Source organism: Neoarius graeffei, chromosome 18, assembly GCF_027579695.1.
Source record: "Neoarius graeffei isolate fNeoGra1 chromosome 18, fNeoGra1.pri, whole genome shotgun sequence".
Classification (NCBI taxonomy): Eukaryota; Metazoa; Chordata; class Actinopteri; order Siluriformes; family Ariidae; genus Neoarius; species Neoarius graeffei.
The window spans coordinates 6,217,566-6,289,654 of NC_083586.1; the positions used below are offsets into that span (position 1 = coordinate 6,217,566).

Sequence of the window (72,089 nt, forward strand, 5' to 3'; positions counted from 1 at the left end):
GGGTTGGGTTGACTGCTAAAGTTATCAATTGGTTAAAATCATACTTAAAAGATAGAAGCTTCTTTGTTACCATGGGAAATTGTACCTCAACATCAATGTCCTTGACCTGTGGTGTCCCCCAGGGGTCGATCCTTGGACCATTACTATTCAACCTTTATATGCTCCCACTTGGACAAATTATCAAGAACAACTTAATTTTGTATCACTGCTATGCAGATGACACCCAAATTTATTTTGCTCTATCACTTAATGATTATGCCCCCCTTGAATGTCTCTACCAGTGTATCGACCAAATCAACAACTGGATGTCACAACATTTTCTCCAGCTGAACACAGATAAAACAGAAATAATTCTATTTGGGAAAAAAGATGAAAGACTCAGGATTATCACTGTTCTTGACACAAAGGGGATTAAAATAAAAGATATGGTTAAAAATCTTGGTGTTTTCATTGACAGCGAGCTAAACTTTGACAGTCACATGAAAGCAATCACTAAATCGTCATTTTATCACCTAAAAAACATTTCCAAACTAAGAGGACTTATGTCAAAAAATGGTCTGGAAAAAACTTATACATGCCTTCATCTCTAGTAGGGTTGATTACTGTAATGGCCTTTTCACAGGCCTGCCAAAAAAGACGATCAAACGACTTCAGCTGGTTCAAAATGCAGCGGCTAGGGTTCTCACACGAACAAAAAGAGCAGAGCACTTTACTCCAATTCTAAGGTCCCTTCACTGGCTTCCAGTAAGCTACAGAATTGACTTTAAAGCATTGCTGCTGGTGTACAAATCTCTAAATGGTACAGGGCCCAATTCTCTCTCTGATATGTTGCAGCGGCCTAACCCAATCAGATCTACCAGATCGCAGCAGCAAAAATTACTGGTAAAACCTGTTGTTAAAACAAAGTGTGGTGAAGCAGCTTTTAGCTACTATGCAGTACAGCTATGGAACCAACTCCCAGAGGACATTAAAAATGCTCCTGCTGTTGGCAGCTTCAAATCTAGATTAAAGACCAAGCTGTTTTCAGATGCTTTCTGCTAATTGATAAATATCATCATCTTTACATGTTTTAAACTTTACTTAACTTTCACAGTCTTTGCATGTCTTAAACTTTACTTAACTTTTATTCCATTTTATTCTGCTGTTTTTACTGAACTTTCTCTCTTCTTCCCCCTTTATTTTATGCAATTTTATTTTCTATTGTTTACTGTTTTGCTTTTATGCTGCCTATAAGAGCGTTTATGGACGACCTCACCATCACAGCAAGATCAGTGCCAGAAGGAAGATGGATTTTGGAGGACTTGATTGAGCTCATAAATTGGGCAAGAATGGAGTTCAAACCGGCAAAATCCAGAAGCCTTGTTCTGAAAAAGGGGCGTGTCCAGGAACGATTTCGCTTCAAGATTGGAGAGGACATTATTCCATCTGTCCAAGAAAAACCTGTGAAGTGCTTGGGGAAGTGGTTAAGTCAGACCTAAATGACAGACAGAGCGTGAAAGAGATGCTTAACCAAGCAGAAACCTGGATGACATCTCTGGAGAAGAGTGGTCTGCCGGGTAATTATAAGGCCTGGGGCTACCAACATGGGGTTCTCCCCAGACTGCTCTGGCCACTCCTGGTTTATGAGGTACCTGTTTCCACAGTGGAGAGGCTGGAGAGGAAGCTGAACACTTACTTGAGGAGATGGTTGGGTGTCCCAAGAAGCTTCTGCTCCATTGGCCTGTACAGCTCAGGCAGCAAGCTACAGCTGCCAATAACATCGGTGGTGGAGGAGTATAAGGTCGCAAAGATACGGCAGGCCATGATGCTACGAGATAGTAGAGATGAGAGAGTGCGGCAGGCGGGCATTGTTGTCAGAACAGGCCGGAAATGGTCAGCCAGTACAGCACTGAAGGAGGTGGAAGATCGACTGCATCATGCTGACATCATTGGGTCAGTAGCCCAGGGAAAGCTTGGGCTGGGTTGCTTCACCAGAACAAGCTGGAACAAAGCCGATCCAAAGGAGCGTCGAGGCTTGGTGCAAAGGGAGCTGCGGAAGGCAGAGGAAGAAAGCCGGCATGTCAAGGCCGTGGCCATGAGCAAACAAGGCAGCTGGACTAAATGGGAGGGAGCGAGGGAGAGAGCTTTATCTTGGCGGGACATCTGGAGCATGGAAGGCCACCGGATTAAGTTCCTGTTGCGTTCCACATATGATGTCCTGCCGACTCCATCGAACCTCTACACCTGGGGAATGGTAGAGAGCCCGAGCTGCAGGCTCTGCGGAAGGACAGCTAACCTAGAGCATGTCCTCTCCTCGTGTCACTCAAGCCTTGCAGACGGGAAGTTCCGATGGCAACATGACCAGATCCTCGCACAGTTGGTCGATGGTGTTGAGCAGGCGAGGAAAAAGGCAAGACAGCTTTCCAGGGGGCCTCGCTTCATCCATTTTGTCAGAGCGGGAGAAAGCTCTGTAGCAGGAGGGAGGAGCAAAGGGGTCCTTGCCACAGCAAGCGACTGGGAGATGCGGGCTGACCTGAAAAAGCAGCTCAAATTCCCAGAGGAGATAGCCCACACTAGCCTGAGACCAGACATTGTACTGTGGTCTAAAGGTACCAAACAGGTGGTGCTCATAGAACTGACGGTTCCCTGGGAAGAGAGGATAGAGGAGGCATATGAGCGTAAGCTTAAAAAATATCAAGCCCTCATCCTCGAGATCCAGCATAATGGATGGAAGGCCTGGAACTTGCCGGTGGAGGTGGGCTGCAGGGGTTTTGCTGGGCGGTCGCTCTGGAGAGCCCTTGGACTGTTGGGAATTGAAGGGTCAGCTAGGAAGCAGCTGGTGGCCAACACCACCAAGCGGGCAGAAGAAGCGTCACGCTGGATTTGGATCCAAAGGGAGGTGCGGTGGTAGAGCCGGCCTACTGAAGAACTGAAGGCATAGAGTTGGGTGGCGTTCAAGCGGGGGTAGAGCCAGGATGCTGGTTCTGCCGTCGAGCCCCTCCGAGGTGTCATGGGCTTAAATCGATGAAACACCAGTGAAGGGGGGTGCCCATTTGACAACCTGCTGAAGCCAGCCAACTCTTGTCTAGTTGTGGCATGCAGTCAAGCTTCGTCTTGGCTTAGGGAGGAGGGCGCCCTGCCACGCAGAGCCCCGCTGGTGCCTTGAGGGAAGGAGAAAGAGAGAGAGCGATGCCACTGGCTCACAGATGGTGCAGGGCCGAGTACCTGTAGAGGTGAGCCAGGTGCGATACCCCTATCGTATTTTGCATATTTACCTCTGTAAAGCACATTGAACTGCCACTGTGTATGAAATGCGCTATATAAATAAACTTGCCTTGCCATGCCTAAATCCTTTCAAGATCTTGCAACCTGACTTGATTTTGGTTGCTGGTCACAGTCCATGGTCAAACTGTGAGCAGAAGCTTTTTTTGAAGAAGCTCATTTGGGTGATAACAGATAGTGTGATTATAATTTTTTTTTTTTACATCGAGTCTGTTTTGTTGATGTAAAAACTGTTCATTGATGGAAACTTGAGTGCAAAACTGTTCATGACAACTGTAGTCCTCAGCCATAAAGCATCCCTGTACCAGCCATTTCCATCCTTTATTGGATGTGTTGTTTTCAGGACAGGAAGAAGCCTTTCCCTCGGTGATCTTCAAGGCTCCAGTCTTTTAAAACTACCTAATTTCCTGACATGGGATCCTTGGCCTGCTTCTCCTTCTTTTGACGCATGTTTCAGGAAGCAGATGTTGCTTTATTGTTCAGTGTGAGCAATTGGGTTGAGGTTGGTGAGAAGTGGTTCTTCAGAGCACATGGTGGCTTTTGGACCACCATGTTGAAGAAGGGAAGTAGGTGTGCATCCTTCTTTCACATTGTTAAAGCTATCCATGCTGACTTTGCTCAGTAGATAGAATACATTTTTCAGACTGGATGTTGGGATTTTCATCCCCCTGTGTAAATACTGTATGTGAGTGGGTCGAACTGAGGGCTTCAAAACAATAATCAAGAGAAAAGACATCTGTTCAAGGCAAAGTCACTGCCTCGTCACTATTTAGTGAAGCACCTCAGCAGCCATGACATTTTTTTTTCTTTGGCCAGTTAGCTCAGTTGGTTAGAGTGTGGTGCTAATAACACCAAGGTCACAGGTTCAAGCCCTGTACTGGCCAGTTCTCTCCTTTACAGGTCCTGTTGTTGTCAGGACAGGGGAAGCCTTTTTCTGTTGAGGGAAATGTTCTGCAAAACAAGAGCTTCTCTGGTTGTTTTGCAAAATGTCAATCGATTCCTTGTATCTGGATGTGCCATTGAAATACAGTAACTCAACTGATTGCAGGACGCAGGAAATTCAAATACACGCATGAGATTGCCTCAAAGAGAAGCACTAATGAATCTTGTAAAAATCAGTGCTCCTTTTTCAGTTCATCTAATTGTGCTTCATTTTGAAAGTAACTTCAATTTCATAAACTCTAAAAGGTATCTTTAGTTGCTTGAATCACTCAAAACCACTCCAAAACATAGCAATTACTGAAGGATCCAGGAAGGTAGTAGCCATTGTTAGGGTATGATAGACAGATAGATGGTCTTTTTCTTTGTATTTTCTCTTCTCTTATTCACCACTAAATAATACAGTCATTAGCTAACTGCTTTTCCAGAAAGTCCATAGTGAGAATTCACCAGTTGACCACTGTTTCATTCTGAGGGGACTGACTCAGGTGTTTTTGATTTAAAGTGCACAGGATCTGATCAGAACTTGAGCTTGTTCACAGCCCAACCCACACAATCCAATGTGGCAACAGAGGGTACGATGGATGGTCCATCACGCCATGTGAGTAGACCAAGTGAGTGTGAGGGAAATTTAATGGACGAACATTATTATTCTCTGTGTTCCTGTATGTTGAGCTCAAGTGACTTAATGGATGTACATTATTATTCTATGTGTTTCTGTATGTTACTGAGTTACTGAGAAGAGATGTTTTTCCACATGCTGTAATCCCTTTTCTGTGGCCTTGGTGGTAATGAGCAGGGTGCTTGAGTTCGTCCTAACTACGCATCTTCTCATGATGTAACCACCTTTCCTGACCTCAGTGGTCATGAGCAGGGAGCTTCAGCTCTCCTTAACTCGCATCCGCCTGCACATACCAGAGCACGCCAGGTGCACACGTTAACAAAGCTTCATAGAAAATCTTGAGCCAATCACGTGAAGACACAAGAAGTGAGCGAATGCTTTCAGAGTATAATAGATAACATTCCTAAAACACAACTCAGAGAGCGCGTACTCTCAGCATCATCAGAAGTGATTTCTTCTCTTTCCTTTCCTATTTTATATATCTTTATGTGATCTACTATAATAAATGACTGAAAAGACAATGGTTAAGCGTTTATTAGAAATTTCCATTGCATGAGTTAAACATTGTTGGTCAGTTATCACTCTGATTTGGTTCTAGGGGCACAGCCAATTATGGTTTCCATCCATCCATCCATTATCTGTAACCACTTATCTTGTACAGGGTCGCAAGCAAGGTGGGGCCTATCCCAGCTGACTATGGGCAAGAGGCAGGGCACACCCTGGACAAGTCACCAGATCATCACAGGGCTAACACATAAAGACAAACAACCATTCACACCTACAGTCAATTTAGACCCACCAATTAACCTAACCTGCATGTCTTCAGGGGAAAACAGAGCACCCAGAGGAAACCCACACAGGCACAGGAAGAACATGCATACTCCACACAGAAAGGCCCCCATCAGCCACTGGGCTCAAACCCAGAACATGCTGGCTGTGAGGCGACAGCGTTAACCACTACATGACTGTGCCACCGCCAACTGTTCTAATGCTCCCCGAGCCACCATGTTGCACCCAAATCCAGACCTATAGTGCCCAATATCATTGAAGCTGTGATGGTACTGGAATAAACCTCAGATCCAAAATTGCAGAAGTGGACCATACCTATCTTGAAGAGAACTTGTTCCATGTTGATGGAAACAAAGGGTTTGGGATATGTAAGCTTGCTCAAAAGCAGCCTTCAGGTGAAATATAATATTTAAAGAGGTACAAAGAGCAGCTTCAGAGGTTCCACTGAGAGTTGAACTCAGACCACTGGATTCAGAGTCCGGAGTGCTAACCATTACACCATGGAACCAAGACACAGCTGCAAGATTGTTTTTATCATCAAATTACTGCCATATAACTGACCTCGCTCTGGCAAAAAATTTAGCACCCACTTGGTCAAAGGTGTACACAAACCACCAATCCCCATACCCAGGAATGAATCAGGGACTTTCAGTCTTACGCGCTCCCTACTGAGCTATTTCAGCACACCCTACAGGGTTTAACTCATGGCTTCTTCCATGCAGTCGGATACAGTCTTTGGCCCTTGTGAAATGTATGCAGCAAGCAGAAATTTGTTTTTGAGATCACATTCCATTATATTACATTATAGGCATTAAGCAGATGCACAACATCAACTCATCAGACTTGGAGGTAGACCGCCAGATTCAAGCTGCCACCAAAGCCTTCGGTGCTTTACAAAAGCAACTATGGTCTCGCCATGACATCAAGAGAACCAGCAAGTTGAAAGTATACAACGCCACAGTCTTATCACCTCTGCTTTATGCCAACGAATGTATGAGGCTCTACGGTAAACACTTCAAGTATCTGACCAGGCTACAACTGTGACCCCTGCATCAAATCCTCAAAATAAGATGGCAGGACAAGGTCCCCGATGTAGAAGTCCTCAGGCGAGCCAAAACAGTAAGCGTGGAAACCCTTATCACAGCCTCCCAACTTCGTTGGGCTGGGCACGTCTGGCGCACGCTTGACACGCGACTACCCGAAGCCGTTTTCTATGGAGAACTGAGCCTAGGAAAGAGGCTGACAGAAACAAGGAGGACAGAAACTGAGGTACAAAGACGTTTGGAAGAGGAACATGAAGAATGCCGTCATTATCGATCAGACGTAAGAAAGGAATGCCTCGGTTAGAGCAACATAGCGAAGCAAAGTTAAAAGCTCAGTGTTTGAAATTGAAGACAAGCATCAAAGGGAGTATAGGAGAGCTCACAAAACTAGACATTCCATAGCACCTCAACCGGGACATTCATGCCACCACTGCGGACGACTTTGTCGCTCTGGTGCGGGTCTCGCGGCTCATCTGTGTTTCTGTGCATCCTACTGAAGCAGGCATCATCGCTAGCAATGGACAGCCAACAAAGGGTTGCAGACAACTGACACCATTGGTGGGGCCCCTTTGGCTATTCTGTTATAAGAGCAGGGCTGCCTGAGACTGATGACCCAGGACTAAGCGTGCAATGGTTGACAGAAATGATTTCGAGTAATCCTGACAAGTCCATTGTGCACTTGTGCAATGAGCTAAGACTGTTGCATGATGCAAACACTGGTGAGGCATTCCCAAACCCAGTTGTACGGGTGAATAGTTTCAAACGGGACATGGATCATCGCCGATGAGGCATTCGTGAAACTTATGTTGAAAAGTCCAACATGAGAAGACTGATGGCAAACGACAGGGGGGGATGAAGTGCTAGGAACCTGTCTCTATCGCTGTAACGGTCCCTATACATGGTGCAAATTGACATGGGACAGAATAAGAAAAGAAACTGGAAACACCTGGATTTGTCTGGACTGAAATGGGTGACACATTTTTACTACTGATGTGCTTCCTCTTGTTTAGCAAGCCAGCCATGCTTCTGCTGCATCCTTGTGTGTACTCTCAATTAATGGGATCTTGGAAATTTTGGTGTTAGAAGAAATCTGCTTTCCCCTCTCTGCTAAACACATGCAATCGCAAATTTCAAAAGCCCCTGGACAAAGCCTTTCTCTCATCAAATTTGACACACAAACACTTGCTTAAGAGTCCAGTGCCTCATCGATGAGGCCAGTGTGGCATAGGTCTTAACCTCAAATGACCAGCATCAATAGCACTAACACTCATGTGAAGGGGAAACAAAAGCCATCTTGGCCATCTTTCTATTTGGGGCATGAAGCCCCTATTAGCCCCCGTTCTATTAGATATCTGCGTGAACGCAGGTTCATGTCACCTTTGCATTCTTCACAAAATCTGTATGGCTTTACTGATTTTACTGCTTTCAACAAGGGCTGTAACTTCATTGTCTTTGTATGTGATTCAAGTTAGGGAGTAGGACCTGTGATTCCCAGGAGAGATGCTACACTGTGTCCACTATCATAACTAGCAAGAAAATCTTGTGTTTATTTCTCCATGATTTATGACTATTACAATGATTCCATTCACTATATTCTACTGGAAAGAAGGCATCCAAAAACAAAACAAAACAAAAACAGGTTCATGGGTGACTTATTATTTACAGGCCCCCGGGGCCATATTCTGAGTTTCTTTCTGAATTTGCAGATTTTATCTCAGATCTGGTTATTTACTTAGACAAAACTTTAGTTGTCGGAGAGTTTAATATTCACTTCGATAACCCAGAAGACCCTTTGAAAACAGCGTTTGTGTCCATTTTAGATTCAGTAGGGATTAATCAGAATGTCATAGGACCGACCCATAATGGTCGTCACACCCTCGATCTAATACTAACATTCGGGTTAAATGTAGAAAATATAGTCATACTTCCACAGTCTGAAGTTATCTCAGATCATTATCTCATCTCATTCAAAATATGTCTGAGTAATACTAATGCACCTCACCACGCTACTGTATTAAATGTACATTCACGTCAACTACTGCACAGAGCTTTATAAATTATCTCCCAGAGTTATCAACTTTGATTGGGTCACTGTTGGCCCCTGCAGAACTTGATCAGGGAACTGAATGCTTAGCGTCAACGTTTTGCCATACTTGACCTCATTATCCGCCATAAGCTAATGTAGCTCCTCTTAAAAGTAAAATGTTCAGAGACAAAAAAATTGCACCCTGGTATAATGAAGACACTCACACTTTAAAACAGACCACTTGAAAATTGGAATGTAAATGGCGTCAAACAAAATTGGTAGCTTTCAAATTAGCATGGAAGGAGAGCTTCCTGAAGTATAGAAAAGCTCTTAGTGCTGCTAGATCAACTTATCTCTCCTCCCTAATAGAAGATAACAAAAATAATCCTAGATTCCTGTTTAATACTGTAGCAATATTAACCAGGAAAAAGTCCACTATAGACATGTGCATACCTGTAGTATGTAGTAGCAACGACTTCATGAATTTCTTTCATGACAAAATTGAGAATATCCGACAAAAAACTCAAATTACTAATTTAAGGTCAGACAATGTAAGAGACCCTGCAGTTAACTGATAGAACTGTATCAGATCAGCAATTAGAATGTTTTACTCCCCTTAGAGAAATTGAATTACTTCCATTAATCTCCACATCAAAAGCCTCAACTTGTGTACCCAGGGGCGCCGCTAGAAATCTTGGGCCCTATGAAAGATTACAATTTAGGCACCCCCCGGTAAAATTTTCAAGCTCAAGCAACTGAATTTGAAGTCTGTTTTTGGCTGGCACTTCTACTTTACTACGCGTGTGATCAGCTACCTAGAAATCCACTAAGTGTTTTTGGTTTCTTTTAGGCATCACACATTTATTAGAAAACACAGCAAATGTTCAAATATTCAAGTTAAATACCTAGCAACAGTATCAATAAATCCACACTTGAACAATAGCAATGATATCTATGACCACAGCTAATGTGCAAAATATTAAAGTTAAATACTTAATATCAACAAATCCACACATGAACAATGGCAAAACACCTAGACTTAATTATACAATAAAGATACCTATGAAAAAAGGTGATTTTTTTTTCATGCACAGTGTGATATCCAGACTTCATAATTTATCACACCTGCTCCTGCTTAGCAACTTCTAGAATGTTCACCTCTGTTGCACACATAGAGAAACTGACAGCTGCTCTAAACTGCGCTAATCCCGCTCCCAGAATCAGACTGTACCATTAGTAAAAAGGGTGGAGGGGTGAAATGACAATATCATAAATAATTCAAGAAAAATGTTATAGCAAATCATAACCATGTATAATTTGCATATTTTAACAGATGAAATGAAATATTTTATTTCAAAAACTTACACAAGGCAATACTATTAAAATAATATTAATATCCCTCACAGTGCCCCCCTGTCAGTGCCAGGCCCTTACAATCGTCCTAACTTCCCCCCCCCCCAGCATTGCCACTGTGTGTACCAGATCCCTTGCCTACATGTGTATTCAAAAAGATAATACCCAAAGTAATTGCACCACTTCTAAAAATAATAAATTCTTCTCTTAGGATTGGCTATGTACCCAAATCCTTTAAACTAGCAGTTATTGATTAAAAAACCTGACCTTGATCCCTGTCAGCTGTCTAATATCAAAACTCCCCTTTATCTCCAAGATCCTTGAAAAAGCTGTGGCACAGCAGTTTGCTCATATTTACATAGGAATAACATCCATGAAATGTATCAGTTAGGATTTAGACCTCATCATAGCACAGAGACAGCACTGGTTAAAGTAGTAAATGACCTACTGTTGGTGTCTGATCAGGGCTGTCTCGCTGCTTGTGTTGCTTGACCTTCATGCAGCATTTGATACCGCTGATCATTCCATTCTTCTGGATAGACTAGAAAATGTTGTGGGAGTTAAGGGAACGGCCCTCTCCTGGCTCAGCTCTAATTTAACTGATCGCTATTAGTATGTTGATGTAAATGGTGCTTTTTCTAGACATACTGAGGTAAAGTTACAAGGTTCTGTCTTGGGTCCACTGCTTTTTTCTTTATATATGTTACCTCTGGGTGATATTATTCATAAACACTGTATTATTTTCCACTGTTGTGCTGATGACACACAGTTGTGTGGTTCTGCAAAACCTGATGAGAGACACCAGCTTAATAGAACTGAGTAATGTATGAAGGACAGACACTGGATGCTTATTAACTTCCTTCTGCTTAACTCTGACAAGACTGAAGCACTTGTACTCGGACCACATGCAGCTAGAAGTAAGCTTTCTGATTACACAGTAACTCTGGATGGCCTTTCTGTTTCTTCACGTGCAGCAGTAAAAGACCTCGGAGTGATTATTGACCCCAGTCTTTCATTTGAAAATCACATTGATAACATTACCTGGATAGCTTTCTTTCATCTCAGAAATATTGCTAAGATAAGAAATTTAATGTCACTCCATGATGCGGAAAAAAACTAGTTCATGCTTTTGTTACCTCCAGGTTTTATTATTGTAATGCCTTACTGTCTGGATGTTCCTATAAGTGCATGAACAAGCTCCAGTTAGTTCAAAATGCAGCAGCAAGAGTCCTTACTAGAACTAGAAAATATGACCACATCACACCTGTCTTATCCACACTGCATTGGCTCCCAATCAAATTTCGTATCGATTATAAAATACTACTATTGACCTTTAAAGCACTGAATAGTCTCGCGCCACAGTACCTGAGTGAACTTTTGCTCCTCTATGACCCACCATGCCTACTTAGATCAAAGGGTGCAGGCTATCTGCTGGTTTCTCGTATAGTGAAGGTTGCATCAAGGGGCAGAGCCTTTTCTTACAAAGCCCTACAGTTATGGAACAGCCTTCCAAGTAGTGTTCGGGAATCAGACACAGTCTCAGCATTTAAGTCTCGGCTGAAAACATATCTGTTTAGTCAAGCCTTTTGTTAATTGTGTTTATGAGGTAAAGGTGTAGATCTGGAGGGTCCTCAGACATAGAGTCTTTGGTAAACTGGGATGTATGGATGCTGTCAGTCCCCCACTCGCTTGCTCACTCGAGTCTGTTGACGATGTAGTGGCTGGCTGTTTTATGTCCCGGGGCTCCCTCATGCCTACAGTAGAAGCCATTCATTTGTTTGCCTATTTCCATGCCCTCACCATGCTTGGTCCGTGCGGGGTCCGTGCGAGGGCCGTGCCCGTATCGTAATCCCCCACACATGACGTGTTTATGAAGCCTGGACTGGCAACGCCCCTTAAAAAACACAGCTGCAATACCATTTTTTTCCACGAGGAGGAGCAGTGATTTGTGAAGTTGCATTGACAAGCCAGATCAACATTTCTGAAGAGGATGGCAATAAACCAGAGTTTAAGTCCCATTGAAGGAAGTGCAGTTTTCTCGCTTACCATGTCCAAAACCTGACTTGAGCTGAGGCGATATTACGCCAATACGGTGCATTGCTCTAAACGTTGGTGGTATGTCTGGGTTGTTATTCATTTGTTCAATAATGCTGATTTGTTTACAGTGAGTCACGATGATTAACTATGCAATATTAGTTAGCTGTACGGCCTTGTAATGTCTGTCATTCATTTGTTATAACAGACAGACAGTTGACGTGGATTATTCAGGCATCGCATGGGGAAAACAATACGAACATAAACACTTCTCAAAACATCCACTTCAACATGTTCCAGGTTTCCTACAAAACTGGCATGACTTTCCCTTTGTGTTGGGCAATGTATCAACATCAGGTTATTTGAGCTGTTGCTCATTTTATTGGCGACTGTTTGCCTACATCTGGCGCTGCGCATATGTGGAGTACAATGGTAAAATAATGTGTTCTTACTTCCCTTTTCTGTTTGCGCATTCCCATTATATTCACCAGTTATTTAATTTTATTAAACGCGGATTGATTTTGTCATTATGTCACACGAAGTTTGCTCCGAGCTAAGCTGGCAATTTAGAAGCACTTCTCCATAAGCAAACAGAGAGAGGGGAGGGGCGCTGCACAGATGCAGCTCTGCGTATTCTGATTAATGCAAGAACAAGATAAGTAATAGTAAATAGCTGCAGCTGGCTCCTGCTGGGGCTCAGCGCTTGCACTGGCTATGTTTCTGTTTTCATCTTTAAAAAATCTTTATCTCAAACAATCTCAACAATCATAGCTTGCTACTGGTAACCTCATAATAATCTACAGCACAATTGGTCTGTTTCTTAGCACAGGGTGCAGCAGGGTGTCCTGGGAAAGTGAAGTGTGTATTGTAGCTGGCTGACGAGACAGCAGCAAGACCACTAAAGTCCGCAACGCGACTGCTTTTCACTAACCTGGAATGAGTGAAACATTACGCGCTCATATCAAAGACGTGTACTTCTGGACAGGGCCGGCTCTAGGTCTTTGGCTGCCCTAGGCGAGATTGAGTTTTAGCGCCCCCCCCCCCCCCCCCCCCCCAGAAAAAAACCCTCTAATAACATCTAAATAACACTTTAATCTAATCACTCTATTCTATTACTTTTAAACAATGTACAGTGCATGGACAATAAACAAGAAGTCATTTTTATCTTTTTCATTATTGTTATTATTGTTAATCATTATTCACATAAAGTGTCACAAAGTAAAATGACCACACAAATTCAATACATATCTCCATATAATGGGCAAAAACTCTTCTGCACCCTGTTCAAAGTGTAGTGCATGGACAATAAACAAGAAATTATTTTTAGTTTCTTTTTTGCTATTAAAAGTTAAGTCATCTCTGAAGAATTAACAAATTAAATGAATAAAAAATTCTACAATTCTAAATTGTGCAAACTTAAGCACCCTGTTAGGACATCAATGGGCTGTATTTTCAAACAAAAATGCTATTATGGGTACTTTGTTATTGAAGTAACATTACAATGGGACTCGTCTGGTCTTCCTAATGGCAAATTCCTTGATAATATCTCATCTCATCTCATTATCTCTAGCCGCTTTATCCTTCTACAGGGTCGCAGGCAAGCTGGAGCCTATCCCAGCTGACTACAGGCGAAAGGCGGGGTACACCCTGGACAAGTCGCCAGGTCATCACAGGGCTGACACATAGACACAGACAACCATCCACACTCACATTCACACCTACGGTCAATTTAGAGTCACCAGTTAACCTAACTTGCATGTCTTTGGACTGTGGGGGAAACCGGAGCACCCGGAGGAAACCCACGCGGACACGGGGAGAACATGCAAACTCCACACAGAAAGGCCCTCGCCGGCCCCGGGGCTCGAACCCAGGACCTTCTTGCTGTGAGGCGACAGCGCTAACCACTACACCACCGTGCCGCCCCCTTGATAATATCATCAAATGATATTTCTCTTGAGATCTCTCGGTTGATGCTCATCAGAGCAAGCCCATTCAGACGTTCTTGACTCATTGTTGACCTTAAGTATGTCTTCAGCAGTTTTAATTTTGAAAAGATTCTTTCAGCAGAAGCTACTGTCACAGGTAGTGTAACAGCAGAGGTAAGGAGCACGTATTTCTACATCCCCAGCCGCATCAGAGGTGTTGCAAAAAAGGTTTTCAACCTTTCATGCACCAGGGTGCACTTTTTTCAATGAAAAAATCTCAAGGCACATCACCAATAGAAAATGTTGACTGAAACTAAAATGCTGTTGCCAATATTTACAATATACAGTCATTTTATAATTTTCCACGGTACACTTGGTGATCTCTCACGGCACACTAGTGTTCCGCGGTACTAGAGTTCGGCAGCACAGTGGTTGAAAACACTGTACACCACTGATGCACTTGGTAACGTCTCCATTCAATAACTCCATCCCTCCTTTTTGGTGGGGTTTTGGTCACCCTTGGCGCCCCTGGGCACACTGCACTCTAGGCAGTTGCCAGCGCTGGTAAAGAGAACACATCTGAGTGCTTGTTTCGTTTCCCTGCAGTCTTGACGCACTGAGATTGTTTCTTGTTTTCAACGCATTTATTATATTTTCCTCCAGGAAGCTCTTCACAACATGGTTGCTTGAATGAGCTGCTAAACTGTCATTTTAATGAGAACACAGATCAACAAAGCAACTTTGTTTTATTAAAAAAAAAACGTACCAGGCACCATTGGAATATCTTGCTGCGAAACGTGTTCGGTGCATAAAAGACCTTACTTCAGCCCAGACTGCTCAACGACACCGACAGACTGCTCTAAGTGCAGCCATATTCAAAACAAGCAACAGATCTATGTCAGTTATCTACGTTATGCAAAAACACTCTTTAGCCAACAACACTTAGGCTATTACATGGCCAAAACAGAGAATAGCCGCAGATGCACACTTGAGCGCTTATTGTTTCATGATTAACAACCACCACCCCACCCCACCCCACCCTGCTTTTTTTGACAAATCGCACCCTGACAACATGCTTTGCTGTACAATTAAATTAGGCTAAGACATTATAATGCTGACTCGTTTTCAGAATAGTGGAAGTCATAATTTTTCTCCCCCCGTTTCTGCGCCCCTGGATGGATGCAGCGCCCTTAGCATTTGCCTATATTGCCTATGCCAGGGGCCGGCTCTGAACACAACACAACTGTTGAACGCAACACATTTCTAAAAGACTAGTAAAACTGTTCCCCAGATTTGCGTTTGTTTAGCTCAGAGCACTGACATTTACATCTGAAAGCCGCTCCTAATTGGGGGGGGGGGACATGGGGGGGGACATGGGGGGCCAGTTGCCACGTCACTTTGTGTCAGTTTGGAGTCAGATTTATGTAATTATGTAATTGATTAAGTAAGAGACTCAATAACTCTAAAACTAATTAAAGTGAGCCGTCTGGAATACCAATTCACAGCGGCTCTTTGGAATTAAAAGTTGCGTGACTCGCTCTTTAGTTTGAGTGTCCTGCGTCACTCGGTATAACCTATCCTTCATAATCGTGAAGTAGGGGAAGGACGGGGTGGCGTTCGGCTGGAGCGTTTGACCATCGATTACTCTCACTTGGTCAAACACATGTCGCAGAGTCTCGTCTCGCGACTGATCTAATGAGAAATCCGCGAGGGATTCCCCAATAGAAAGAGGAGGAGCCGGCAGCTCCTCACTCTGACGTGGAGATGACATGGACGGCTCTGTGACAGCTGCTCCCACCAGAGCGACACCGGGACCTCCCCCTGTCAAATGGCAGGACCCACTCTCTACTAAGCATCTCATTAAATCCCGAAATCCCGGCCAATCCGTCCCCAAAATTACAGAGTGGGTAAGGTGAGGATTAACCGCCGCCTTCACTATAAATTTTTCCCCTCGGAAAAAAATGTGGACCGACACCAAAGGGTAGCTGTGAACATCCCTGTGCACACACAACACCTTCACCCCCTGTGCTCCCCCCAATGCCTCGTTTTGAACCAGGCTTTGGTGAATTGAGGTCTGGTTACAACCAGAATCCACCAACGCCTGATATGTATCCCCTTGGATACTCACCGGTATGCGATACGCTCCGGCCCGATCGAGGGCGGCCTCTGGCGCGTCGGGGATCCGAACCACCGCACCCACTTCCATCGCTGTGCACTGCTGTTGAAGGTGGCCCGGCTCCCCGCAGCGCCAGCAGACCGGCCCGGGCTTTCCCTCTGCACCGGTGTTCTGGGGCTCACTCACCTGAGGTGGGGGAGAGACAGACACAGAAGGGAGAAACGGGAGGGCACCGCAGGTGCGGCGGGCCGGCTGGGGAGGCGCCAGCCCCCGCCTTTGTGGTTGGGGAATGGGGCGAGGACGGGACACAGGAGGAGGGGGAGAGAGAGAGAAGAGGAGAGAAGAGAAGATGCCGTCTGCTGTCCTGCCACCAGGACAGCCGCTAAATGGTCCTCCGCCAGCTCGACTGCCCGATCCAGCGACGCCAGGCGGTGGCACTGGACCCACTCAGTGGTTCCTGCTGGCAAGCGAGCGATGAACTGTTCCAGCACCACCTGGTCGATGATTCCCTCGGCGTCGCGGTTGTCGGCCATCAACCACCACCAGCAGGCGTCCCGGAGCTGCTGGCCAAACGCGAACGGCCAGCCAACTTCCTCCAAGCGCAACGCGCGGAAGCGCTGGCGCTGCCGTTCTGGGGTGTGCCCCACGCGCTGGAGGATGGCCCGGCGGAGGGCCGCGTAGGCCAGCCAGCGGTCGGCGGGGAGCTGTAGCGTGGCCAGCTGTGCCTCTCCCATTAGCAGGGGGAGGAGGCGCGCTGCGCGCTGCTCCATTGGCCACCCCGAGGCTTCGGCGACTTCCTCAAAGAGTGTGATGAACGCCTCGGGGTCGTCCTGCGGGCACACCTTCGTGACGGTGAGGGGAGACGGACCCGCGGTAGGAGCGCTGGTGGACCCCGCCGACACGAGGAGGTGCCGGAACGCCTCTCGATCTTCTTGTTGGGCCAGCACCAGGGCCTCAAAGCGTCGCTCTTGCTCCTTCCAGGGGGTGACGAGCGCCTGGTGCTGGCTTTGCTGGGCCGTGGCGAGGGCGTGGACCAGGTCGGTGAACGGGGAGGACTCCATGGGGCTGCTCAGCTGGTGCTCCACTTTCCCGGGTTTCGGCACCACTATAACAGTTCTAACGTAGGGTGGAGCACAGAGGACGGCAGGACAGAGAACAGGTTCGTACACAGGGGCTTTTATTGCCATGCTTTTCAGCAAACAATAGCTTAATCAAACAGACACAAGCAACCAGGGTCTGGTTCGGGGATGAGATCCTCTGCTCTCGCTCTCCCTCCTTAAATAGGGCGCGGTCACTGGGAAGACACAGACAAACACAGGTTAATTGCCGTCAGGTGTAGTGATTCTGCCACTTACCTTCCCTGACTCCGCCCTCCTGTCACAGACCGGCTCTTGACCACGCCCCCACTGCCACACATATCAAATGTTGAAACTGAGAAATTTTATTGTTGTTTGAAAAAGATATGCTAATTTTGAATTTGATGACAGGAACACATTTCAAAAAGTTGGAACAGGGGCATGTTTACCACTGTGCTGCATCACTTCTTGTTTTAACAAAACTCTGTAAATGTTTGGGAAGTGAGGAGAACAAATGCTGTAGTTTTGAAAGAGAAATGTTGTCCCATTCTTGCCTGATTATAGGATTTCAGTTGCTCAAGCGGGGCGGCACGGTGGTGTAGTGGTTAGTGCTGTCGCCTCACAGCAAGAAGGTCTGGGTTTGGGCCCCATGGCCGGCGAGGGCCTTTCTGTGTGGAGTTTGCATGTTCTCACCGTGTCTGCGTGGGTTTCCTCCGGGTGCTCTGGTTTCCCCCACAGTCCGAAGACATGTAGGTTAGGTTAACTGGTGACTCTAAATTGACTGTAGGTGTGAGTGTGAATGGTTGTCTGTGTCTATGTGTCAGCCCTGTGATGACCTGGCGACTTGTCCAGGGTGTACCCTGCCTTTCGCCTGTAGTCAGCTGGGATAGGCTCCAGCTTGCCTGCGACCCTGTAGAACAGGATAAAGTGGCTAGAGATATAATGAGATGAGTTGCTCAAGCATTTGGAGTCTCATTTATCGTATTTTGCATTTCATAATGCACCAACTGTTTCCAATGGTAACATTTTCCAAGTGACCTGATGGACAAAATTCTGGTAACATTTTCAAAGTGAGCTGATGGACAAAATTCTTCACGTTCTAAGAGAAAATACATATGATATGGATCAATATAGCTCATCTTAGAGCCTGCACAGCTCAGTAGATAGGACCAGGGTTCAACATTCTTTGAGTTACATTTAGCATTTTCTGAACCTAAAGCGTCCTTCAAAAAGGCCACCGAAACCTGTTTTCTGAAAGCTATCTCTGACAAAGCTCAGCTCACAGTCTGACCATGGGCTGTGACCAGCAACCAAAATCAAATCAGGTTGCAAGATCTTGAAAGCATTTAGCTGCAAATTTGCGCTTAATAAGTAAAACTGCCTTGGGATGAGCAGAGAAAATGCAATCATGACAAAATATTTAACGATTTCATGAGCAGATGACCATTTGCAGATGGATCTTTGACTTTCTGACAGGCAGACCCCAGGTGGTGATAATCGGTAGCCACACGTCCTCCTCGCTTATCCTGAACACAGGTGCGCCACTGGGCTGTGTGCTCAGTCCCCTCATGTACTCCTTGTTCGCCCATGACTGCACTGCTAAATACAGCGCCAACATTGTCATCAAGATTGCTGACGACACAACCATCTTGGGCCTCCTTACGGACAACGATGAGACGACATGCAGAGAGGAAGTGAAGGCGTTAGCCAGCTGGTGCCAGAACAACAACCTCTCTCTCAACCTCAGGAAAACTAAGGAGCTGATAGTGGACTACAGGAGACAGCAAGGGAGGACACACTAGGCCATCTACATCAACGAGGATGAGGTCGAACGGGTCAGCAGCTTCAAGTTCCACACTGTGGTCAGGAATGCTCGCCAGCGGCTGTGCTTCCTGAGGAGGCTGAAGAAGTTTGGCATGAAGGCAAACATCATTTCAAACTACTACAGGTCCACAATCTACATATCACAAGACTCTGTTTATATCACAAGACTCCGTTTACATATCACCAACATATCTCAAGACTCTGTTTACATATCACCAAAGCATTTATATATTTAATGTTTCCACATTTACCCACAAATATCAAAACTCTATTTACATGGTCAGTACTTCATTGGTCTTCAAAAAAGTGCAATTACTGGTAGCCACACGTGTCAATTTTTCTGATGTGCAATACAGGTGCTTATGCTACACCCCCTCCCCACACTACCACCCTGAGACAATGCATGCATACATCTCAGTTATTTCTATTTTCACTTGAATTTAACTTCCGTTGTTTTTTTTTATCTTTAGGACTTTGAATCTTTTTTTAACTGATATTCTGTTAAACTCCTGTTGGGCCCCAGTGCTGAGAGACTTGTTTCTGGTTCTTATCTGGTCCACTGCATTTCATTGCAAGTTGGCCATGTGTTAACATAAAATGAGCAATGAAAATGAACTGAACTGAACTAAAAAGCTGACTGTTCTCACAACACCAGGCCAAAAGTGGGCCAGGATGGCCCAATCCATGTCTAGCCACTTAGTTTGTGGCAACGCGATCAGGCACTCTGCCCTTGGGTGGTGGAGTGCTGTGATAGTATAGTGGTTAGTACTCTGCGTTATGACTTCAGCAACCCTGGTTTGAAGCTGGGTCATGGCATTGTGCTTTCCATCTCACTATTGAACAGTGACTAAATGGAAATTCGTACGTAGTTTGGATCTCACTTATCATGGCTCTGCTTGGGTCAGTGGTGCAATGGATAACAGGGCTGACTACAAATTAGAAGATTCCTTGTCAGATGCTTGGCTGACCACAAAATGCTTCAACCAGCAGCTGGTTTTCTGGTAAGGGAACACAGATAACTCAGAGTCTGGAGAGCTGTAATCAGAGAAGCGATTGGATTCTGTTCTGGCATCTCCGTAACCCTGGTCGGAATCTGGGTTATATCATAGATTTTTCAGTTTCACTGAGTCACTCTTCATCTCTGAGTTTATCCATGGATTGCAACTGTTAGCATGGCTTGTGAGGGATAGCAAAATGAGAAAGGATCACCACTGCCTGAAACCTTACGTAGGCTTGGGGCACGATGGTTGGTGCGTGTGACCTCGGATCAGACGCTTCTCGCATTGCTGCTTGGTTCTCTCTTACCCCATACAGCACTTTGTACAAGACTTGTTGTTCACACTGACAAAGGTGGAAGCTTCTGCTCAGAGTCTGACCATGGGCTGTGACCAGCAACCCTTTGAGAGAGGGAACATTTTCTTACAAATAACATCTCCACTCAGTTCTGCATCACTCTTACAGTGGTGCTTGGAACTTTGTGAACCCTTTAGAATTTTCTATATTTCTGCATAAATATGACCTAAAACATCATCAGATTTTCACACACGTCCTAAAAGTAGATAAAGAGAACCCAGTTAAACAAATTAGACAAAAGTATTATACTTGGTTATTTATTTATTGAGGAAAATGATCCAATATTAGATATCTGTCAGTGGCAAAAGTATATCAACCTTTGCTTTCAGTATCTGATGTGACCCCCTTGTGCAGCAATAACTGCAACTAAACATTTCCGGTAACTGTTGATCGGTCCTGCACACTGGCTTGGAGGAATTTTAGCCCATTCCTCCATACAGAACAGCTTCAACTCTGGGAAGCTGGTGGGTTTCCTCACATGAACTGCTCGCTTCAGGTCCTTCCACAATATTTCCATTGGATTAAGGTCAGGACTTTGACTTGGCCATTCCAAAACATTAACTTTATTCTTTAACCATTCTGTGGTAGAACGATTTGTGTGCTTAGGGTCTTGCTGCCTGACCCACCTTCTCTTGAGATTCAGTTCATGGACAGATGTCCTGACATTTTCCTTTAGAAATCGCTGGCATAATTCAGAATTCATTGTTCCTTCAATGATGGCAAGCCGTGCTGGCCCAGATGCAGCAAAACAGGCCCAAACCATGATACTACCACCACCATGTTTCACAGATGGGATTATTTTATTAGGCTGGAATGCAGTGTTTTCCTTTCTCCAAACATAACGCTTCTCATTTAAACCAAAAAGTTCTATTTTGGTCTCATCCATCTACAGAATATTTTTCCAGTAGCCTTCTGGCTTGTCCATGTGATCTTTAGCAAATTGCAGATGAGCAGCAATGTTCTTTTTGGAGATCAGTGGCTTTCTCCTTGCAACCCTGCTATGCACACCATTGTTGTTCAGTGTTCTCCTGATGGTGGACTCATGAACGTTAGCCAATGTGAGAGAGGCCTTCTTTTGCTTAGGAGTTACCCTGGGTCCTTTGTGACCTCGCCGATTATTACACACCTTGCTCTTGGAATGATCTTTGTTGTTTGACCACTCCTGGGGAGAGTAACAATGGTCTTGAATTTCCTCCATTTGTACACAGTCTGTCTGACTGTGGATTGATGGAGTCCAAACTATTTAGAGATGGTTTTGTAATCTTTTCCAGCCTGACTAAATAAAATAAAAAATAACAGCTACTTTTCTGGAAAATGCCTGAGTTCTCACCAATGGCCTAAGCACTTCAAAGGTGACCTTTACGTGTCAAGGCTGTCCCATATGGTCTAGTGGTCAGGATCCCTGGTTTTCACCCAGGTCGCCTGGGTTCGACTCCTGGTATGGGAATGTGTGTTTGTTGTGTCACTTGAGTTGCAAGTCACATGACCTTGAGTGAAATCTTCATTCTATAGGCTCTTGCTTTCATGAGTCCTTTTGGTGTCATGATGGGACAAGAAGTCTAAGGACAGTGCAGAAGATTCCAGGATTCACACTTGGCTTACTCAGCTTAGCTCTCTCTTACCCCATCTAAGATCCTGGGCCTGGCTTTTTGTTAACTCTTAGAAAGGCTGTACTCTGAATCTGACCACAGCAGCCGGTGTTCAGCATTACAGCTATTTTTTTAACACTGTGGGCTCAAATCTGTACAGAGGGAAAGGGTAAGTGTCGGGGTTTTCACTACACCAGGCCAAATGGGTGCCAGTGCATCCAGCTGTTCTTCCAACATCTGATGTAGGGGTGGCTACCATGCCCATAACCATAGTAACCCTTTCACAGTACAGTTTGCGATTCCATCCAGATTGAGGACCTGACCAAAGATAATCATGTCAAGGCTGCATCACCCACATCTCGACCCCATGCAAGTATCACAGAGACTATCAGGGAGACAGTCACCACAGAGACAGTCATGGAAACACTTACAAAGACCTCACCAAAGTCTCGCTCTTCTGATTTTATTGTACCATCTCCATCTCCCTCCTGCATGGATTTCCCTAATAGTATGCAGAGACTGCTGCCAATGGCTACACTCTCTTTTTCTAGCCCAAATCTGTCGCGACAAGCAGTGTACCCAGCTCATCAAAAATCAACCAACAGACTGAACTGTGTTCGCCCCTACCAATCTTTTTCACCATCTAAAAGATACATGACATCTCCAATCTTTACACCCTCAAACCAAATGGAACATACAGAGAGTCTTGTATGATGTGCTGTGGGTCCCTGCATTGGGTGTAGTTTTGAAAACAAGCTGGGACCCAGTATGCCTATGCCATTCTCTATTCCTGTGTTGATAAGAAATAGAAAACATAGAGCATATTTAACCCAGGGGGTAAACCAGTCTAGTCTCCTTCCTGTTTCAAAACAACATCAGAGTGCCCAAGCGGATATTACTTCTAGACTTTCTGTAAAGCTAGCTCTTCTGAACGTTAGATCACTTTCAATCAAGTCATTTTTAATTAATGATCTTATCTGCAAATACAATCTTGATTTTTTGCTTCTAACTGAAACTTGGCTGGATCAAGCAAATAGTGCTACCACCCTTATTGAAGCAGCTCCCCCAAATTTTAATTTTATGAATGTTACCCGACAGGGAAAAGGTGGAGGGATCGCAAATATTTTCAAAGTTTCTTTACAATGTAAACAATCCTCACTTGGTGATTTTACATCCTTTGAACACTTATGTGCACTTGTTACATGCTCTCCTAACATATTGTTATTAACTATTTACAGGCCTCCGAGACATTCAGCCAAAGTCTTTCTGGAAGAGTTTGGTGAACTGTTGTCAGTCATTTGCTTAGAGTTTGACTGTCTTATTATATCTGGGGATTTTAACTTGCATGTAGATAATCCTGCAAACACTTATGCCAGAGAACTACTTGCACTTATTGACAACTTCAACCTAGTACAACATGTACAGGGGCCGACCCACTCTCGTGGTCATACCCTTGACCTCGTCATCACAAAGGGTCTTACTGTTTCTACTACTGTTGTTGACCTGGCCTTATCTGATCATTTTTGTGTGTTCTCTGATGTTTCTATGTCTCCTCACATTCAGAACAGCTCAACAACTATGGGTAGGAGAGTCATAAACAACAACACATGTTCTCTTTGAGCAAGCTCTCTCTCGGATCTCAACCAAAATGTCAGACTCTGTAGATGATTTACTGGAAATTTTTAATTTAAATATGACCCAAATTATGGATGATATTGCTCCATTCAAAATCCAAAGAGTCAATGGCAAGCAGAAAGCACCATGGAAGCAATACCCAGCTGTTAAATTGCTAAAGAGAGAATGTAGAAAGACTGAAAGAAAATGGCGCAAATCTAAACTTCACATCCATTATCAAATCCATAAAGAGATGCTTTGTAAATATAATTATGAAATTCGTAAAGCAAGACAGTCTTTCTTCTCCAACATCAGCAACAGGAATATGAACAATGCCCGTGTGCTATTTTCAACAGTAGAGAAGCTAACTAATCCCCCACCACAATTAGCACCTGAACTTCTCTCACTTAATGCAATGAGTTTGCATCCTTCTTCAAAGGTAAAATTGATAAAATACGGCAGAATATTGCTCATAATATATCTCAGTTGCAAATAATTGAAAAACTGCAATCACCAGTGACACAGACAGATAACTTCAACACAATGTCAGAATTTTGTTTAATTGATTATGAGACTCTTGAAAAAACTGTACAAAATCTCAGTTCCTCAACATCTGAATTGGACATTCTGCCCACCAACTTTTTTAAGTCTGTTCTTCATCTTATAATTACAGATGTGCTTCAAATCATAAATACATCCCTAGAGACTGGCATTGTTCCTGTGTCCCTGAAAAAAGCCGTTGTAAAGCCCCTACTTAACAAGAATAATCTGGATGCTTCAGTATTAAACAACTACAGGCCAATATCAAATTTACCATTCATCGGGAAAATCCTTGAAAAAATTGTCTTCAATCAATTAACTGCCTTCTTGATATCAAACAGCTGTTTTCATAACTTTCAGTCAGGATTTCGTGCCAATCATAGCACTGAAACAGCGCTGATTAAAGTTATAAATGACATACTTCTTAATACTGATGCAGGCAAAACATCGGTCCTGTTGTTACTGGACCTCAGTGCAGCTTTTGATACTGTTGATCACAACATACTGCTATATCGACTTGAACACTGGGTTGGGTTGACTGCTAAAGTTATCAATTGGTTAAAATCATACTTAAAAGATAGAAGCTTCTTTGTTACCATGGGAAATTGTACCTCAATATCAATGTCCTTGACCTGTGGTGTCCCCCAGGGGTCGATTCTTGGACCATTACTATTCAACCTTTATATGCTCCCACTTGGGCAAATTATCAAGAACAACTCAATTTTGTATCACTGCTATGCAGATGACACCCACATTTATTTTGCTCTATCACCTAATGATTATACCCCCCTTGAATGTCTCTACCAGTGTATCGACCAAATCAATAACTGGATGTCACAAAATTTTCTTCAGCTGAACACAGATAAAACAGAAGTAATTCTATTTGGGAAAAAGATGAAAGACTCAGGATTACCACTATTCTTGACACAAAGGGGATTTAAACAAAAGATATTGTTAAAAATCTTGGTATTTTCATTGATAGCGAGCTAAACTTTGACAGTCACATGAAAGCACTCACTAAAACTGCATTTTATCACCTTAAAAACATTTCCAAACTAAGAGGACTCATGTCAAAAAATGATCTGGAAAAACTTATACACGCCTTCATCTCTAGTAGGGTTGATTACTGCAATGGCCTTTTCACAAGCCTGCCAAAAAAGACCATCAAACGACTTCAGCTGGTTCAAAATGCAGCGGCTAGGGTTCTCACACGAACAAAAAGAACAGAGCACATTACTCCAATTCTAAGGTCCCTTCACTGGCTTCCAGTAAGCTACAGAATTGACTTTAAAGCATTGCTGCTGGTGTACAAATCTCTAAACGGTACAGGGCCCAATTACCTCTCTGATATGCTACAGCGGCCTAACCCAATCAGATCTACCAGATCACAGCAGCAAAATTTACTGGTAAAACCTGTTGTTAAAACAAAGTGTGGTGAAGCAGCTTTTAGCTACTATGCAGTACAGCTATGGAACCAACTGCCAGAGGACATCAAAAATGCTCCTGCTGTTGGCAGCTTCAAATCTAAATTAAAGACCAAGCTGTTTTCAGATGCTTTCTGCTAAATTATTAATATTGTCATCTCTGACCGGTCAGGATGTACTTATTACCTCGAGCCGATTTCGGCACCGGTCCGACCCAGTCTATCTGGAGATTAAACCAGGGGAATGAGATGCCTTTGCTTTGCAGTGGGGCGCAGTTCAACGGTTGGGCTGGTTGGAATTGGCAGCAAATCAAGCACCCTTTGACATACTTGGTAATCATGAAGGGCCAATAGACAATCTTTTGAAGTGTCTGGTAGGTTGCCTGAGCGTTCCTATGGCCCCCGCACGGGCTGTCATGAGTGTACTGCAACATGACCCCCCTATGATCTGTGGGCACGACCCACCGGGGAGGTCCCTGGTTGCGTGGTGTGTACACCAGGAGTCCTTTCTCGAGTTTTAAGCCGTTTTTGAGATTGTGAAGGTGATTTAAGTCTTGGGACTGTTGCAACTCTTGTGGGGAAATTGGGAACGCCACGGGGTCCACAAGGAACTTACGGATTTGGTGGATCACGGGATCCCTTTCCTGCATAGACATCAGGTCGGCATCCTGGGGCAGTCGGCTGAGTTGCACTGTTCCTGCTTGGGGTACTGCGTCAGTTTGACCTGCTCTAGCCTGTCGGCGAGTAATCGCGGTTACGTCATGGCGTGGCATCTCGGGAAGCCATGACGGCTGGAATTCCCAAAGGGGGCCATCTACGGCTCATGCTTTGGCGAGGCCATCTGCCTCATCGTTACCGACTTTGTCAGGTCCTGGGACTTGAGAATGTCCCTTCATCTTCTTCCAGTAGATGCACATTCCCTGTTCGGTTACAAGTCGATCGCATGCTAGGAAGAGTTCGGAGTGTTTCACTTCCTTGCCCCTTGCGTTTTTCATGTCCTTCACCTTCCACGAGGGAAAGTGTGAGACGAAGCTATGCCTGGCATAGTTTGAATCAGAGCAGAGAACTAACTGCTTGATGTTCTCATGGGCAGCTTGTTGCAGGACGATGAGCACAGCTGCTACCTCCGCATATTGGCTAGTCTTAGCCCCAAGTCGGTGTTGGTATTTCGGGATTTTGTATTGCCACACGAACGTCGGTGGAGTGTTCGGATCTGTTGGGATTCGGACGGTGTGGATGTCTGTGACTCTGCAGTCATTGGAATCTCGTGCCCAGATCGCCTTGAAGTCGTAGAACAGTTCACGGAGCTGTCATCTCTGGGCGTCCGTGGTCAGGCTGTCAGCTTTCACCAGCTGTTGTTGAACCTCTTGTTTGAAGCCTGGGTACGGTTCACCTAAAGCTGAATCAACGACCTCAGTTGCAGGGGTGATGTTGCTCGATTGCGTGACAAGAGCGTACACCAGCATGTGTTTCGGGTTGTGACAGTTTTGGTCATGAATATGCGCTCGTCACGAAGCATGTCATGGGGTTTGACGCGGATCATGTGGAAAGGAAGAGTAACCCAGAGAGGTTCCACTGGATCGGAATGAGTGTCCGGCGTTGGCAGCTCACCGATGACTGGAATGGTGAGTTCAAAGTCATGGAATGCCTGGTCTATCAGAAGGCCTAAAGGCCGATGGGCGGGGATCGTGAGGGCGTCCCGCGTGGAGTTTTGAACCAGGAGGTAAGCGGAACGATGACTCACTTCAAGCAGCGGAGTCCCACACACGGCTAAGTCGAGCTCCATGAAGAATTTGAGAGACAGGAAGAACGCCTGGGAGCTACGAAACTGTTGGTCTTTCATGATGACCAGCTTAAGAGGGGAACCAGCAGTCCTAGCGGGAATGACAACGTCGAATTCGCTAGCAACATGGCAGGCTTGGGGAATCATTTGTCCTGACCGCATTTGTTCCGGGTCAGCTTGGAATAGGTGCTTAGCGGCGTCGGCTTGGGTCCAGATGACCTGGTTGACTAGGTCCAGCTGGGCTCCCAGTCTGACCAAGATGTCTGTCCCGATGACCAGTGAGTCAGGAAGTCCGGGGACGACACTCAAGAAATGAAGAAATTCTCTCTGACCGATGGCGAGCGACACGGCGCAGACGCCCGTGGCTTTGGTGGGGCTCTGTGGTTGTTCAGCTGACAGTAGCCGGTGGCTCTTCTGCACAAAGACAGGGGAAGGAGTGCTCTGACGCACTATGTCGAACCACGTTTGGCTTATGGCTGACTTCACTGACCAAAGCGCTAACCTGACGCCTGGTGCCGTGACGCCGTTGACAGTAATGTTGCCAGATATCCAGGGGTAGTACCTGGTTGGGGCAGATTCGCCAAGAAAGCAAAGGAAAGACGGGTGGCCATCGAGCACTTTGCGGTTGAGAAGAGTGTCGGTTGAGTTTGGCGCTTCTTGACTCGGCTGAGGGTGGAGCGGAGTGGTCTCGAGGTTCTCGGGAAACTGCCCTGACTCAGCTATCGGTGGAGAGGCATCCGCGCTAACTTCATCGCAATGGGCTCGGTCATGACGACGAGGATCTGGGGTCTGTGGGGACGCGACCTGGGCCCACAGTTGCCCACGACGACAGTCAATGAGGGGCGCTAGCCTATCTAGTAGGTCTTGGCCAATGAGGAACGGTTCTACCCCAACAGAGCAGATGTAAGTGGGGTGAGTGATGGACATGCCCTGGAACGTGAGTTCTAACCATGCGATGGTTGTTACTGGGGCTTGATTCTGGGTGAAGCTAACCAAGTTGATGTCACAGCGTTTGGTTCTGATGGGTCTACCTTGCACGCGCCGTGCATCAGAAACCTCTGCGAAGACTTTGGAACACATCAGGGTGATTTCCGACCCGGTATCCAAGAGAGCTTGGAGGGAAATGTTGCCTTCTACCACCACTGGGGTATAGATATGCTTGGTATTGCCTTTCCTAACCAAATCTCCAAGAAACTGCGTCAGGGGTGCATCCTGCGGGTCAGGCTTCACCACCGGAGGGGGTGGTTTCACCTCATCGCTGCCTATTGGGCAGGGGTCCTTTCCCCACCCCACGAGGTAGACACGTGGTGGTGGTGGGGATGGGTCCCGGCCTAGTCATGCTGACAGTTTGTCCCTGTCCTTGCTCGGCTTACCCTTCCTTTTCTTATCGCTCAGCAGTTGTTTAATCTGTGCTAGTTCGGCCCTCAGTTCTGCCATCCCAAGCGGCTCTTGGTTGGCTTGTTTAGCGGTAGCTGGCTTAGGGCTCTGCTCCCTTCGAGAGGAGTTGCGATGGGGCCCTGACTGTCCGCTGTTCTGGGATTTAGGGCCGTAACTGCCAGGTTTGCGGTTACCTTGCCCTTTGGCATTGGGGCCCTGTTCCCCCTTGGCTCCAGCTTGTCGGCCTTTCCAGTTACCTTTGGGTTGACTCGACGTCTGGTGGCCAGGGTTTGGGTTCGCCCAAGGGGGTCCACTGTGTGGGGCTTCACCTCCTTCTAGGCCTAAGGACTGACCTTCCTGCTCATGTAGGCTGAGGACTCTGGGATCGTCCTCGTGGCGGTCCGTGGGTCGGACGAACGTCTCCCACGTTAGTTGTGCGGTGCGACGCATTTCTCTCATAGTATGGGGGCGCTGGTGACACGCGAGTGTTACTTGGTTACGGATGCACGGGTGAAGGTTATGGAGGAAGAGGGACTTGAAGTTGCGATCTTCCTCTAGCCCGGGCTCGCTTCTGCCCTGAAAGTACGCCGCGCGGAGCAGACGGTAGTACTCGCGAGGGTGTTTGCTTCGCTTCTGTCTGATTTGAATGGCACCCATCATCGCAGCAGTCTCGTCCTCGTACAACGAGTATTCCTCTTTCAAGTGCTTACTTATTTTCTTGTAGTTGTCGAGGACTGACTGTGGTAGGGTCTCAACGAATGCTCGTACGCCACTACCTAAAGTTTTCCAGACTAGTCTGGCCTTTTCATGCGACGTAGCCTCTGGCAGGTCCAGGAGGCTACGTTCGATTTCCCGGAAATAATCATTAACGCTTCGGTGTCTATGATTTTCCGGCTCAAAACGCTCTATGTCTTTCGCAAGGATGTCAATTTGGCGGATCCTAGTATTGCGTTCTGCGACGAGGCGTTTTGATTTTGAGCCGTAGGGGTCCTCGCTGTCTTCACTATTTGAGCTGCTCTCATATCGCCTATGTCTGCGTTTCGGCTTGTAGGTGGCCTCTCCGTCAGAGGAGTCTGAGGGTACGTAGCGCTGCGTTTTCTGCGTGCTAGAGGCTGCAGCGATATTGAAGCGCGAGGGGGTGTAGTGGGGAGTAAAGTAAAAACTCCCAGCACCACGAGATGGCGATCGCGCAGCTTTCACGCGAGTTGAGCTTGAGTGCGGTGTCTGATCTACCGTTCTAAGCTCAGGTTCTTCCTCCTCCAGAGCGGAACTCTGTTCTTGGGAGGGTTTGGCCGATCCCTCATCTGACCGATGTGCTTGCGTCACTTCTTCTCTGAGGCATTCTATTTCGTGCTTTAGTTCATCTTGTGTGGCTCTCATGCCCACGAGGCTACTCTCCGTGCTTTCTGCTCTCCTTTGAGCTTCGGCCAGTTGTCGTTTTAGTGTTCTTTTCTCTTGTTCGAGGGTCATACACACATGTTCCATTTCCTTATAGTAGATCATGAACAATTTGGGTAGCCCTTCTGGGAGAGTCATAGTACGCTCCTTAAGCTCCCTAATGGCTATGTGTATTTCATCAAAGCGAGCCTTTTGGTCCAGATCACAGAAGTAATTTCTCCTATCCTCCGGGACTTGGCCTAAATCGCCTACAACGTCGAAAAGAGAGAGAAGGGGCCCTTCTGACTCACTTGATGGGGAATGCAACATTTTGTTCGAAACGTATTAATTAACTTAAAGGAAATTAATACTAAGTGTTGATTAGGTTAGAATTTAATTTAATCCAAGTTGCTAAATAATTGATTTGTGGTTTCTTAGCTACTTTGTTTTTCACTAATGTTTCACTTGTATTAATTAGCCTAATTAATAATATTAGTTAACAATAATGATTATTATTAATAATATTAATTAAGTACTTGGATTAGATATTACTCTAATGCACTAATCAATTAAACCGGTTTATCAGCTAACTGTGGTTGACAGCTGAATTTCAGTTCTGTGATTAACACACTGTTAATGATTCACCATTAAAGTCACCTGTGTTATACCTTGGCAGTTTACAAGTTATTGTTGAGAAATTCACAAGGTCATTAAACTAGTCCTCACACGAGGGCACCAATTTAATGTAGGTGGAATTGGGATTAATTAAATTATAAATTATGTAATAATTGATAATTGAATTAATCAATTTATAATTAAAGATCAGTCTCATAAAATCTTACATTATTAATCTTAATATTCACCGTGAATGGTTACATTCAAGATTAATGGTAGCTCTGCATTAGATGGGAAACCCAGTTGTATACAAAAGCTAAATTTGAAGGAAAAAGGAGTTCTAAATAGTTGACCTTGTGAATAAACAACAGGAACAAGTAAAATGTAATTCAATTTGATTAGCTTTTATTTGTCTACTACTCACTAATAATAATCTCACAAAATACATTCAATGTCGGGCAAAGGTAATAACAAGACAAAACAATGGAACAATTACACCTGGGCCATAGGTTTGGGCCGGAGAGAGGAAGAGAGAGAGAGAAAGAGAGAGATAGGGAAAGAGAGTCCCTTGTGTGTGCATGTGTGTGACTAGGGAAAGCCGATGCGTGCGTGTGTGTAGGTGTGTGTGTGTGTGTGTGTGTATCTGTGGGCAGATGCTAATGACTAGCCACTCTGGCAATGCTTAAACAAAATGGCGGTCAATGCCTAGATGTCGTAAACCAGGTGACGTATCACAGGTAACTCAGGGAGGGAGGTACCAAAATGGCGTCGGGGAATATGGCGCCTGCAGGCCTAGTCGAGAACACAAGCCTACCAGCTAGCGTATCACTCTGAGGCAGCTAGCAATGAGTTGCTAATGAGAATCTGGCCACGTTACAGCTGGATCCAAACACTGTACTTAACAACAATTTCCAACAGACTATCTAGGCAAAGAACTCAACGCGAGGGAGAGAGAGAGAGAGAGAGAGAGAGTGTAATAGGTGTTGGATGGAGAGGACTAGGCCTTGTAGCGGTCCAGCCTCGGAGCTTAAAATAACAAACTTGTCGCTGCACTGCTAATCAGATAGGGAAGCTAGCAATGGAGTTAAGGAAAGACATCATGCAAGATACCCTGTCTAACAAGTTCCTCCGGTGATGCGTCGACGAGAAAAAGGCTGAGAGGAGCGAAGCTGTCCGCAAATGCCTCTTAGTGTGGAAAACTACTTAACTGTAGTTAAACTTTGCAAAGGTTTAGAATCAAAACCACTATCACTGAAACCTAGCGGGTTGTTCAAAAGTTCGGCCGAAACTAATTTGAACAGGCTGTTCTCAGACAATAGCGGTTAGTATCACACTGTAGCTTACAGTCCGTCCGACCACTCCAGTAGCCAGAACATGAGAGGACGAATCGAGGTGCTCTCGATACAGTTAAAGCAGTTCCACTTTACGTCACATCCGGGTGGAGCGCGCAAGGAATTGTGGGATCGTTATAGGGGGCGCTGGCAAGTTACCAACATATGTCACATGTGGCAACAAGCTGGGGTCAGCTTTCCATTCCTTCTCACTAACACTGTATGGATCTACATTCCCAATGAAACGTACCTTCTCAGCATAACGCTCCCGTGCCTGCTTATTCAAACTTTCACAGTAGTGCTCCATCACTTCAGATGTCTAAATTCTTAAAAAATCCAAGCTTCTAAGCCCTCTAACGCGGAAACGAATCGGTGAATGTGTACTCTATGATGTGTACTCTATGAGCGCTCTGGAGCGAGTGACTTCCAAGATGGCCACGCACGCGCAGTGTTACTATTTTTAGCATCATCTCGGAGCCCTCTATTACCAAGACCAGCAGCTGTTTTTTTTTCTCTCACTTTAATGAAATACTCCAGAAAATGTCTGTTATAAAATAAACAACCAAAAATATTTTGAATTGTGCTGTGAGATTACATTGCAGACTTTCAGTTTGAAATTGTATGTATTTCGAGGAGGGTTTCTCTTTCCATCTGCCCAACCCCCTTCCTCTCTCGCTACACATGCGACTCCTGAGATACCAGTGACCCCGTCTTGCCACCATCACCTTCTGGCTCCATCCTTCAGGATAAATTCTACACTGTAAAAAATGATTTGTTGTTTTAACTTAAAAAAGGTAGTACCCGAGCTTCCTTAAAATTTTGAGTTCATTGAAATTCATATAGTGAGTTAAATTGTTTGCCTGATTGCGTTAACTTACTATATTAATTTCAATGAACTCAAAATTTTAAGGCAGCCTGGGTACTACCTTTTTTAAGTTAAAACAACAAATCATTTTTTACAGTGTATATATGTAACATTTAAATGTCCGGAATGTATATATTTCTGTAAAGCTGCTTTGTTATGATGTCCATGGTTAAAAGCATTTTACAGGTAAAATTGAATTTAATTGTACAGCTCCCTCTACAATTATTGGCACCCCTTGTTAAGATATGTTCTTAGGCTTCTAATAAATTCATTTTTTTATAAATAATGTAGGACAACAATGCCAAAAAAAGAGAAAACTTCAACCTTTAATTCAAGTGCATTTATTCAGTGGGAAAAAAAAATCACACATTAAGAAATAATTATTTTACATGAAATCATGTGTGCCACAATTATTGGCACCCATGATGTTAATACTTTGTACAACTCCCTTTTGCCAACAAGACAGCACTTAATATTCTCCTATAACATTTCACAAGATGGGAGAATACAGAGAGAGGGATATTCGACCATTCCTCTTTGCACAATCTCTCTAAATCATCCAGAGTCCTGGGTCCTCTCCTATGCACTCTCCTCTTCAGCTCACCCCACAGGTTTTCAATTGGGTTGAGGTCTATGGACTGAGATGGCCATGGGAGGAGCTTGATTTTGTGTCTGGTGAACTATTTTTGTGTAGATTTGGCCACATGTTTAGGGTTATTATCTTGCTGAAAGACCCAGTGACGACCCATCTTCAGCTTTCAGACAGAGGCCACCAGATTTTGATTTAAAATGTCCTGGTATTTCACAGAGTTTGTGATGCCATGCACCCTAACAAGGCCTTTGGAAGAGAAACAGGCCCACAGCATCACCGATCCTCCCCCATACTTCACAGTGGGCATGAGGTGCTTTTCTGCATACTCATCTTTTGTGATGTATTAGAGTGTTTGTTGCCAAAAAGCTCTATCTTGGTCTCATCTGACCAAAGCACACGGTCCCAGTTGAAGTCCCAGTACCGCTTAGCGAACTCCAGATGTTTACATTTATGCTTGTAAGTGAGAAAAGGCTTTTTCCGTGCATGCCTCCCAAACAGCTTGTTGGCATGTAGATAGCACCTGATGGTTGTTATGGAGACTTTGTGACCCCAAGATGCTACTCTTTGATGCAATCCTCTAACAGTGAGCTTTGGAGAACTTTTTACTTCTCTTACCATCCTCCTCACTGTGCGTTGTGGCAAGATAAACTTGCATCCTCGTCCAGGCTTGTTTGCCACTGTTCCAGTTGTTTTAAACTTCTTGATGATTCCTCTGACTGTAGGTACTGTATGGGCCGGTGTAGGCGAGTGGCTATTTTCTTGTAGCCATTGCCTGACTTATGAAGGACGGCACACATCTGCCTTACTTGAATGGTGTGTTCTCTTGTCTTTCCCATGTTGAAGAGTGGATAAGAGAAATAGGCCTCTGTGTCACATCATATTTATACCCCAGGGAAACAGGATGTGATGAATTACTAATGAAAGGTTCCTAGATGGTGGCACGGTGGTGTAGTGGTTAGCGCTGTCACCTCACAGCAAGAAGGTCCTGGGTTCGAGCCCCGGGGCCGGCGAGGGCCTTTCTGTGTGGAGTTTGCATGTTCTCCCCGTGTCTGCGTGGGTTTCCTCCGGGTGCTCCGGTTTCCCCCACAGTCCAAAGACATGCAGGTTAGGTTAACTGGTGACTCTAAATTGACTGTAGGTGTGAATGGTTGTCTGTGTCTATGTGTCAGCCCTGTGATGACCTGGAGACTTGTCCAGGGTGTACCCCGCCTTTCGCCCGTAGTCAGCTGGGATAGGCTCCAGCTTGCCTGCGACCCTGTAGAAGGATAAAGTGGCTAGAGATAATGAGATGAGGTTCCTAGATACTCTGATCAACTTTATAAACTACAGTAGAAATGACAGAAATGCTTCAATTACATTTATTTTCTAGGAATTGTTATGGATGCCAATAATTGTGGAACAGGTGATTTTATGAAAAATAATTATTTCTTAGTCAGGGATTTTTATTTTTTTAATTCACTTGATTTAAGGCTTACATTTTTCTACAATTTTCAGTGTGAGATTATGCTTCTGCAATAAAAATTGAATTTATTTTAAGGGCACCACCTCCCCCTGTGACTACAGATAAGACTCAAGGACCATGTGCACAGCTACAGTTCACCGGCAGCAGTGATGACCTTCATGTTGGAACGAACTGATATAATCTGGGTCCAGATGGTAGTTTTGAAAATAAGCTGGGACCCACGACGTACTCTTCTATTCCTGTGATAACAAGAAGGAGAGGTGTTCTTATACATCCTATCAATGGGGTAAACTTGTCAAATCTCCTTCCAGTTCCAAAACAACCACAGAACACTTCTGTGGAAATTACCCCCATATTCACTGTAAAACTAGCTCTTCAGAATGTAAGATCACTTAATAAGCCTTTTTTAATTAATGACTTCATCGGTACACACAAACTGGATTTTATGCTTCTTACTGAAACTTGGCTTGAACAATCATTCAAGCCAATTACTATTACTCTTATTGAAGCAACTCCCCCACTCTTTGATTTTATGAGTGTTGGAAGAGCCAATAAACGGGGAGGAGGAATAGCAAATATATACAAGGCATGTTTTCAGTACAAACAGACAACTCTTGGTGACTTTACATCTTTTGAATACCTAAGTGCAATCCTAAAATGTTCTTCTAACATATTAGTGTTGACTATTTACAGACCACCAAGACTTTCTGCACCACTGTTCCTAGAGGAGTTTGGGGAACTGTTGTCAAATATTTGTTTAGAGTTTGACAATCTTATTATTTCTGGGGATTTTAACTTCCATGTTGATAATCTAGATAACATGTATGCAAATGAATTTCTTACACTGATTGATGCCTTCAACTTAACACAACATGTACAAGGGCCAACACACTCCCATGGCCACACGCTCGACCTTGTCATCACTAAGGGTCTTAATGTATCTACTAGTGTCATGGACCTGGGTATATCTGATCATTTCTGTGTTTGCTTTGATGTTTCCATTTCCCCTCACTTTCAAAACAAGTCTGTGACTGTAAAAAAGAGGGTAATTACCAATGGCACAGCAGCTCTTTTTGAGCAGGCACTCTCAGAACTCCCATGTCAATCTTTAGATTGTGCAGATGATCTAATGGAAATTTTTAATTCAAGAATGAATCATATTATGGATGCTATTGCTCCTTTAAAAACCAAAAGAGTCATAGACAAAGGAAAAGCACCCTGGAAACTAAATCCAGCAGTTAAAATGTTAAAGAGGGAATGTAGAAAGTCTGAAAGAAAATGGCGTAAATCTAAACTCCAGATTCATTATCAAATCTACAAAGGGATGTTATGTAAATACAACTTAGAAATTTCTAAAGCAAGACAGTCTTTTTTTGCTGACATTATTAATAGGAATATCAACAATGCCTGTGTGCTATTTTCTACAGTTGAAAAGCTAACAAGCCCATCAAGACAAATGCCTTCTGAATTTCTCTCAGTTAATACATGCAATGACTTTGCATCTTTTTTCAAAGGAAAGATTGATAAAATACGTATGAATATAGCCACACAGGTGCAAACACTTCAAAATCTGGAACCATTGGATAACGAGAGAGGGGGTCATAATACAATGTCAACATTTATTTTAATTGATGTTGAGACTCTGAGAAAAACAGTACAAAGTCTCAGCTCCTCCACATCTGAACTGGACATTTTACCTACAGTCTTTTTCAAATCTGTTCTCACCTAATATCAGACGAGGTACTTCAGATTATCAACACCTCCTTACGAGCTGGCATGTTTCCTTCATCTCTGAAAAAAGCGGTTGTAAAACCCCTACTGAAAAAGAATAACCTGGATGTCTCAGTACTCAACAACTACAGGCCCATATCCAATTTGCCATTCGTTGGTAAAATAATTGAAAAAATTGTTTTTAATCAATTAACTGCCTTCCTGACATCAAACGGATGTTTTGATAAGTTTCAGTCAGGTTTTCGTGCCAATCATAGCACTGAAACAGCTCTTACTAAAGTCATGAATGACCTACGTCTTAATTCTGATGCTGGTAAAACATCAGTCTTGGTGCTTTTAGACTTAAGTGCTGCATTTGACACGGTAGATCATTTCATACTGTTACATCGACTGGAGCATTGGGTTGGATTTACTGGTATAGTAATCAACTGGTTAAAATCTTACCTACAACAAAGATTTTTTTTATGTGGCCATTGGAGGCCACAGTTCATCACCCGTGTCCTTGAACTGTGGGGTTCCCCAGGGCTCAATCCTGGGACCATTACTATTCAACCTTTATATGCTCCCACTTGGACAAATTATTAAGAATAACTCAATAAACTTCCATAGCTATGCAGATGACACTCAGCTTTACTTAGCTATGTCACCTAATGACTATGCCCCTCTTGAGTCTCTTCATAGATGCATTGACCAAATTAACAAATGGATGTCTCACAATTTTCTTCAGCTGAACACAGATAAAACTGAAGTAATTATATTTGGCAAAAAGGAGGAAAGATGATTTTTGACCCCAGTAGGACTCACAGTCCCACACTGATCAATCTGTGCTCTTCTGCTAGTGTGATCATGGAGACAGTCTTGGGGTGCACATGACACAGGCTCTTATCTGTGCCAGAAAATCCCAACCGTGTCTCACTTTTCTTCAGAGACAGGAGAGCAAACCTCACCCCTCCCAGCTTCAATACATTTAGGGGAACCATAGACAGCATCCTGTGCAGCTCTGTGAGTATCTTCTCTGAAAACTGCATTCTGTGTCAAAGCACATGCCGCTAGAACACACAATGAAAACCACTGGAACCATCATCAGAGTTTCTCTTACCTCAGTTGAGGATCTTTATCAGAAAATATGAATTTTAAAAAACTGCCCACTTTATGCATGTTCCCTCCCATCCTGCTAACAGAATATTTAATAATCTGCTCATCTACATGAGCTAGAAAGCTTTCCAGAAAGATCCACAAAAAAGACTTCTTATTCCCAGCATCCATTTTTATCTGTGCAAAATGGGACAAAGTGGTAGGGATGAGTGAAAGAAAATAGATAGATAGATAGCCTTGGTGTGTTAAAGTCTTTCTCCTTTCTACACAAGATGGCATAGTTAGTTATCTTACTGTGGGCCAAGTACTAGGATCCTGCACCCCCCCCCCCCCCCCCAGAGATATAGACTTCTGTCATTATATAAATAACGGTTTACAGAATTATATAGGCTCGATCTGTTCTTCAGTCATACATACATAGTACATTTATATTCACCGATCAGCCATAACATTAACACCACTGGCAGGTGAAGTGAACTACATTGATTATCTCATTACAGTGGCACCTGTCAAGAAGTGGGAAATATTAGGCAACAAGTGAACAGTCAGTTCTCGAAGCATTATTGACAACTTAGTGACTTTTTTAAATAAAAAAAAGCGACTAACGACAAATCTTGTGAGTTTTTTGACAAATCTTAGCTACTTTCAAAAGACGATATCTTTGTCTCCAGAGGATTAAAAGGTTTATTCACTACAGGGCAGATGAGGCCGAATCATCCCTGACTGAAAACGAAACATCCTTCTTGTGGTTGGTTTCCCAGGCAGACAGAGGCTGTGCACTGTGTGAGAGAAAAAATAAGGAAAACACCTTGTCTCTTCAAACTTTCTCTCTGAGTAATCGTTTTATATGGAAATATAGTAACTATCACTGCACAGTTGTTTTCTTTAAAATTATGTGCATGCTGACTTTGTCAGATGACACTGAGGTTATAAAATAGGAATTTTCTCAGTGCAGAGCAGCAGCGTGAAAATGGCTTGGATGTGACTGCTGGTGAACATGTAGTCTTAATGGGCCACGTTTTAGTCACTATTTCATACTCGTTCCATTGCCTGATAACAGAAACAGAAAAAATTTAAATGAGAACAGCTTTATGTGGAATTAGGCTGTATTAAAATCATGTCCATCGCCAGCTATGAGGTCACTGAGGTCTGGACCTCAGTATTTTTTTTTTTAGAACTAAAAAATAATAATAATTTAAAAAAAGTTTAAACATAAAGACACCTGGATAAAAGGTAAACTTCTCTGATAAGATGACTGCATGCTGTCCAAACACGTCTTCTCACCAGCCATCATCACATGGTTCCCCTTGAAGTCTTTTTTTGTTGATGTTATCAACTGAATGCAAAGTGTTTTGCAGAAATTGCACACCAAAGACACTTTCAGTAAGCTCACTGATCTTCAAACTGTCCTAATGGAGCCACTCTCACCAGCAGAAAGTGGTCTTCAGGTGATGAGAAATCCTGAGCACTTGCTTACCTTCTGGTGTCAGTGTTCTCAATATCCTCTCTTTTGGCTGGATCAACTTTCTATGTTCAAGATGTCTATTATAGGCCCCAGCAAGGATTGAACTCACAACCTCTGGTTTACTAGACCAGCACTCTTACCACTGAGCTATGGAGCCTTTAATGGCATCTGAAGATCGGGGCTACAGCAGAACTTTGAAGCCCCTGTGCCAATCCTCAAAACAGCCCACAGAAACTGCTGTAAAGTCGCTCACAACTTTAGTTCCTAGCTACAGTTAGCTTCTGTTTACGATTTGCCTCACAAAAAAAATTGACACACATTTTAAATAATGCGGTGTGTCAATCGTAGAGTGGGCTGTGGGCTGTACATTCTGGCTACTTTCTCATCTGAGCTAACAAAAACACTGGACAGGCCAAGCCCTCAAGAGACAAACCATAAGCACCATGAGTGACCTCACTGATCCTCAAGCTCTTCATGTGGGGCCATCCTCAGCAGCAGCCAGTGGTTTTCAGGTGATGAGAACTCCAACCAAAAAAAGCTGACCAGTGTTATTGGTTCTTTAAAAAAACAAAAGTAATTTTCTCAACCTCATGCTTTTTCCATGCATATCTCATAGACTTCTTTTTCCAAGTTTCCTAGTGCTACATCATCCAAAATTATAATTGCGTAACCAGGAAGTTATAAATATGTGCAGCACAATAAGAATCCTTTAGAGTTTTAGCTGCAGTCTTTCGTTGATATCAACTGGCTCACTTATTCAGAAGAAACAGTGAGAGCTCACAAGCACCACTTTTCTTCAGTCTCAGATCAGAACTCTCTAACTTCAGAAGGTTGGGCAAAAGCCCCAGTGAGAACTGAATTTACTACCTCTGGTTTATAAGACCAGTGCTCTAACCACTGAGCTATGGAGTCTTAAACTGGCACTTATCTATCATAAATTAATCCCAAAGCAGAACATTGAGGACCCTCTGCTGATCCGCGAATACCACTTGTCCACCAAGTCACCACTTTTCCACTGAGGGCTGGTTCCAAGCTGGTGCCTAATCTTAAGCCAGTTCTTGAAGTTTCCACAGCCAAAGAACCAGCTCTCAGCCAGGAAAACTGGTCCCAGAGTGCCACCAAATCTTTGCTGGCCTAGAACCAAAAACCGCTTATGTCAGTGACTAGGACTTGTTTTGCTGGGAAACAATCTTGAAGTTTTTTTTTTTTTTGTATAACATTTAAGGGTTCATCTCTGAGAAACAACCAAAAACTTCACAAGATGACATGAGGAAGAAACCTTGAGAACAACCAGACTCAAAAGAGAACCCATCCTCATCTGGGTCACACCAGATAGTGAGATTATAAATAAGTTTCCTTCTATAACTTTGTGCCACATTGTCAAAATTTGCAACAGACCCTAATGTAAGTGTGACTGACATCACACTTACATTAGCAACCATTACTGCCCTTGTCCTGGGGGACAAGTGAACTTTGTTTACATACTGAAGGCAAGCGATATTGAAGATGTCAGACATCTGCAGTTCAAAGAAAGCTATCACTAAAAACCTTTACTATCGGATTGCTTGGATGAGAGAAGCAAAGGATAGATACATGCAGAAGTTAGAGTTTATTTATGGTTATAATCCGTGCAAAATTACTCGAAACGATTGGAGTGATGATGTCCATTTGTGGCCTAGGTTTACCTACATGGATGTTGGAATGTACCTTCTCACAGCATTTTCTCTGTTTTAATAAAAAAAAACTTATTGTTTACTGAAAGAGAAGGGCAGGGAGGATTGAGAATCCAGCAGTTGTGTTTCGTTTACACCCAATACTAAAACTTGTAGCATCCTAGCAATCACCACAAAGACGCCTACAAAAAGCAAGAATCAGAGACAGTTTCACTAACTCATTACATGCCAGCAGCCAAATCAGTTTGCCTGACCACCACTTCATTCTCCGATAGTAAACTCACATGCAAATTACTTGAATGAATACAACCTCTGTTCTATTCCAGGTTAAGCACTCGCAAAGAATGACTGAAAAACTTCTAACTCTGTGGCTTGTCGGTGAATAAAATGGCAAGATCATGGCCATAAACTGTGACTGTATGGCAGACCTTGGAGAGAACTTTTCTCAAGTGCCATTGCTGTTGTGGGCTATCGAAGCTGGAGTGAAACAAAGGGATTCACTGACAGTTACAGATAAAATCTGTCAGTGAAAAACATCTCCTACTCCCAGTTCAGAGATATTTCCTTTCTGAAGAAATGCCCAAGTCAAGTTACTAAGCCACAATCAGAAGTTCAAGACAAAGTTCCAGTGAGACAGTAATACTTTTTATGTTTTCCTCTGTTTGAATGATTGGAACAGCCAAAAACAGGGCAAAAATTAACCATATTTAAGATCCATTAAGTGTTGCTCACAAGAAAGACAGGGTCTGGTTGTCCCCCAGAAGGAATTATCACCTGACGCCACATACAAGGGGTCTATTGCTTTACCAAGTACTCATGAGCATCTGAGTTATTTCCAAATTCATTATAGTCTTCATTTTGTTGTTGATATCAACTGTGCATTGATGGAGACTTGGGTGCAAAGTGTTTTGCAGAAATTGCACATGAAAGACACCGTCAGGTCCTCAGTCATCTCACTGATTTTCAAACTGTCCACCTGTAGCCATTCTCTCCAGCAGAGGATCATCTTCAGGTGATGAGAAATCATGAGCAGCACTTGCACACCTTCTGGTGTCAGTGTCCTCAATGATCCCCTCTTTTGTGTGGATCATCTTTCGAACTTCAAAGTGTCCCTTATAGGATTGAACTCACGACCTCTGGTTTACAAGACCAGCACTCTTGCCACTGAGCTATGGAGCCTTTACTCTTTCACAATTGCTGAAGATTGGGGCCACAGCAGAACCTTGAAGTCCCTGTGGCAATCCTCAAAACAGCCCACAGAAACTGCTGTAACGCCACTCACAACTTTAGTTCCTAGCTGCAGTTAGCTTCTATTTACTATTTGCCTCGCAAAAAATGAACACACATTTTAAATAATGTGGTGTGTCAGTCATAGAGTGGGCTGTGGGCTGTACATTCTGGCTATTTTCTCATCTGAGCTAACAAAAACACTGGACAGGCCAAGCCCTCAAGAGACTTGGTTATCAGCACCATGAGTGACTTCACTGATCTTCAGGCTCTTCATGTGGGGCCATTCTCACCAGCAGAAGGTGGTCTTCGGGTGATGAGAAATCATGAGCAGCACTTGCTTACCTTCTGGTGTCAGTGCCCTCAATCTTCCTCTTTTATCTGGATCACCTTTCGACATTCAAAATGTCCCTTACAGGCCCCAATGAGGATTGAACTCACAACCCCTGGTTTATAAGGTCAGTGCTCTTGCCATTGAGCTAATTTTCAGAAGACTAGCTCCTTGATGGAAACAAAGGGTTTGGGACATGACAGCTTGCTTGACCAACTTGAGACAGTCTGTGCATGTTAGTTCAGAAGCCTCAAACAAAGGCTTCAGTGGTTCCACTGAGATTTGAACTCAGACCACTGGAGTCAAAGTCCAGAGTGCTAGCCGTTACACCATGAAACCAAAATGCAGCTAGAGGATTGTTTTCACCACCAAATCACTGCCACATACCGACACCGCCCTGGCAAAAAAAAATAAACATGCCCTTGGTCAGAGGCTTCGACATACACAAACTACACTCCTCAATGCTGAAAGAAAGCAAAAGTAACATGAACCTGCTTTCCTCCACACATCTCATGCAACCATCTCAAACTTGGAGCAGGATCCTGCAGACATGAAAAAGTCAAACCTTTGAAGGATATAATGAAATTCCAGCAGCACATGAACACATGATTTAAGGTTTTGCATTAAATCGTCAATCTGTTGGAAAAATAAATAAATAAATAAATAAATAAATAAATGAACCCTGGACTGCTGGCTACATGGTTAATTATTTGTTGTTGTTTGTATTAATTTCTAGTTTTGCAGTTTTTCAATCAATGTCAACAGGCAATTTACATTGTAACCACATGAAAATCCAGGTCAAAGGTCGCATGTCATTCCGCAAAATAAAACTTTATATTTTCTATCTAAAAATATAAAATATCTACTGATGTTGTAATATGTGGTAGATATTTACAACAAACTGATAAATTAATTAATTAATTAATTAATTAGATGTCCTCTGAATGGAATAGAAAAATATGAATATTTCAAGCATGTAATTTTGTATATGCTAGGAATTTAATTCTGATCTAATTCTATTTATTGCAGTTGGATTCCAAATACTCTCTAAGCATTCTATTCCAAAAAATTTTTCAAGCGCTTATTTTTGCAAAGGCATTGCCAGCTGAAGCCTCTCAGGCTCCGATCAGAAAATATTGGGACCTGAGAGAAGTGGTGCATGTATTGTTGCTTGTGAGTTCTCACTGCTGCTGAGGAAGGTGCAGTTTCTTCAAAACATATTGCACTCAAATCTCTCTCTTTGAGCCTTTGATACCATCAACAACACCGGACGGTCAGCCGAATGGATGGACAGAACCCGTTTCTATATCCCCCGCCAAACGTCGTTTGCTGCATCCCATTAATACACTTTACAATAGATTATTAGATTCTAATAGAATAGATGAGCCAAAATAATTGGGGATCTTTTTTAATGGGCCTTGACTCGTTACAAGTATGAATAGGTGGGCCTCAAAGCAGAAAAGGTTGAGAACCCCTGGCATACATCACATCAGGGGAGTGAAACTCAAACACTGGAGAGCTTAAACCCTACAGGGATTTTTACACACCAAATTTCACCCACAATTCCTAATTCCAAACAGGATTTGATTTTAGGGTATGTAAAATGACACAATAGATTGTTTAACCAAAGACAAAAGTGTTTTTACAGGCAACTTTTGACAGTCAGTGCATGTTTCAAAACATTGTTTAAGATCCTCTAGGGCAAGACTTGAGTGTCTCATGACTAAAACAAATAGCAGAAATATTGTGACTATTTTCTCCTTGCATGTGCAAAAGTTCTGAAGATTCCTGACACAAGAAGGACACTGTAAAAAATACGGAAGCGTATTGATGCCACACCAGAAAAAATAAAAATAAAAATCAGTATCACATCATACTGTAAAAAATGTATTGTTATCACAATATATCTTTCATGCTATAACAATACATTTTCATGTTATTGCATGAAAATTTTACATTATGACGTGATAATTTATATTGTTAAAACGTGAAACTTTTCACATTATAACGTGATAACTTTAAACTCATTTGTGAACCAAGGGTTTGAAAGAGGTGTGTGGAGAATAAACTGGGTAATATGGCTCACTAACATGGTTTAATCAAGTTCTATTTCATGCGTGGGTTGAACTGCAGTAAAGTTGGAAATATAATCACAGATTCAAACTTCCCGGACCAATAACTCTGAAAGCTGTAACCAGAAAACTGTTTGACATATCAAGTTTGATATTCAATTATAACTATACAGTAATGCTATAAAGTGAAAGCACTGGTTCCCTGCTGCCCACCAGGCACCCAGCAGAGTCACACCATAATAATGTCATGGTGTTGTTTCTGGCGCATGGTATGCGGTGTCAAAGAAAGGAATAAATACGTATTCATAACTGTGATGTGTATCTCTTTTTTGGTGTGAATGTGACAAGACAATGCAGCAGTTTATTGACACGAAATCCAGTACACTACACAATTTGATGGTTCATATGCTATAACATTATTATTCTAGTCAGGCTGATTTTGTGTCCTTGTCAGTGGCGTGCACAGACATTTTGGGGGGCAAGTGCTCTGGGGGGAAAAAGGGCACTTTTTTGCGCATGTGGAACACCTTATTATAAAAGTCTGAGATTTAACCCTCCTCTTGTGTTTGGGTCACCACTGACCCGTTTTAGTTTTTAACCCTTTGGTGACTGACCCCTTGAAAATGGTTCCTCCAGGAACGATGACGTTTCAGTTGTCAAGACAACGGAAAAACTAAAATACAAAAACAGAAAGATACGTCACAATGCTCTTGTGCACAAAACAAAATGCTCTTGTATTTGTATTTTAGTTTTTCCGTTGTCTTGACAACTGAAACGTCATGGTTCCTGGAGGAACCATTTTCAAGGGGTCAGTCACCAAAGGGTTAAAGGTGTAAAACAACCACTTAATGTTAATTTATTACATCAAGGCTTTTTGACTTTGCCAGGAATCTCTAGTTGAACAAAATAGAAAAAGAAATTTTTGTTTTCCTAAATCTGAAAATGGTCTAGCAAAAAATATAATACTTATGTGCAGTTGTTTCTGTATGCGACGGGCTACTTCACGACAAAATAATTACAGCTTGGGCTTAAAGGGCAAACAATACATTTTCACTCGATTCATGTGTTACCTGGCTGGTGGGGCAGGGGAAGAGCTGACTGACTGCCCGATGTGTTGTCTGCGCTACGACAAGGCCGTGGCTTCCAGGACGCTATGCTGCTGCAACCTCACATTGAATGCACTGCACGCTTGTTCACGTGACAGAGCAAGAGAGACAGAGGTCCGGTGTGTGCGCGGAGGGGGCACACATCGGGACATTATTTTCACACACGCTTTTAATGCCACGGCTTTTCTAAAAGATCATGTCGACATTGGCCTCAGTAAATTGTAAAAAAAAAAATTCAAAAGGGCACTTTTTTGAACAGAGGGCAGAGGGGCAGGTGCTTGAGCACCACCTCGTGTCTATCTGTGCACGCCACTGGTCCTTGTAAATATTTTGCTCATACACTCATCAGGAGCTCTACTTTTAGGCAGTGCCTAAATATCTATATTATTCTATTTGGGAACACGATGATTTCTGCTTGCACCTGTGCAATCACAGTTTCATTTTTGTGCTACATAATTATACTATATGAACTTTCCTGAATAAAAGAGGAAATTATTATATATTTGAGGAAAATCATTGAAATAACTTGGCACAATGCATATACTCATTCATACATGTGGCGATTTGTATAAATGTAAAATGTTTGCAGCAAACAAATTAGGGGTTTTTTTCTTCCACTAGTTTGCTTTTTGTGTTGTTGATATAATTGTGTTTATTTAATATTTTCTGTAATAATAATAATAATAATCGATATGTGCAGTGATGGGGCGGCATGGTGGTGTAGTGGTTAGCGCTGTCGCCTCACAGCAAGAAGGTCCGGGTTTGAGCCCCGTGGCTGGCGAGGGCCTTTCTGTGTGGAGTTTGCATGTTGTCCGCGTGGGTTTCCTCCGGGTGCTCCGGATTCCCCCACAGTCCAAAGACATGCAGGTTAGGTTAACTGGTGACTTTAATTGACCGTAGGTGTGAATGGTTGTCTGTGTCTATGTGTCAGCCCTGTGATGACCTGGCGACTTGTCCAGGGTGTACCCCGCCTTTCGCCCATAGTCAGCTGGGATAGGCTCCAGCTTGCCTGCGACCCTGTAGAACAGGATAAAGTGGCTAGAGGAGATGAGATGTGCAGTGATGTTGGTGATTCTACACTGTGTAAGAGTGAAGTTGTTGAATATCTTTGCTGTAAATCTTTTCGGTGTTGCACTTTGTACACAGTCCCTGAGCACTCATCTCACAGCCAGCAAATTTACTGCAAACAGCAAACATTCTAGCAAACCTGCAGCAAAAAAATAAAATTAGGAATCAATTGTTTGCTGTAAGTTTTCCACAAAGTTAGCCACAAGTGCACCAGAGGTTTGCCACAAAATTAATTTACATGTGAAAATACGACCTTGCCACAAATTTGCGGCAACATTGCCAAAGGTTCACCACAACTGTCTAACAGAAACCTGATTAAAAAAAAATCCTGATGTAATTATTGAAGAATAATTGGTTTTAAAATTAAATTATTTGCACTGCATAGTTGTGACTATTAGCTGTTCCTGTTTCCAGTTTGCATTTACTTACAATGTGCTAAAATCAGGTTCCATATATGAGGCTGAATGTAAAGCCAGGATTATTCAGTAAGAATCATCAATCAGTCAATAACATTGGTGACACTGTCATGTGATGCTGTGGGGCGGAGCTTCATGAACCTTTATGATCTGAATATATCAGAGCACAGAAAGAATATTCTCATTCAGCTGAGACCATTCGTCATGTTCACTGTTATATTCATGTGTCTTTGGCTCTCACTCGGTGAGTTAACATTTTTCTGTGACTTCAGAAATATTAAGTGTTGAATTAGTGATTAATTAGTCTGTGTGGTGTTAAAAACAGCAGAATGTGGGTCTGACTTATGCAGTTCTGGCTTGATTATGTAAAGATTAAAAACATTATATTCTCCTTTCTATGACAGGTGACTCCATGGCAGATTCAATAGAGCCACTTTTGACTAATGAAGTTGTTCATGAAGGTGGTGATGTTACTCTGTCCTGCAAATATGAAACAAGCTATAATCCCACCCTGTACTAGTACAGACAATATCCAAAATCTAAACCTGAGTTCCTTCTTTATGTTCTTCAAAGTGAAGATCTAAGTCCCAACCATCCCCCAAGAATGTCTGCTAAAGTTGATGAAAAGAATAACCAAGTGGATCTGCTCATCTCCTCTGCTGCTGTATCAGACTCTGCACTATACTACTGCGCTCTGCGGCCCACAGTGACAGGAAATCCAACTGCACTGTACAAAAACTTTCACACAGTTTTGTTTATATTGTCGGCAGTTCTGCTGATGATTTTGAGAAATGTTTGGCAGGAATCTCTCTTTCTCTCTGAAGATTTATAAAGGGATTATATTGTTGCCACGTTACATTATTAGGAGACAGAGTTCATTCTTTGGTAACCATTATATGCTGGTCAGGGTCGTGGTGATTATGGAGCCTGTACTGGAATCTCCTGGGCATAATGTGGGAATAAACCCTGAATGGCATGTCAGTCCTTCGCAGAGCACCATGTACAAACCATTTCACACAGTCATTCACACCTAGGGGCATTTTATCCCAGCAAATTTCCTACAGTCTTGTCTTTTTGGAGGTGGAAAGAAACTGAAGAACCCATGTGGGATGAACATGTAAAACTGCACATGTGTCACAGTGCTGCCAATAAAACAAATAATCATCAAATTATCACATTTGTGCAATTCTTCTGCTTAAAGTATTTCCCTGTAGTGTGATGTTATGTCTTTTTTATATATAATAAAGAAATATTTGTACCCTCATGTTACAATTCCATATTCCTCAATAGCCAGTGCACTAAAGACAAGGCTTGGCTCAATCCTCATACCAGAATTCCACAATGCCTGTGGACCCATGAGCCTCTCTGTTCTGACTGGAGTAATTACACTGTTGGATTGTCCTGAGGAAGGGCATGTCATCATCTGAGTCTATTAAACTCACATATATAATACTGAAACTGTATATTGTGGGAATCAGAATATTTTGACTTTTTTCTACATTGTAGAACAATACTGAAGACATCAAAACTATGAAATAACACATGGCACATGATGATGCTTTGCACACTATTGGTATTATCTTAACCAGCTTCATGAGGGAGTCAGTTAACAGGTGTTGCCTCGTCAAAAGTTGATTAGTGGAATTCCTTGCCTTCTTAATGTGTTTGATATCAAACAGTAAATAGTAAATAATAAAAATACAGTAAGTAGCTCTATTTGACACTGGTAGTAATCCACATTTTGTCAGGAACCACTCACCTAAGTAAAGAGAAACAACAGTCCATCATGACTTTATGACATGAAGTGTCTTTTAATGAATAAAAAAAAACCCTTTGAATTAGGTGTGTCCAAAAATTTGACTTGTCCTGTATTTTTTTGAAAGCTCATAACCATTTTGTCTTTCTGTAATGTATACACTGTATGTGTAGTAAACATTTATGACTGTACCGTAAAAAGGTTTTTCTCCTTGGTGAACACTAGATGGAGCAGTCAGTTATCTTATTGTGGGCAAAGTACTGAGAACCACACAACCCTGCTCACATCCTCCAGAGATGTTCAGTTCTTTAATGAAGAACACGACTTTTCACAATAAAACCTCTGTGACAGAGTATACCTGGTCTTCTATCATACACACTGCATATATATTATCCAAACCCCTGCTCTGGTTACTCTTAGTAGCTCAGTTAAGTTCAGAGACACCATTCTGCTGCACATATGACACATGAAAGTAAGACACAAAACAAATTAGCATTCAAAGTGAATATCGGGGCGGCACAGTGGTGTAGTGGTTAGCGCTGTCGCCTCACAGCAAGAAGGTCCGGGTTTGAGCCCCGTGGCTGGTGAGGGCCTTTCTGTGCGGAGTTTGCATGTTCTGTCAGTGTGGGTTTCCTCCTGGTGCTCCGGTTTCCCCCACAGTCCAAAGACATACAGGTTAGGTTAACTAGTGACTCTAAATTGACCGTAGGTGTGAGTGTGAATGGTTGTGTGTCTATGTGTCAGCCCTGTGATGACCTGGCGACTTGTCCAGGGTGTACCCCGCCTTTTGCCTGTAGTCAGCTGGGATAGGCTCCTGTGACCCTGTAGCATACCTGTCAACTTTGAGGTTTGAAAAAAAGGGATATTTCCCAGATTTTTAACTCAAAATAAGGGAAAATTTCGGAAAGTCAAACTTTCTGAAAATTTCAGAAAGTCGGTAATCGAACTGACTTTTCTTCACAAAATTAAATTTGTCCTGCCATTTGGGCAAGTAGCGGCAATACACCTTTTTTGGTTTTGCCTCGCTCCTTTCTTTATTCATGTCTCTAGTCTCGCCGTCTACTGAAACTCGCTCCCTGAGGACAGTGCTTGAAGTGGAAAAAAAGAAGTGCAGGAACCCTGATTTTCTGACAATGCCATCCCGGTCATTCAAATAAGTTCAAATCAAGTTCAAATTTTTTAATTGAAAACTTCACAGTTTTTGTATTGCCTTCATGCATTTTGCAAAACTTGGCTCATAAGGACAATGCTCTACTCTTTTCATCTGTTGTTGTGCTACAGTATTTGTTGTTTGAACAGATGTGTTTTCACAATGACTCTGAGATATTATTTTTGAACGAAGTGTCTTAGTTTGTAGACAGCTGGAGTAAAAACAAATAAGAACTAAGAACCACAACCATATTAAGTTGTGTATGATTTTCCCCAGTTTTGTGCCCCAACTTCAAAAGAGCTTTGGTCACACAAGGAACACTCAGTTTTTCCCCTTTTTTTTTTTTTATTGAAGTTCAAAGGTGATGAAGGGGTTGATTAGGGCTTGATTAGGTTGATAACCTTAAGAACAACAGAAAAACATTGCATCATTTTAAGTTTAAACTAATAAAAACAAGTCATCACAACATTAAGTTTCAAAAATAAAAAATGAGTAATTAGTGCACTACAAGAAAAGCAAAAGAAGGTTTAACACCTTTAAGTTTACTAATCACATACATAAACACCTTTAAGTTTAACTAAGTTCACTAATCACCAAACCGCTCTCACGGTGCGCTCACTGGATGCGACCCAGCGCACGGAAAGGACGCGGCCAATAACAAGAAGGCGCTGCTCAACGCGCTGCGCACAGCTGCTCAGCTCGCGCTGATTTTTTGGCGACGCGTGATAAAGGCTGTACAGCTTGTCGAAGAAGATCTTAAAGTTGTTCATGCCATTGATCTGCTTTAAAACATCCCCAACTGCTAATCCAAGCCTGTGGTTGAGGCAGTGCCAGACAAACAAATGGGGAAACTTCGCACACAACTGCGCTGCCACTCCGGTGAAAATAAAGAAGTGCAGGAACGCAGTTCCGGTGCGTTCCGGCCCACTTCAAGCCCTGCCTGAGGAAAGAATTACGACCATCTTTTAGTTTTATGAGAAGTTCCGAGCAGTGACCTTGGTCAGACTAGCGCTATGGTTCTGACAGTCTTCTTCACAGACATGCAATTAAAATCAATGTGTAATTACTAGACTGCCACCTGCTGTACTGGAGAGGGCGGGGATGTGAATTCATGGCCCGACTTCCTGCTGTAAACTCCGGTCAGAGGCGCATCATGAATTCTGGACCTACCGACTTTTATATAATGTGAAAATACGGGATATTTTCGGGAAAATAAAAAAACGGGAAGACAGCGGGAAATAAGTTAAAATAAGGGATTTCCCGGGAAAAATGGGAGGGTTAACAGGTATGCCCTGTAGAACAGGATAAAGTGGCTAGAGATAATGAGATGAGTGAATATCTGTTCATTTAATACAAAAATACACATACCACTCCCTTCCAAAGCCTAATGGCTTGCTGGTATCTTTGAAAGACCAGCAGCAAAACACCTCAGAAAATATTTGTTATGCAAAAACAAATAAAAAAGAGGCTTTGTGCTTCTTTTCTCTCTAATATATTCTCTGTTGGGGCTGAGGACCCTAATGTCCCTAGACTAGGGATAAAATTAGCTCATGTTTTAAGTCGTTCAAATTCTGTAAAGCTGCTTTGCAACAATGTTTGTTAAAAGCGCTATACAAATAAACTTGACTTGACTTAATATAGAGGCACCACTAAAACATAGAATTAAAATATTCAATTCTGTAATTATTAGAGTACATTTTTCTCTCCCTCCATCCATTCATCCATTTTCTATACTGCATTTCCATTGTGGGTCGTCGGTGAGCTGGAGCCAATCCTAGCTGACTATGATGGAGAAGCCGGGTACACCCTGGACAAGTCACCAGTCTATCACAGGCGAAACACAGAGAGACAGACAGCCATTCACACTCACATTCACACATATGACCAATAAAGAGAAGCCAGTTGATCTCATCCTTTGGACTGTAGGAGGAAACTGGAGCATGCAGAAGAAACCCATGCAGGCACAAGGAGAACATACAAACTCCACACAGAAAGACCCCCGATTGACTGGTATGTTCAAACCAGGAACCTGCTTGCTGTGAGGCGACAGTGACACTGCACCTCTGTGCCACCCGAGTGTAGTTCATACATTAAAATGACTGCAATTATGTAAAAACATTAATTCCCTCCTTTCAGCATGTGTTTGCTTAAATGTGCTCAGGACAGGTTCCCCATGTGAGGCTGGATGTAGATAATATCACTATAGCCTTCTTTCATCTCAGAAATATTGCTCAGGTCAGAAATATAATGCCACTTCATGATGCATTAAACCTAGTTCATGCTTTTGTTACCTCCAGGTTGGATTATTGTGATGCCTTACTGTCTGAATGTTCTAACGGGTGCATAAACAAGCTCCAGCAAGAGTCCTTACTAGAACTAGAAGATATGACCACATCACCCCTATCTTATCCACACTGCACTGCTTCCCAATCAAATTTCGCACTGATTATATACTACTACTATTTAACTATAAAGCACCAAATGTGCTTTATCTCACACCACAGTACCTGAATGAGTTTCTGGTCCTTTATGGCTCACCACAACGACTTAGATCAAAAGCTGCAGGCTATCTGTTGGTAGCTCAAATAGTTAAGGCTCCAGCAGAGGGACAGCCTTCTCTCACAAATCCCCCCAGTTATGGAACAGCCGTACAAGTAGTGTTCGGGTCTCAGACACAGTCTCAGTGTGTAAGTCTTGGCTGAAAATATATTTGTTTCGTCAAGCCTTTTTATTACATAAAGTAGCAGATCTGGAGGGTTCTTGGGCAGAGAGTGTGTTGATAAGTGTCTTGAAGAGTGTTTTGAGGAGTGTTTTGAAGTGCCCTTGAGCAAGGCACCTAACCCCCAACTGCTCCACAGGCTGCTCTGGGTATGTTGTACATCGAGCTGTGAAATGTCTGTAATGTAATGTAATGTAATGTCATGGTAAAATGGGATGTTTGGATGCTGCCCCCCCTACACATTCACTCACATTTGTTGACAGTAGAGTGGCCTTATGTACACTTTATGTACCACGGCGCCCTCAAGTCTCTGTTATGTTCTGACTCTCCCTTTTAGTTATGCCGTCATATTTAGTCTTGCCGGAGTCCCCACTTGCACTCAGCACACAATGTTCACTGTTCGTAACCATTACATGTCAGTGAGCATACCTAACAATCTGTGTCTCTCTCTCTCTCTCTCTCTCTCTCTCTCTCTCTATTGTGCTACACATGCCACTCCTGAGATACCAGTGATGACGATCTGATGCGTTATTTCTGGCTGGAGTTCTCATCACTTCACTCCTGTGGAGGATGACCCCTTATGAACAGCCTAAAGATCCACTTAGAAAATAGCTTTGGAGAAAAACAGTTTTGCTGCGATGGCTCAGGACTGCAGTTGCCGTGAACAGTTTTGCATTCAAATCTCAATCAGTAAGCAGTTGATAACTTCAACAAAATAGACTTCATGCCAAAACTACAATGAATTTCCTGGTTACCCAGTTGCCCCTTTTGACTATATTGAGGTTTTTCACCTGACGTCACAGGGTCACGTGACGCCCCGGTGTCCACCATTTTGAACGTCAAGCTAGCTAATGTCAACAACAGTAGCTAGTATGTTACTGTAGCAATGTTTACGTTCAGTCATTTGGATGACTGTTAAAACCTTTCAGTCTCAAGTTTTTCCTTTACTGTATTTACTAGTTTACTGTAATTATGATCCACCAGCTATTTACACCGGATCCAGTGTAAATAGCTGCCGGAGCCGAAATCTCAGCCTGCCCGAGCGCGCACTCCGGCAAGCTTGGACGTCGGCTCCGGCAGCTATTTACACTGGATCCGGTGTAAATAGCTGCCGGATCATAATTACAGTAAACTAGTAAATACAGTAAAGGAAAAACTTGAGACTGAAAGGTGCTAACAGCTAGCTGCTAGTACACTGCTACAACACAGACACCGACCCTAATAATACGGTTCTTGGTCATTGCCTGGTAACAGCAAATTTATAACGGGCCATGTCTCAACAGACTAAGAAGTTATTTCAATGACATTTAATAACATTTTGTTTATCCTGAGGACCGAAAGTAAATGAAAATGTGAACAAATCTTAGCTGTAATAAGATGGCGACCACTGGCTCCAGGGACGACCCGCTGATGTAGGCATGTTACCCAGCCTGACACAAAATATTTGTAGGCATCCAAACTCTTGTACGCTTTCAGATCAATACCTGTGTATGGCAATGGGTTTTTAATGACATAGGTATACAGATCATGTGGGCCGAAGTCAGGTAAAGACGAGGGCTTTGTGGACTTCCGTACGTCAGTCAACAATCCTGGTGGAAGCAGGTAAACGTTGTTCTCTAAGCCTGCTAACCTCAATTTTTGCAAATACCTCTCCCTCTGCTCACCCTGTAAATGCCCTACGTCGCTGGATAGTGAAGGTGTTTTCTGCATCTTGCTTCTTTTTCTTTTATGTTTTTCGTTTGTCGCCTTCCTCGCATTCAAACTGATTCGAGCCGTGACGTCCAAAATGGCAGCATCACATGACTTGGTCACGTGGGTGAAAAACCTCAATAGGACACAGTTATAGAAGTGAGGTATTTATAATCACACTGTCTGTTATCACCCAAATGAGGATGGGTTCCCTCAAGATTTCTTCCTTTTATTGTCTCAGGAGTTGCCACTGTCACCTCAGGTTTGCTCAGTCGGCATAAATTTATATCTGGCTTTAATATAGTTCTGTAAAGTTGCTTTGCAGCAGTGTCTGTTGTTTATTAACAACAGACACTGCTGCTCTATACAAATAAAATTGAACTGAATGTAAATCCAAGCTGCTGCAGCAACTCAACAATCTGTCAACACTGTAAGTGACACTGTCATGTGATGTTGTGGGGGCGGAGCTTCATGATGCTTCTTGAAGCTTTATGATGTTTCCATATTAGCTTACAGAAAGTCCTCAGAATATTTTAATTCAGCTAAGACCATTCATCATGTTCACTGTTATATTAATGTGTCTGGCTTTCACTTGGTGAGTTTTGATTAGATTTTTTTATTTTATTTCAAAAGTTATGTGTTGAATTAATGATTAATTAGTCTGTGTGGTGTTGAGAAACAGCAGAATGTGGGTCTGACTTGTGTAGTTCTGGCTTGATTATGTAAAGGTTAAAAACATTATGTTCTCTATGACAGGTGACTCCATGGCAGATTCAATAGAGCCACTTTTCACTCGTGAAGTTGTACATGAAGGTGATGATGTCACTCTGTCCTGCAGCTACAGAAAATTCACTGGTACAGTCTACAACCTGCTATGGTACAGACAGCATCCAAAATCTACACCTGAGTTCCTTCTTTATATTGTTCCAAGTGGAGCTCTTAGTTCCAACCTTCCTCCAAAAATGTCTGCTGAAGTTGATGAAAAGAATAAACAAGTGGATCTGCTCATCTCCTCTGCTGCTGTATCAGACTCTGCACTATACTACTGCGCTCTGCAGCCCACAGTGACAGGAAATCCAACTGCACTGTACAAAAACTTTCACACAGTTTTGTTTATACTGTAGGCAGTTCTGCTAATGAGTTTGAGAAATTTTTGGTGGGAATCTCACTTTCTCTCTGAATATTTATAAAGGGATTATATTGGTGCCACATGTTGTATAATAGTATCATAAAGCAGTAAAACAGTTTTATTATACTGAAGACAAATGAACTAATAGGTTGCATAATTTGCATGCTCTCCAAACCTGATTTAATGAATTATCTCATTATCTGTAGCCACTTTATCCTGTTCTACTGGGTCGCAGGCAAGCTGGAGCCTATCCCAGCTGACTACGCGCAAAAGGTGGGGTACACCCTGGACAAGTCACCAGGTCATCACAGGGCTGACACATAGACACAGACAACCATTCACACTCACACTCAATTTAGAGTCACCAGTTAACCTAACCTGCATGTCTTTGGGGGAAACCCACACAGACAACATGCAAACTCCACACAGAAAGGCCCTCGCAAGCCACAGGGCTCGAACCCAGATCTTCTTGTTGTGAGGCGACAGCACTAAGCGCTACACCACTGTGCCACCCGTCATAGGATGAGTTTTAAGCCTTAATATATAGACTGAGGCACTGCCTAAAAGCGGAGCTCCCATCTGCTTCTGGGTTGTAGAATTTTCTTATATCATAGCCAGACTCTTTAGTTTTATTTCTTTGCCATTATAGTTACTATACTGTTTCCTTATGTTATACAAAACGTTGGGCGACAACAGCGACAAGTTACTCACTACTACACTATCCCAAATACTACTCTACTTCACTATTCACTTCACTAGTTGTTGGGTTTCCTGTGGTGGAAGGCACACACAGGACCAAAACCATCAGAAAACAATTCAATGGGTTTCTTTATGTATCCACACTCTAAACCTATGGAGTTCCGCTATGAAAGAGAGATGTTTTTTTCTTCATTTTTTGAATGAGGGCACTATTCCTGGAGGTACTAGAATCACAGGTTGATGCGTGGAGCAAGCCGCTATTACAACTCCCTGCTCTAAGAATCTGTTTAATAAAACATGCTCATGTAAAAAAAAAATCCAATAATAAACTGATAAGAACAGATACTACACTAAAGTCAATGGCTTTAAATATACCACTTCCACATATTAAAATCCAGAAAGGTATACACAGCTAGACTCCACCCCCAACAGCTGGATCCTTTTGAAGAGAGACATCATCTTGGGGGCGTGTATGCGCGTGTGTGTAGGGGAGTGTTTCCCTGCAGAAAGTTTGATATTTCTAACATTTGACCACCAAAAATGTCCAGCTCTACCAGAGCAAAGCCTGCAAAAATAAGCTGAACTCGTTAACATTCCTCTCCCCGGAAATCTTTAGTAAAAGGCGAAAGATTTATGCGGCAATGAAGAGAAACCTGAGCTACACTTAACACTGGATCAGGTTAGTGACACCATCTAGACTCTAGAGTGTTTTCACGTGACATCCTCAAACCAGAAGTCGGCCATATTGGAGGCATCGGACACATCAACAGCAAAGCAATCTTTGTGAATTTTTCGTAAACAAACCAAATAATGGTGAATTACTGCACAGTTCTGGGTTGCCACAATCGCTCAGATCATGAGAAACATCTGCACTTCTACTGATTACCTAAAATAATCTAAACTCAGGGGGACGAAACCAGAAAATTGTCAGAGGAGCGTTGTCGTCTCTGGCTTGCCAAACTAAACCAGGATCTGACCGACAAAAATCCGCACAACATAAAAGTGTGTTCAGTTCACTTTGTATCAGGTATGAGTTTTTTTAAGTTTTGATCAGTGTCTTAAAATTAAGCACAAAATTATATTTCTCCTGTCTAGCCGTGATGGTGCTTCTGTATGTTCTCTTGAGAAGAAGCTAAAGTTAAAAATCACAATCAGCCATCTGCTGTCAGCTGAGGTAGGCCCACAGGGGATGTGATTCATGATCTACAGTATATCACTGTACATCTAATGCACACAGTACACACCTTTGCTTTCACCAGATATTTGTCACCAAATTTCCATGCTTTTCGTTCCCTGACTCAACCACAGCACATCTGGTTATAGGCTTCTCGTCCCTTGAAACACTTCAGATCATCAGCAATGTGTGGACTTAGCGAAAAAATTATGTACTTGATGATGTTTGGGTATGTTACAGCGGGCAGCAATGCATTGTCTTCACTCAGTTCCTCTCCCGTTTCGTATGGTTCCAGGCTGTAAATTAACTGCAGTTTCTCTCAGTAGCAGGCTCTTACACTGGGCTCTAGACTTTCTAGCAGCTTCTGCTGAATATAAATCTACAGACTGATTTTTAAAATAATTGCTAGAACTGCTTTATTCTAAAATGATTATTTTATTAAATTATTATTGTTGTTGAAATAAATTGTTAATTTTAAAAACCATTTTATTTTTATTTATTGATTATTTAAAAGCAAAAAAATAATATGCTAATCTATACATTTATCAGATATTATTAGACTATAATATTTATACTTTATTATATATCTTAAAAACCTATTAAGCTTAAAGCTTTAATAGACATATGTACATATTTACATAAAGAATACATAAAATATACTATACTTTACCATTACCATATATAAATTGGATGACTATTAATTTATAAATATTGATCATACTAAAGAGTGACATAATAACATCCTACTGTTAAACACCTGGATTTTTAAAGGTCCCATGGCATGAAATTTTCACTTTCTGAGGTTTTTTAACGTTAAAATGAGTTCCTCTGACCTTCTTAAGTCACCCCAGTGGCTAGAAATGTCATAATGTGTAAATCAAACTATGCCCACCCTTTGTCAACATTTGAGAATGGTACGTCAAAATGGCGCATTGATAGACTCTTCCCTTTACTACGTCAGCAAGGGAGATGATCCCCACGCCCCCCTCTGGATTCCCACCCACTGTATGGATTGCCCACCCAGCTCAAAAGTTGCGCTGTACATGGATGTGACAACACAGAAAGGAGTCTGTTTTTACTGCCGATGGGAGACCCCCTGAAGATGCAGTGGCTTAATTTTATTTACTCCAATAATACGCCGTCGAGTCTACCTAAGACGGTGTATGTTTGTCGGAAGCATTTTCCTGATGAATGTTTCCACAACTTGGGACAGTACAGGACAGGTTTTGCACATCAACTGTCACTGAAGCCTGGGTCTGTACCAAGCATCCCTGCCGCATCAGCCACAAACACCGAACAAGTAAGTGTATAACTGTTAAGTCGTTTTGCCGTGTTTTAAAATCGGTGCCACTGTTCTGTAAAGTTATCCTACCTCTTGGATTTGTCCTACCAAGCCTACTGCGCATGCACGAAATCCAGGAGGGTAGAAAAATTCAACAGTAGTTTTGTCCTACCCATCAGCTGGGCTGATAGAAAATTCACGCATTTGCCGATTTTTATGTTTTGTGCGTATTGGTCGAGTCTTTGGCCAAGTCAAATAATTTGTAATGACTTGTTTTGAATAATAAAATGGTCTGTATGAGAACTTGCTAATTGTAATGATGTCATGTGTTCTGCGCATGCGCAGTAGGCTTCGCGCATGTGCAGTAGGCTTGGTAGGACAAATCCAAGAGGTAGGATAACTTTTTACAGAACACCACATTAGCCTTGCAATGGCTACATTAGCTGTGCAGCTAACCGCTTCCTGCAGTTAGCCAGGTACTCTGCGCTACAAAACCAAAAAGCATGCAGCATGCTCTGTTAAACTGAGTCTAGTCTGGAAATTGACTGTAACTTATGAGCTTATGTTTGACTATTGCTCCGCAATGCATGTCTTCTGTTGGATAAGCGATATGTTGCTGTAGTTGCTGCTTCTATCCTCTTTGGTTATGGAGTGTGTGTTCAAGCCTCGGGTATTATACGTTCGTAAACTACCACTCCAAACACTCTCACTCTCTGTTTTCTGTCACGTTGAGTTTACGAAAGGAGTCCGAGGGAGAACGGGGTTTTGTCTTAGCAGCGTGGCTACAGGCGCTGATAGCAGCAAGTATGTGTGTGCACGCCCCCTCCCCCCATGGCCCGCCCCCACCCTCTACCCTTCCCCGCCTCCATGCTTCTCATTAGCAAAACGACGCACTAGGAAAAGGGCTGAAATGGGGCTTTCTCCCAGGAGGCTATATCTACGTGCCGAGGGTTCATTTCAAGAAAGGCTGCGGATATAACATCCGGAAACCTCCACGAGCCCGTTTAAAGCATCAACAAACCACCATGCCATGGGTCCTTTAACACTATAATATATAAACCTACAGACTGATTTGTAAAAATAAATGCCACAACTACTTTATCCTAAAATTATTATTATTAATTTATTATTTATACAATATTTAAATACATTCTTGTTTTTTAATAAATTATTATTACCTTTTAATTAATTAATTAATTAATTAATTAATTAATTAAAAGTGTAGTGTCGAGGGTTACAGCTCGCTTAATATTTGGGATTGGGATGCACCTCCTGATGAAGCCTCCTCAGAATCTTAATGAGGGTCCAAATTCTGCCTTTTATGAGGAGGGGCTTCACTGCAGTCAGCCTCATCCCACCTCCTCCTTATCCCTGGACAATCATCACCTGGAAGCCTACAGGTTTCAAAATATTGGCTTTTGGGGTCCTCAAAGGGGGCAGGTGACATGAGGGGGTCGGGGCCCATGAAGGAGGTAGGTGACATCAGACGGATGAGGCCCATAAAGGAGGCAGGTGACATGAGGCAGATGGGGCCCATAAAGGAGGCAGGTGACATGAGGGGAATGGGGCCAATAAAGGGGGCAGGTGACATGAGGGGGATGGGGCCAATAAAGGGGGCAGATGACATGAGGGGGATGGGGCCCATAAAGGAGGCGGTGACATGAGGGGAATGGGGCCAATAAAGGGGGCGGATGACATGAGGGGGATGGGGCCAATAAAGGAGGCGGGTGACACGAGGGGAATGGGGCCAATAAAGGGGGCGGGTGACATGAGGGGGATGGGGCCAATAAAGGGGGCGGGTGACATGAGGGGGTCAGGGCCCATAAAGGGGAGGGGTCATGTGAAAGAGTCAGGGTCCATAAAGGGGGCAGGTGATATGGGGGTGTCGGGTCATGTGAAGGGGTCAGGTCACATAAAGGAGATGGGTGACATGAGGGGATCGGTTCCCACAAAGGAGTTGGGGTCCATTTCCCCAAAGGGGACAGGTTCCATAAGGGGGACAGAGACCTAAAAGGGGACTGGTTGCGTAAGGGGGATGGGGTGTTCATCAGGGTCCATAAAGGGGAGGGGGTCATCAAAGGGGACGGGGTCCTCAAAATCACCCCACACTCGTCACCATCCTCTTTCTCCCGCTGATCAGGCCTGTGGTCTTCTTCCTGGTCGTCACGCTCTTCTGTGCTGTCGTCGAGCATGATGACAGGAAACGTCCTTCCTGTGTCTAAAGAGATGGAGAAAAAAAAGTGAGACACATCTGCACGTCTCGTCTAATGAATCAGAAACCTTTCTTTTTAGAACAGAGTCTGTTTTGTACAGCAGGAAATCCTCACTCGAATCATCCTTTACACCAAACACATTTACACAAGTGATGCTCCTGCAAACTCAGACACACAAACAATTCAGGAATTTTATATATTTTTTTTCTTTCCTTCTGTGAGAAATACAGCAAGATGTGCAAAGACAATTCTGTACAGAGAATCTGTAATAAACATTCCCTTCAGTTTTCACCACCGGCCTGTGTGTTTTTAAACCCGATTCAATACCACCATCCCCTCAATGAAAGCATTTAAACACTCAGTTATCACATTGTGAACATTTCTAAAAATATGTTTGACTAAATGCTTTAATCCTTTCGCTTGTTGTCCCACTGTTTATCATCTCATTTCTGCTCACTGACACACAGTTTTCTTTCCTATTAGTTCTACAGCACTTTTCTGAACCGCACCAATCAACAACTCAATACAGTCATAAACTCCGACACATTTCATCTTATTGAAAACATTTTATCTGGTTTAACTTGGTTATTATTTCCCAGAGGGTCTATTCACTGTTTCACAGCCCAATAAAAACACAAATAAAACCCTGAACACTGAAAAACAATAATTTAGTCACATTAGCTATGCTAACTGTGCTAATTAGCTGGCTAGCTAACCTTAGCTTCACTAATATTCCTCCTCAGAGTAACTATTTCACTTTTAATAAACTTCAAGTAAACTATTGGAGTTTTCCAACAAACTAACATTAAGTTACAGAAATAATTATCTCTTAAAACTTTAGCCGAATGGTTCATTTCTGCCCACATTAACATTTCTGAAAACATCAACACTTTTTTTTCCTTTTCTGCTCGTTTGCTGTTTGTACTTTAACACATTTAATGACATTTTGAGCGCATCTGTCTGTTTTTAACACTCATCAGATTATCTGCAGTGTTTGTATCCGTTAGCTTTAATACTCACACAGTAATGTGCTAATGCTAACAGCTAATTAGCTTAGCAACCGGATCCGACTTTTCTGACCAGCCGCTAACTTTAGGCTCATTATCATGGATATAAACCGATTCGCCCAGCAGTAAGGATCTCGCCGCTTCCACAAATAAGCGTTTTGTGGGGATTTCCAAACATTTAAACACAAACACCTTTCAATTTACGCGAGGTGGGCGGGGAGATCATGAATATTCATGAGGACAGTGCCGCCTGATTGGCCGGTGAAGTCTTTCTGTTCCACCATGTTGCTTTATGAGGAAGCGGTTTTGTTTGGTTCCGAACCCATCAGTCCGAGTCCAATAATTATTCTACCATCAGGCAAAGCAGCACAGAATTTACTGCGATTGGTTTCAAATGCATGTTGCTGTGGTTCGTGGATTATTATCCGTGAATAAAGTTGGACTTTTCTTCATTCATTCATTATCTCTAGCCGCTTTATCCTTCTACAGGGTCGCAGGCAAGCTGGAGCCTATCCCAGCTGACTACGGGCGAAAGGCGGGGTACACCCTGGACAAGTCGCCAGGTCATCACAGGGCTGACACATAGACAGACAACCATTCACACTCACGGTCAATTTAGAGTCACCAGTTAACCTAACCTGCATGTCTTTGGACTGTGGGGGAAACCGGAGCACCCGGAGGAAACCCACGCGGACACAGGGAGAACATGCAAACTCCGCACAGAAAGGCCCTCGCCGGCCCCGGGGCTCGAACCCAGGACCTTCTTGCTGTGAGGCGACAGCGCTAACCACTACACCACCGTGCCGCCCCGACTTTTCTTCAAAAGGAGTGAAATAAAAGATTTGTACAAAACACAGGTTTATGGCCCAAACCAACATTATGTAATAATTCATTTAATGTGTTTTGATCCAATCCTATAATTAGCCTCTGATCAGGAAAAGGAGCACAAAATTTACTTCGATTGGTTTCAAATGATTATAATTTCATTTTCAGTCAGACTTCAGATGAGCATTTTAGACAGATTTATTTGTGAATATGTAGTTTTCACATTTTCATAACAGGCTTATTAAATAAATATACAGCAATAATGTTCCAACAAATATTTTAATGAGTCTGAGTTTTGACTTTGACAGAGTTACTAACACACCAAAGATCATTGCATCATACAAAAGAAATAAACACATTTAAATGTGTGCGAGGTGGCATTGTGCTAATCCATTGTGCTCTGCATGCATGGGTTCGAGTCCCACCCTGGTTTCATGTCTGTTCTTTTGGGCGGCACAGTGGTTAGCATGGTCGCCTCACAGCAAGAAGGTTCCGGGTTGAACCCAGCTGCTGGCGAGGGCCTTTCTGTGTGGAATTTGCATGTTCTCCCTGTGTCTGCGTGGGTTTCCTCCAGGTGCTCTGGTTTCCCCCACAATCCAAAGACATGCAGTTCGGTTGACGTGGGACGGCCTTAGGCTGAGGTGCCCTTGAGCAAGGTGCCGCTCACTGGGTGTGTGCATGTGTTCACTGCTTCAGATGGGTGAAATGCAGAGGATGAATTTCACTGTGCTTGAAGTGTGCATATGGCAAATAAAGGTTTAAATAAATAAATATTAACATAGAGTATATAAAATTCAATTTTAACAAACAAAGATTTAGGAAAAATGTAAACACCTGTAACTGAATTCATGACACCTTTTCTCGTTATCTGTGCAAAGATCTGTACTATTAATTCAGATTTATTCCCTTTGCAGACTTTTTAATTCAAATCAATGTCTTTAAGTGTCAGATAGAAACACATCCTGGCTGATCGCTTCATCAGGGGGAAATGGGGGAACTGTCCTTAAACTGCTCACACACACAAAATACATTATGATTTAATGCTGTGACAAAATACAGACAGACAATAATCAGCAATTATTGGTCGATAGTGATGGCCGTCTGAAGCCGAGGCTCCGAAGCGCGTGCCAAGTATAATGGGGGCGTGGCAGATGAAGCCCTGCCTCGAGGCATGGTTCGTTCGGAAGAAAACCACGTGAGGGACCACGTGAGGCTGGGGAGGGAATTTCTAAGAAAAGGAATCACCTCAATCCAAACACAGTGAAAAAAAATTTGTTCCTCAACAAAAATCAATAAAGGTTCCCCTAAAAGTTACTCTGTGCACTGCAGGGCTGCAGTAGCACTCACAGTCCCATCACACAAGCACTGAACACAAAGCTTACTCCCTTTATGTTTATGTACACCTTTTTATTGTGCAGACAAAATTATACTGACCATAAATCCATAGAAAGAGACAAAGTGTGTGTGTGTGTGTGTGTGTGTGTGTGTGTAAGAGAGAGACAGAGGGTCAACACCAAATAACATACGAGCAAATAAGTAAAGCAAACAAGCAAAAAAAAAAATCTGATGACGTTATTTTAAAATGGAACATTGTGCAAATTACTGTACATGCAAATAATAATGTAAAGTGGCAGAACACTGACGCGAGGTAGAAATTAAACATGCTGTACATTTCTCTTAGCAGTAGGTCGCTAGTGAAGTCTGCTGAATGAGAGTCCGAGTAATGAACCTTTTAGTGAATCACAACCGAGGCCTTGTTTATCATGGGTCATGTGGTTTTCTGCTCAACGATACAAAGCCTCAAAGCGGAGCTTCATCTGCCCCCTTATTCTTGATACGCGCTTCAAAGTGTCATTTGGCCATCACGATCTTTAAACAGTGATATCAATGAAAACTATGGTCAGGTTAAGGTAGGACAACAAATGCAAGTGTATGTTGATCTTTGTGGAGTTTATTAAATATATAGCTCAGTAACTGGCAAGGCAAGTCTAAAATACCCATTATGAGTCTTGAAAGTATTTGTGTGTGCGTGTGTGTTTTGAATATATTATGAAGCCATTGACAACAACAACAAAAATCTACGAAATCATTGTACTTAGCAACCAAAAAGTGTGATCCTGAGTGTGAACATAGATCTGGAGCAGGAGACCGAGACAAGACACCTCATCTCAACTCATCAGCTTCAATGTTGCCTTAAAGACACTGCAAACAGTTGTTTTTTTCTGTAGCTCCCATCCCCCATTCCCACCTTATTTTTCCTCTCCTTTTTTCCAACTGATGACTTACAAACCCAAGTTCAATCAAATCTGACAAATTCCCAAATAGTCAACACAATGAATAAGTTTTAATTTCCCGCCTTTTTTCCTCTCCTTTTTTTTTCAACTGATGACTTACTAACCCAAGTTCAATCAACACATACAAATCTGCGAAATTTTCAAATAGTCAACACAATGGATAGCAATAAATTTTACTTTCTAAAACTCATAAAGTTGAGTTCAAAATCCAAAAATTGTCAGAGCTCTTTGTGTTAAAGAGAGGTAGTAAGTGGACATAACTAAATGAGGCTGCAATTTTTTACAGTGTACGGTTATTCCGCAGTGCCAAATACATTACTGTTTCTGAAATGTGATCAGGAAATTTTACTGGATCACAGCAGATATATATTGGGGCATGTGCCCCAGTAAAATGGGTCTGGCGACGCCGATGGACAACTCATAAATTCAAGCAACAGGTTAAACACAAGCTTGACCCTTCCTGTGCGGTGAGCTCTTTGGGATGGCGCTTCTGACTTTTGTTTCCAGATCGTAGGAACTGCTCCACGTACCAGACGTCACTCAAATCCTTCTATGTGAATCTGCCTCACAAATGTATCTTTTGCAGAATGTATGGAGCAGACACCAAACTGTCCTGTCGGCTTGAAGTTAGCTCTCTTTGTTGGTACAAATCAAACCCATTCATGCCGCAAGTGTCCTGCTGACTTTGGGCTACAATGGATCAAAATTCTGCTTTTTTCATTCGCTACACTTGAACAGCCTTGAAGGACACACCCCTTAGGAGGCATGCTTTGGTTTTAGTTTTGTTGCGGAATTTAAAAAAAAGTTTAAAATGTGCTGCACTTTGCAAAGCAGACGAAGCCAGAAATGCCACGAACTTTCAAGCATTTCGCATATGACGTCACTTCTTTGAATGAACAGTAACTTACCAGGAACGCGTTTGTGTAATGGCGGACTCAAAGAGCCAAACTTTACCAACTAAACAGAACATGTCCCTGGTCTCATATTAAAATGCAATTTAGACAGTAAACTATTTAACATGTCTAGTATTATAAGGTATAATTTCCAGTGGTAATGTAATTTTCGTAAGACGAGCACTTTAACGGAAACAAAGGGTTTGGGACATGACAGCTTGCTTGACCAAAAGGACCCTGTAGTTGAGACAATATGTGTATATTACAATCTGCAAACAAAAGCTCTACAGAGATTTGAACTCAGGTCACTGGAGTCAAAATCTACAATGCTAACCATTACACCATGGAACAGAGGTCAGAGTGCTTTCACCACCAAATTACTGGCATATACTGACATATACTTGGTCAAAGGCTAAAATGAACACACCCACCACAGTCCTCAGTGCTGAAACCTGGGATTGAACCAGGGACCTTTAGATCTTCAGTCTAACACTCTCCCTACTGAGCTATTTCAGCAAGAGCAGGTCACCATCTGAGCAGTCACGTCACCAGCTGAGCAGTCACATCACCGATATAAACAGTAGTAGTTGCTAAATCCAATCGGTAAGGTCACATGGTGTTCCTTTTCAACCAAAATCTAATGAAATATAAAGTGATTAAAATAATATATAGTATCATCTGGAAGCATTACATATGTAATGTGCTAATTGATTAATGAAACTCTTTTACGTTGTTGGCAATTTGTTTTATTCCAAGCGTGTTTTTAATTAAATGAAAAAGTTCACATGAAAGAATGAGCAAATAATAAGCTAACTAATGAGGTAAATGTGTTCTCTGTGCTCGTTCATTTCTCTGTTACCCCCCAATCATGCAGTCTTGATTATTTCCCTGCTATCCACAGTGTCAAGTGGGTAATGACCTCCCTTATAAGTGCATGTGTGCAGAGAAAGAGGTTTTGATAGCTGGACTTTCTAGGAGGTTCGAATCCCACTGGGGTTTTATCCCGGGGTTTTCGTACCGGGCAGCAGATTCATTGTATTATATTTAGTTTTCAATATGATATTATTTTTCCAATATGTTTTTTTTGTACTCTTGTCTCAGCAATGGTGAAATCGAATTTGTAAATAAAATCAGTGCCCTGACTCTACTCATCAGGCCAGAGCTATTCTCTTTCTGTGTCTGTTTTGTACAACATAAGGAAACAGTATAGTAACTATAATGGTAAAGAAATAAAACAACAGTCTGGCTATAAGAAAATTCTACAACCCAGAAACAGATGGGCTTTTAGGCAGTGCCTCAATCTATATATTACAGATTTCCGGGGAGAGGAATGTTAATGAGTTCAGCTTATTTTTGCAGGCTTTGCTCTGGTAGAGCTGCACATTTTTGGTGGTCAAATGTTAGAAATATCGAGCTTGGGTTCTATGCTCATGGTCTGTGTTTCACAAAAGCTTATAAGGAGTTTTGCCAGCACGTGAGTGAAAATGGAAGCTTCAGCTAGCATGTCTTTGCAAAAATAAGCTTGAAAACTTTTGGAATAGAATGCTTCGAGAGTATTTGCAGTCCTACTGCAATAAATAAAATGAGATCAGAATTAAATTCTTCGCCTGTAAAAAATTGCATGCTTGAAATATTCAGATTTTTAAATTCTTTTCAGATAAATTTTTATTTATTTATTTTTTCAGTTTCTTGTGAATATCTGCCACATATTACAATATCAGTAGGTATTTTATATTTTTAGATGTAAAAATATAAAGTTTTAGTTCGTGGAACGACATGTGACCTTTGACCTGGATTATCATGTGGTTACAATGCCAATTGCCTGTTGGCATTGATTGATAAACTACAAAACTAGAAATTAATACAAACAACAACGAATGATTAACCATGTAGCCAGCAGTCCAGGGTTCCTTTAATTTTTTTTCCAACAGGTTGACGATTTCAGGTAAAACCTTCAATCATGTGTTCATGTGCAGCTGGAATTTCATTATATCATTCAAAGGTTTGATAGTGAAAACAACCCTTTAGCTGCGTCATGGTGTAATGGTTAGTACCCTGGACTTTGACTCCAGTGATCTGAGTTCAAATCTCAGTGGAACCTCTGAAGCCTTTGTTTGTGGTTTTTGAACTCACAGGCTGTCTCAACTGCATGCTCCTTTTGGTCAAGCAAGCTGTCACGTCCCATTCCCTTTGTTTCCGTTAAAGTGCCAGTCTTCTGAGAATTATATTACCCCTGGGAATTATACCTGATAAAACTAGACATGTTTAATAGTTTACTGTCTAAATTGTATTTTAATACGAGACCAGGAACATGTTCTGTTTATTTGGTAAAGTTTGGCTCTTTGAGTCTGCCATTACATGAGCGCATTCCTGGTAAGTTACTGTTCATTCAAAGAAGTGACATCGTATGCAAAATGCTTAAAAGTTCATTGGCATTTCTGGCTTCGTCTCTTTTGCAAATTGGAGCACATTTTTAACGATTTTTTTTATTTATTCTGCAACAAAACTAAAACCAAAGCATACCTCCTAAGGGGTGTGTCCTTCAAGGCTGTTCAAGTGTAGCCATTAAAAAAAGCAGAATTTTGATCCATTGTAGCCCAAAAGTCAGTAGGACACTTGCAGAATGAATGGGTTTGATTTGTACCAACAAAGAGAGGTAACTTCAAGCCGACAGGATGGTTTGGTGTCTGCTCCATACATTTTGAAAAAGATACATTTGTGAGGCAGATTCACATAGAAGGATTTGAGTGATGTCTGGTCCATGGAGCAGTTCCTACAATCTGGAAACAAAAGTCAGACATGCCATCCCAAAGAGCTCACCGCACAGTAAGTGTCAAGCTTGTGTTTAGCCTTTTGCTCTTGGTGAGGATAAGCAGGGTGGTGGTCTTCTTTTGGTCACTGCACATAGGTATTTGAACATTGACCCAAGTGCATTGCCAACTCATGTGGTCAGCATAAGACCTGCGTATGGTCAGCGATGCATCTCACTTTGGTGCCTGGCTGTCGGTCTGGCCGAGCGGACTAAGGAGCACTGTTCGGCTCGTGGTATACAGTGGAGATGCGTTCTTCAATGTTGATCCTGATGTTTGTTGAGTCCTGTTAACTGATGTTTGGGATGGTGTGCTGATACCACACTGAACTCCAGTTTTGCATCTTAAGGTACTGAAGCAGATGCCTTGATGCAGATGCCCTACATAATTTACAATGCTTACGAGTAAGTTTGAGATTCTCTTTGCCATACGATGGGTGAAAACTGGTCATTGCAGTCCATTCTAGGGTTCATTTTACAACACTGGCTTTATTTAGCAGCACTGCCCACAGACAGTTGGCAGGTCGAGTCAAAGCACTGTCATAAAATGTTTGCAGAGGTTGCTTGTAAAAGCACTGCCAATACAGAGTATTGCAATAGTTAGCCAAGTGCATGGCCCACGCGTGAGGTCAACACACCATGCCACCCCAAAATGTAGCTCCCTCCAGTCTCTTGCTGCAGCTGACAGCAATTTCACTTTGGCATTTTATTAACTGACTCCTCTATTACTGACACTGTCTGATGTGCTAGGGGACAGTAGGTGCTCCGAGTGTGCCTCCCTCATGGCTGTTTTAGTCCTTAAATCATCTTCAGTGCTTAATGAAGCCCACCCAAAAAACTTTGTCAGTTTAGACCAGTGGTTCTCAACCGGGGGGGCGCGCCCCCCTGGTGGGGCACGGAGGTACTCCAGGGGGGTCGCGAGTAGGCTTCATGTATGGAGGAAAAAAAAAAATCTGGGGCTAACAGGCTATAGTAGCTAAGCAGATGCAACACATTTACCCATGTCAAAATGCAGGACATTGGACTATTACATACAAATCAATACTATTATAAAATCTATCATCAATCTATCATAAAATCTTGTGTGTAGGTTATTTTAAGCCTGTGACGCGAACATGACGCAACGTCACGTGAGTGAGTCTGCATACCGTGGCCACCGTGTGAGTGCTTGCCACACACACACTAGTCTGGTTTCTTGCCGAGTTAACTCGTGCCGACTCTCGCTAGTCTACTATCATCAATCCATCGATACAGCGCAAAACCCAAACAGTCTTTTTAAAGACTACTACCCCACACTGTATTTTTGCTTTCCCCATTTCAGCTCTACCCAAATAATTTGTTGTTTTTGTTGTTTTCTTACTGCTAGTCTACTACCCCTTTGCCTTTTTCACCCTGCGTGTGAAAAATCCAACTGTCCCACACACACACACACACACACACACACTCACACACACACACACACTCACACGAGTAAGTACACCATTCACACCTCGTTAAAATTTGCAACTATAAAATCCCCGAATAAAGATATCGATCGTGTTTCTCACTGATAAGCCCCATACGTTCCCTCTGGTTAGCCCCCTTAGCCTACTACAGACTTAGCCTACTACAGACTTATCGTTACAACTTTATTACACACGTTTATTCACAAATACTTTAACAAAATGGATAGATTTCTTGTCAAAAAACCCAAGACAACTGACGTAGGTCTACCACCAGCTGCGAGAAAGCTTCGGAGGTATGATGAATCATACCTGCAGTTTGGTTTTACTGTCACCTCTGATCTTCGTCCTCAGTGTGTCGTGTGTGCCGAGGTGCTGGCAAACGAAAGCATGAAGCCATGCAAACTTAAAAGGCACCTCGAAACGAAGCATGCTGGCCTGAAGGACAAACCGCTTGAATACTTTCAAAGAAAGCGTGATGGCCTGCATCAGCAACAGGCAACAATTTCCGTGCACAGCACTGTATCTAAGCAGTGCCTGGAGGCATCATATGTGGTGGCAAAAAGAATAGGTAAGCTAGGCAAACCGCACACTGATGCCGAGAAATTCGTTTTGCCAGCTGCGCAGGACATGTGCAGAATATTCTTCGGGGATAGTGCAGCAGCCAAATTAGGCACCGTGCCACTTTCAAATGACACAGTTGCTCGGAGAATTGCTGATATGTCCAATGATATCAGAGAGCAATTAATACAGTTTATTAAAAATAGTCCATACTATGCCTTGCAGTTGGATGAGTCTACCGATATTGCTGGACAGGCACAGCTTCTTACATATGTCAGGTATGTCAGGGATAAATTAATTGAGGAGGATGTCCTTTTTTGCCGCCCTCTTCAGTCACACACAACTGGAGAGGCCATCTTCAATGTCCTTGATTCATTTATTCGCGAGAATGGGTTGGCGTGGGACCGATGCGTTGGCTTGTGCACGGATGGCGCACGAGCAATGACGGGCTGTGAGCAAGGTCTAGCTGCTCGCGTTAAGCAGGTAGCTCCACTTGTAAAATGGACCCATTGCATGGTTCATCACGAAGCACTCGCTGCAAAAAAAATGCCGTCTCTGTTGGAATCCGTGCTGAACCAATCAGTAAAAATGATCAACCTCATCAAGTCACGGCCGCTAAACTTGTTTGAGGTCCTCTGTCAGGAGATGGGGTCAGAGCACGAACAGCTGCTTCTGCACACTGAGGTTCGCTGGCTGTCCAGGGGGCGGGTGTTACAACGTTTGTATGAGCTGCGAGATGAGGTGAAGCGGTTTTTGACACAAATCAATTCAGACCTGGCAAAAAATCTGGATGACCCTTTGTGGCTGGCGTGTCTCTCCTATTTGGTCGATATATTTGACCACTTGAATGGCTTGAACCTGTCTTTGCAAGGCCGAGAAACTCACATTTTGCTTCTCGCAGAGAAAGTGGATGCCTTCAAGCAAAAACTTGACCTCTGGTGTGGCCGCATCAGTCGGGGGAACTGTGATATGTTCCCAAGCCTTGCAGACTTTATCAGTAATGCAGGCACTTCCCACGATTTCTCATCTGTCTTTCAAGCAGCGTCAGAGCACCTGTCGGTAATGAGAAAACAGTTTGCGGCATACTTCACAGAGGATTATCGCTCTTTTGCGTGGGTTCGAGATCCATTTGTGTGTACTGCTGACGAACTTCCAGTTGACATGCAGGAACAGCTTATTGAGCTGAAGAGTGACAGTAGACTTAAGGCAGTCTTCACCTCATGCCCTCTTTCGACATTCTGGGCAGCATTGATGCAGGAGTACCCGCAACTGTGTGACGTAGCCTTGAAACTGCTCATCCCATTCGCATCGACCTACTTGTGTGAGGCAGGATT

The 72,089-nt window shown here is 42.9% G+C and overlaps 7 non-coding genes and 1 pseudogene across 7 annotated transcripts; 2 read left to right on the top strand and 6 right to left on the bottom strand.

Annotated features, from left to right (window-relative positions):
• Positions 1 to 4,071: 4,071 nt before the first annotated feature.
• Positions 4,072 to 4,145, top strand: trnai-aau (transfer RNA isoleucine (anticodon AAU)). Its single transcript has one exon. It is a non-coding gene; the product is annotated as a tRNA-Ile (tRNA).
• Positions 4,146 to 6,047: 1,902 nt separating this feature from the next.
• Positions 6,048 to 6,119, bottom strand: trnaq-cug (transfer RNA glutamine (anticodon CUG)). Its single transcript has one exon. It is a non-coding gene; the product is annotated as a tRNA-Gln (tRNA).
• A 15,617-nt stretch (positions 6,120 to 21,736) lies between these two features.
• Positions 21,737 to 21,808, top strand: trnae-uuc (transfer RNA glutamic acid (anticodon UUC)). Its single transcript has one exon. It is a non-coding gene; the product is annotated as a tRNA-Glu (tRNA).
• A 17,496-nt stretch (positions 21,809 to 39,304) lies between these two features.
• trnat-agu (transfer RNA threonine (anticodon AGU)) lies at positions 39,305 to 39,377 on the bottom strand. The gene has a single exon. It is a non-coding gene; the product is annotated as a tRNA-Thr (tRNA).
• A 3,341-nt stretch (positions 39,378 to 42,718) lies between these two features.
• Positions 42,719 to 42,790, bottom strand: trnaq-uug (transfer RNA glutamine (anticodon UUG)). The gene has a single exon. It is a non-coding gene; the product is annotated as a tRNA-Gln (tRNA).
• Positions 42,791 to 56,454: 13,664 nt separating this feature from the next.
• Positions 56,455 to 56,628, bottom strand: LOC132866915 (U2 spliceosomal RNA; annotated as a pseudogene).
• Positions 56,629 to 56,801: 173 nt separating this feature from the next.
• LOC132866871 (U5 spliceosomal RNA) lies at positions 56,802 to 56,916 on the bottom strand. The gene has a single exon (XR_009650638.1). It is a non-coding gene; the product is annotated as a U5 spliceosomal RNA (small nuclear RNA).
• Positions 56,917 to 66,386: 9,470 nt separating this feature from the next.
• On the bottom strand, positions 66,387 to 66,459 carry trnaf-gaa (transfer RNA phenylalanine (anticodon GAA)). The gene has a single exon. It is a non-coding gene; the product is annotated as a tRNA-Phe (tRNA).
• Between the last annotated feature and the right edge of the window lie 5,630 nt (positions 66,460 to 72,089).